Genomic DNA, 72089 nt, shown 5'->3' with positions numbered 1-72089 from the left:
GAGTGATCTTTTTGTTTTGTTATATACTGCTGTCTCTTTTTATATTATGTGCTGTCTTTTATATGGATCCACAGGTCTGAAACAAATATTATATATATTATAACTCTATGGTTATACATAATCAATTTCATTGTCATTTTAGCGATAATTCATATTCATGAATCCAAAGCTAACCAAGGCTACTATGAGTATAAGTAATAATAATAACAACAACAACTGTATAATAATAATAAATAAGAATTAATTACTAATAATAATAATGGGTATTACTGTGGATATAATAAACAATCACTCTTGATATTGATATAGATGTCAGAATGCAATTTTTTTTACATACATTAACCACTTTAGCCTAGATACTGTACATTTCGAGCCATTTCGAGCCAGATCTGCATCTGGCTCTCTGACAACAAACTTTCATTACACCTGGATAAAACTGAATCCATCCTCTTTGGGTCCAGTCCTAACCTTAGCAAGGTAGAGAGTTTCACGATCAAAGTGGGTGATGATGTCATCAAAAGAAAGGATGAAATTACCTACCTGGGCTCCATCTTGGAGGCAAACCTCTCTGGTAACAAAAACGCAGAAAAAGTGATCAAAAATGTCAACCAAACAACACGCTATTTGTGGAGGATTGATCGTCTAGTCAGTAAGAATACTCTGAAAATTCTTGCAGTGGCCCTCATTCAAGGTCATTATGATTATGCATGCACCTCATGGTATCACAACACCTCCAAGGCCTTAAAAACAAGGCTCCAAACATCCCAAAACAAACTTGTAAGGCTACTTCTTGGCCTCAATCACATAACCCATCTAACCCCTGCTCATTTTGCTAGGATTGGATGGCTTAGGGTTGAGGACAGAGTACAGCAACTTGCTATGGGCCTGGTCTTCAAGATACACCACAACATTGGGATCCCCCTGTATTTGTCAAAATACTTCCAAAAAATCATGTTCAACCCAGATTTGGCTCAACTAAGGGAATGAACTCGTTCTCATGCTATTCATCGAAAATGTGGAATGCCCTACCAAAAGGAGTAAAGGAGTGTAAAACCCTACTCACTTTCAAAACTGCCCTAAAGATACACCTTCAGGAGGCTGCAATTCGAAAATGGCCCCTGTCTAAGTCTTAACCTACCCCCCCTACCCCCCCCTCCTTCATCTTCCTCTTTTGTATATATATATATATATTTTTTTTTTCTCTCTTCATACCAGTAACCTGAAAGCTGATTGTATGACATTCTGTATAGTAGTGTGTATATCTATCTGCCTTATATTTCATCATGATTTGTGTGCATGGGGGTCTCATCTTAAACAAGCTTAGTGCTTAATGAGAGTTCCAGTTTAGTAGACCTTGTATTGTGAATTTGTACTTCCATGTACTGTTATGTACTGTCATGTACTATTCTCATGTCTTACTAAATAAACTACATCAATCAATCAATTCGGCCATTTGAAAATAGCCGATCTACAAGCTCACAATGCCATGCATTGTGAGCTTAGATCTGCGACTTGCAAAAGATTTTTATAATTTAAAAACTTGTGAAATGGGAACGTTTTTGCATAATGAGTACTTTCTACTTTTGTTACTTTAAGTAGGCCTACATTTTGATACAAATACTTTTGTACTTTTACTCAAGTATATTTTGAATTCCGGACTTTTACTTGTACAGAGTATTTCTACATGTATTGATACTTTTACTTAAGTAAAAAAAATGGAGTACTTTTTCCACCACTGTTTAATAGTTATTTTAGCGATTTTTGATATTCATAAATCCAATGCTAGCCATTCTAAGGCTCTCTTCTAAGACACCTCCCAGCGTTTGTGCGTGTTTTTTGTTTGTTTATATTGATTTATTGTCGATAAATAATGTAAAAACGAATAAAAGAAAAGTCTGCTCATCAGTTCCGGGTGCGTCAAAGAAGGGGGCGTGGCTATAGCACAGACGCGCCTGGTATATGGAGACACAGAATTCAGTACGGCTTTGCGCACTGTTGTTTTAAATTCCTAATTGTGTTTAGAACCACACCAACGAAAGTCGGGAATCGGGTCATATAATACCTATTTCTGTTTTTTGTTTAACCAGTTTTAAATAATATTTAGAATACTAACCGTTTTCCGAATTTCATTTATCAAATACTGTTTTTTGTTTAACCATTTCTAAATAGTATTTAGAGAACGGACCGTTTTCCGAATTTCGTTTACCAAATATAAAATTAGAATTCAAATGGCCGAAAAATACACGGACCCTAAACTCAGCACATACCAGGGCACTGGGTGCAACATCTGCACTCTGTGGGAATAGCAGTGGAACTGTATCTGGTCTCCCTGTAAGCAGCTGAAGGACTTTGGTGTCTTTAAGGCCTCTCCTGATGTGTCTGATCTGTGTCTGTCCACGCCAAATCACCTTAAGAACAACACAAACAGCATAAAATGACACATTATCCTTACCTGAAGAACAATCTGTCATTAGTGGAACAATTACTATTACAGAGGCTAGTCTCTGCCTTTGAAATACTACTAATATGCATGAATTAGGGGGCGCGGTCGGTAGCTCCGTCACCTCACAGCTAGAAGGTTCTTGGGTTCGATTCCTGCCGGGGATGCTGTCGACGCTGGGGGCGTGTCCTCTCCTCCGCGTCATCAGTGCCCACTATAGTTCCCAGGATTACTTAGACAATTGGCACTGGGTGAAAAAACTGGGTTACAAAATCGTGGGATAAAAAAAAAAAACTAATATTTAATAGATAGTTAGTGTGAGAGATTCAGTGGATAACTGTAGTACTGCACCCATTAAGACCTGAAGCCCATTCTACAAATGTCTTCTAAATCCCAACAGTTCTCTAAAAAGCGTATGTTTCTAGTGGTTCTCAAACTTTTTCATAATTGTCAAGGACCCCCAAAATTATATGTATTTGCCCCCCCCCCCACCCCCATCTCAAAATATGTTGTTTTCGGGACCCCCAGAAGCTTTCTGAAAATAGCAGATCTACAAGCTCACAACGCGTCGCACTGCGACGCGTTGTGAGCTTGTAGATCTGCTATTTTCAGCATGCAACCAAGTGTAAAGCCGTCAGCCATTATGACGCCATCAAGGCACCACCAACATACGTTTTAGTCGACTAAAACAACTGTAGTTTAGGTCGACTAAAATCTTATGATATTTAGTCGACTAAAACTAGAGAAAAACTAAAACATTTCAGATGACTAAAATATGACTAAAACTAAATGGAATTTGATTCAAAAGACTATGAATAAAATTAAGTCAAAATTAGGTATAAAAGCAGTCAATGTATCCATTAGTCTATCTATACTAAAAGCCAGAGGAGCTGGAAGTCATTTATTCCAAGGGGGGCGGGGCTTGGCAGTGGACTACGCACGCTCGCGATTTTTTTTCACATTTTTTCCCACGATTTGTTTCACCTTTTTCACGTTTTTTCACCTTTTTCAACAAATATTTTATTCCCCAAAGTTAAATACAACATTGTTTTAATATATAAGTGTGTATATAGACTTTAAAAATCGCACGTAATCTGGGGCAGCACTTCTGGGGAGGGGGAAGGGAGGCGGGAGGGTCCCTTTGTTTTTTTTTGCTTAAGTTGGAGTGTATTCTTTTCATGTTACTCCGTTTTGTGTGTATGTCTGTTGTTTTTTGTTTAAAAAAAAAAAGGAAGCAATCCATATGTATGAACAAATGTATAATATAACCCTGTGCTTCACAATAAAAAAGATTTGAAACACAAAAAAAAAAAATATATATATATATATATATATTTGTTTAATTTACAAATATATAAATTTGGGAGAAAAATATTTCTCTTCCCCACCACCAGGGGTGCTGCAGCACCCTCAGCACCCCACTTCCAGCGTCCCTGCTAAAAGCTGTTATCCTTGCGCTAACTGGCTACACTGGCCCAGTCAACATATAACACTATGTACAACAAAAAAATAAAAACATTTAAAAAAAGGGGGGAAAAAAACTATATGTACAAGAACAGGGGGGGGGGAGTGTGTGTGTGAATGTGTGTGTGAATGTGTGTGTGAATGAATGTGTGTGTGAATGAATGTGTGTGTGAATGGGTGAATGTAATGCACATTGTAAAGCGCTTTGGATAAAAGCGCTTTATAAATGCACCATTTACCATTTTATTATTTAGTGTCCAGCATCAACTGTTCCCTGGAGTACAGTACATGTGCTATAAAGCAATCTATCTAAATTCAATGAAAGTCTGTCAGTTTACCTTTATGTTTTTGAGACCACCGCACCTGCAGTCAACCTTCACCAAAGGACAAAGAAAGGCGCAGCAGTTCCCCTGTCCTTTAGTATTGCTTTCACCACAGCAATACCAGGCAAGCTGATGACAGGGCACATAGCGCCATGGTTTCTGCTTTCTCTATACACAAATCCACGGAGCGCTGCCCTGTAGGGGGCGCAATCATTGCTGCGGCGTCAGTCAGCTGCTGCTGCGGTTCAGCCCGTCTGTTGACGTTAGCAGAGCAGCCATAGACTAGCTAGCCTACTGGCACCTGGCGTTAGGTGGTTCGTCCCCATTTTCTGTACATTTTTGCAAAGTTAGTGTCAGTAAAAGTTAGTAAAAAGCAGGTAAAAGACTAACGTGAACAGTCAGTGACTGCAGCTGACTGAGTCTAACACCCCAGCAATGGCTGCTCGCAGGGCAGCGCTCTGTGGATTTGTGTATAAGCAAGACTAAACAGTTCATCACTCACCCATATTTGTCGTCAAACGAGATGGGCCAGCCTCCCGCTCTGCTTGCCTTGACTTGCTGCTGGTAGGCCGTGGGCCGAGTGCTCCAATTCTGACTTCCATTGATCCCCACTCAGGAACTGCATTCTTTTTTCAGGGTAGTCATATACAATTCTTACTGTTAAGTGCTGTAACGAATGTTTCCAGCTTCGATTCGTGCACCAGAATGAAAGAGACCAATTTAAAAAATGCAATTTTAAACAGGCAAATATGCAGGGCTACTAAGAATCTCCATGGCAACCAGGAAGAAAACATTCTGCAAAACCGAAACTTCTGGTCCAAAAAAATCTAAAATGAGTGTAAAATATAGATTTTCATAACGAACTTGCAACAGCTATACCATAGGCTACTAATAGTTCATTCATAACCAGTTACATTCTCTTGACCAATAAAGAACACATTTCAAGAGCATGTAAGACTAGAAAGGTAGCCAAATAAATGGTTTGTATCAAATGCAGTCTATTACACTGAGGTTCAATAAACCTACTCAATACCAGTAACCCTGAATTCGACATTTCGAATTTCATGGATATTGTAAGGGACCAGAGTTGGTCGGCAAGAGAGACACCAGGACAAGTGTGTAGTTTCTTTAAAATGTCTTTTTTTATATTTTATTTTTCCAATAAATATAAGACAAGACATTCATTCTGGCCCAAAACAAATGAAAACAATACACAGGACTGAACTTGACATCAAGACTGAACTAACCAAATGAGACATGAGGGGAACATATAGTGGGTGATCAGACCACTCTTGACACAAAGGGGAAGACAAAGAATAACATTTAAACAGACTACAAATAGCTACAACATAATCCACTACAGCACTAACTCATATTAAATAAAGAAATTACATACAAGTGAAATTACAAAATGCATTTCTTCACACGTGTAGTAATACATTCAAACTTATAATAAATCTCTGCCCCTCCCCTTATGCACAGGGGACATGGTGCAGTCCAATTACTAATCAGCTCCTTATAAGGACATGTGAAGCAGCTGGGCCTTTCCATGGCCAGCCATCTAAACTTCAACACTCCTCAGAACTGATAACTCAAAACAAAATAAACTTGAATACCAATTAAATGACTCCTGATAAAACAACTTGACCCAAACAAAATAACTTAATGGATGTACCCTCCAGCCAGTAACTTTATCATCAAACTTGCAATAAACAGTATGTCCTTTAACCGGTTGTGTGTAGTCCTTTATGCATGTAGTATGTAGTTTGCTGAACATAAATATAAACTAAATTAATAAAGATAAGATAAGATAAGATGTTTATTTGTCATTGCATTATCAACATACGGCGAAATGTTGTTTGGTACATCCATAACAACAGCATCAGCAACAAAGAGAAAGAGGATAAATATAAAATATAAAACACTGTTCGAGCAATAAAACCCTTAGTCTGTTCAATAGGTCAGTCAGTTCAGTCCATAGTCACCTGTCAAAAATTCATAAGAAGGACATCCATAATGCATATAGTAGGAAAATAAATTAAGATAAGATAAGATATATAATATATAAAATGGACAATAAAAACTCACACAAATTGTTCATGTGAGTGTGCGTGTGCGTGCACGTGGCTGCGCGCGCGCATGCGAGTCCAGCAGCACTTACACAGCCTTTGGGAAAAAACTGTTTGACAGCCTGTTGGTTTTGGCCTTAAAGACCTTCAGCCTGCCCGAGGGGAGGGTCTGAAACAGGTGGTGTCCAGGATGTGAGGGGTCCCCAAAAATCTTTAAGGCCCTGTTTTGGAGACGGTTTGAGTGAATGTCACTCAGGCGTGGAAGCGGAGAACCAATGATCCACTGCGCCGTTTTAGTCCCCCGCTGCAGATCCTTCCTCTCTGCATCAGTGCAGCTGGAATACCAGACTGTGCAGGCATAAGTCAGGATACTCTCGATGGTAGAACGGTAAAAGTTGATAAGCAGGTTTTGTGGAAGTCCGCTGCGCTTCAGTTTCCTCAGAAAGAAGAGGCGTTTCTGGGCCTTTTTGACCAGATTTGAGGTATTGAGGCTCCAGGTCAAGTCCTCCGAGATGTGCACGCCGAGGAATTTAAAACTGGAGACCCTCTCAACCTCCTCCCCCCCGATGCTAAGACAGCTGTGACTGGGTTTTTCCCTCCTACAGTCCATGATTATCTCCTTAGTTTTTTTTGTATTCAAGCACAGATCATTGTCCTTGCACCAGACAGTCAGTGCACTGACCTCCTCCCTGTATGCCCCCTCGTCATTATTTGTTATCAGACCCACTATAGTCGTGTCATCTGCGAACTTGACCAGAGTGTTAGAATGATGGTGGGCAGTACAGTCACTGGTAAAAAGAGAGTAAAGGATTGGGCTGAGAACACATCCTTGAGGGACGCCTGTGTTCATTGTGATAGTGGAGGATGTGTGCTGGCCTAGCCTGACCTTTTGGGGCCTGTTAGTCAGGAAATCCTTTATCCACAGACAGAGATGTGGTTCTATACCTAGCATCTGTAGTTTAATGATCAATTTACTGGGGCTGATGCAGTTAAATGCAGAGCTAAAATCAACAAACAACATTCTCACGTAGATATTAGGCTTTCTCTCAAGATTCTCCAGATGAGAGAGAGCTGTGTGTAGCACTAGTGCCACAGCGTCATCAGTTGATCTGTTGGCCTTGTAGGCAAACTGATGTTGATCGTGGGTGGGGGGGATGCAGGTCTTGATGTTGGCCAGCACCAGTCTCTCAAAACACTTCATGATAACCGGCGTGAGAGCAACCGGCCTGTAGTCGTTCATACAGTTGATGGCAGAGGATTTGGGTAAGGGGATGATGGTGGTTTCCTTGAGACAGGTCGGCACTGTCGCTTGCCTAAGTGACAAGTTAAAAATGTCAGCAAAGACTGCGGCAAGCTGGTCAGCACATGCCTTCAGTGCTCGGCCTGGAACACCGTCAGGCCCAGCTGCTTTGTTGCCATTTATGTTTTTTAGGACCCGTTTAACCTGATAAGGCTGCAGAGTGAGTCGACACTGATGGCCCCCCTCTGTTATGATGTTAATGTCCGGGCCTGCATTACTGCTATTCTCAAATCTAGCGAAGAATGCATTAAGCTGGTCTGGGAGGGTGGGGTCAGTCAAGGGGGGGGGTACTGGGGATCGGTTTATAGTCTGAGAGATTCCTGATGCCCTGCCACATATCACGGGAGTTGTTGTCAGTGAAATTGGCCTCAATACGTTTTTTGTATTGATTTTTTGCTTTTTTAATGCCTCTATTTAGGGCTGATATGGCTCTACTATAAGCCTCCCTGTCCCCAGATCTAAAGGCTGTGTCCCGGGCTCTGAGCAGTATTCTCACCCCATTGTTGAACCATGGTTTCTGGTTGGGGAGTATTGTAATCTGCTTTTTTGGGCATACATTGTCAGTGCAGAAGTTAATGTAGGACAGTACAGTGGAGGTGTACTGCTCGATGTCCTCATGTTCAAAGAGCTCCCATGTTGTGTCCTCAAAGCAGTCCTGCAGGGCTGATGAAGCTTCCTCTGTCCAGGTCTGCACCATTTTGATTTGGGGCTTGGCTCTGCAGACGCGAGGCCTGTAAGTTGGAATGAGTACAACAGATAAATGGTCAGATAGTTTATCTGTTCCCAAGTTTCCCAGTTCAGCTGATGTATAGGCCCTATAGGCTCCAGGTATATTCGTGTATACTTGGTCCAGTATTTTGCGTCCTCTTGTCCCAATGTGAACATTTTTATAAAACTTAGGGAGGACAGTCTTAAGGTTTGTGTGATTAAAATCACCGGCCACGATAAAAAAGCTGTCCGGGTGTTTATTTTGTTGTGCGCTAATAGCAGCATGCAGTTTAGCCATAGCTATTTTTCCATTAGCACGGGGGTGGACGTAGACAGCCATAACAGAGGCTGCCGACATCTCCCTTGGCAGACAATGTTTTCCGGGCAACAATGTTTTCCTATAACAGAAGTATCCGTGCACCAACTGTTATTTATATATATGCATACGCCTCCTGCTCTCCCCTTACCGGAGTCTGCTGTGCGGTCCGCTCGGTAGATAGTGTGGCCTGCTAGCTCCACCGCTACTTCGGGTGTGCTTTCCTTTATCCAGGTCTCCGTTATCACCATAACACAACTTTCAAGCCGGCTGTCCTTGTGTCCGTCTGTCCTCCGTAGTCTAATGTCGTCCAATTTGTTGACCAAAGAGCGGGCGTTTGCAAGGAAGATACTGGGGACAGCGGGCTTGTACGGTACCGCTGCGAGTCTAGCCCCGCACCCCTGCCCGCCTGCCTCTCTTCTGCTTCCTCTCGCATCGCCGCCTGTGCCTTCTCTCTGGCCGGGCGCTCCTCTCCGTGTGTCCCGATGAACGAGTAATCTCCGCCGGGAAGGCGCAAAACTCTTGGGGTACACATACAGTGTGATGGTCCTTTAAACACAGAATCTCTGTTCTGGTATAAGTCCTTATTTCCTTTGTTACACTGCTACGTGTTAGAGAGCACCGGGCCGCTGTGTCTGAACGCGCCGCCATCTTGAATTTTGCACACATGCTATAAACCAAAAAAAGACAAGTGTCCACCATGTTTTACCAACTTTGTGTGTCAGCTGGTGTGGCCATCACATGTGGCCATCACAGATATATTCTGAACACTTTGCATCTCAACATTTATACTAAAAAGAAGTTCTTGAACTGCATCAAAAAGCATTTATTCAGTAGGGTATGGTAACCAGCAGAGGTAGTACAAAAAGTTACTTTTTTTAGAGTGATTTATTCAAAGTTAAGATATTACACATTGCAGCAGCAAACTGTGGCATTGATGGATGACATGCCATGAGGTCCTTGTCTGTGGCCCAGCTACATTACTTCATATACGTATATTTTCTGCATTTGAGTGGATATCAGATCAGCCTTGAACTTCCCCTATAACCACTAGGACAGATGTTCTATAACATAGCATGTATCATGGACGCACTGTGAGGAAAACTGGCACCTGAAGTTCACTCGAATGCATTGAAGTCGATGAGGGCAGTTTCTATCAGCTTATGAATATATTTTAATAATTTCTACACAATCATTAACACATAGATCTTCATAATCATGTCGACCCATCTCTCATAGACTGCAAACGTGACACACAATCCACTCTTCTTCAAACATGTCACATTCATTTCCCAGATCCAGTTGTTTGTCACCTCTTGCACCTCTGCAATTGAGCCACTCCATACAGCCTGCAACACACACACATCAAAGGTCACTACCCAGGTAGCCAAAATTGTTTGGCCCAATTCCGGCCCAGATCCGGCAGGCCGGAAGAAATCACTCGGCCCGGGTCCGGTTGCCGGACTTGGGCCAGACCTGTTTGGAATGACTCCCCAGAATCGGCCCGAGTACACTGGGCCGAGTCCGGCTGCCGAAACTGAACCAGCATTGCCAGCATTGGGCCGGAATCACCCCAATAATATTGCCAGAACTGGGCCGTGCAATTTTTGCCATAACTAGCCCATATGTAAGCCAGAGCTACTCCAATATCTGCCTATGGATAAGCTTGTTCCAAGCTCTGCCATAGGCAAATATTGAAGTAAACTCAAACATCAATAAAACAAGTGACACTCAACTATAACATTTAGTATCAGTTTATTACAAATAAACTTTTCAAATGACGCCTGCCAAAACGAGGCTTTCACAGCATTGACATTCATGCTGTTACTATACAGATACTGTAACATTATTAATACTTGGTATTAATGCCTGCCAAAACACATGTCACATAACCAAACAAATGTGTAACCAAACAAATGTGTAACATTTAACAAGAACCAGAAACTCAGTTCCACCCGCCCAGAAAACATGAATGAATGTGCATGAAACACTTAAAGGGTAAGACCACTTTGGTAGAGGTTTGGGTTGTGTAGTTACCTTGCCATGATGTAACTCCAAAGGTGGGCAAGAAATCAAAAATAATTGCTCCATTGATTAGAAATTGATAATTCAAAAATATGCTCCTCATTGACTTACATTGTACGGTAAAACAGCTCTCAAAGTCACTCTTTTAGCACATAAATGAACACAAACAAAGCTGATTCAGACAATATAGAGCATCACCAAACCCAGTACTGTTTGTTTTTTTAATAAAAATGTCAACTTCCTGTTGATTTTACTATTTGAAGATCTGGATCCGGATCCGCGGATCCAGTCCAGGTTTTCTACTTATTAAAAATGGTAAAATCAACAGGAAGTTGACATTTTTATATAAAAGAAAACAGTACTGGGTTTGGTGATGTTCTATATTGTCTGAATCAACTTTGTTTGCGTTTGTTTACATGCTAAAATAGTGACTTTGAGAGCTGTTTTACCATACAATGTAAGTCAATGGGGAGCATATTTTGAATTATCAATTTCTAATCAATGGAGCAATTTTTTTTTTCTTGCCCACCTTTGGAGTTACATCATGGCAAGGTAACTACACAACCCAAACCTCTACCAAAGTGGTCTTGCCCTTTAAAGCGAACAATTACAAAGTGAATTGTACCACAGTCGACTTTGCAAGTCCTTCAACACAGCCTCCTCGTCTGGCTTTTTCTTTCTCGTCAGTCACAGTGCAAGATCCGGGAGGGTGGGGGAGAGCGGGGAAGGTCTGGGAGCTGTACCGCATCAAACATCACTTTAAACCCCGGATTTAAGCTTAGACAAATAAAGGTCATATTGTCTCAAATGTCAAATGAAGACAGCTTCAGAAAAAAAAAAAAAGTTCAGTTGAGGGCTCCAATATCCTCCATGCTCCTTGCTGTTGCAGCTGTTTCACCAACGAATGCCTGTGTGGCACGAACCCCCCTCCAATAGTGTCCTGTGAAATAAGACAGGTACAACTCGTCAGTTATTTGAATTTGGTCTATACACACAGACTCACAGATTTAATTTCTTTGCTAAATAGTTACTATATCGATTTTAAATGATTGAATCGTATCGTCATGAATAAACCAATATCGTGCCCAACTGCGCACAACTACTGTGGACTAGTGTAGACTAGGACAGACTCTGTCCAACTGGGTATCCCAGCTAAAATCAGGGGAATTATATTTTAGTGTATCAGCTTTAGACGGTCCGACAGATACATAGTCAGATTGACAGACCGTCACATAGACAGACGGGCACTTCAGACAAGCACTTTTGGAACACGACTTACTTAATTAGCGTCTCTCGGCTTGTCTCTCGGCTCGTCTCTCGGCTTGTCTCTCGGCCCGGCGACTCCTTCCACCGTCTCGGTCTGGTGCAAGCTGCAGCCACCTTTTGACATACCCCTCGATTTGGCCATCAGATGCATCTGCGGTGCTTGTATTGCGGCGCACAGCTCCTTAAAGAACACACACACACAAAAGAATAGGCAGGTTATGGCAATTCTCAAGAAAATCCTAATCTTATCGCTGCGAGCGTTTGTGTGCAGCCAGGGATGAAGTCAATTTGTGACCGGCGCAGATCAAAACATCTGACGCTTCCATGATGCACTGCATCGGATACGTTTCCTGTTGGCACCGTAACTCCCATGCTGGATGAGTGAGAACTTTCTCAAACTAAATGAGAATAAGACAGAGGTTCTCATAATCGGTTCTAGTGAGCAGAGAGAATCAATAATAAGTAGACTCGGTAACCTGGCTGAAGAAAGTAACACCTCAGTCAAGAACCTTGGGGTGATAATTGATTCTGAATTGAATATTAATACACACATTAATCATGTCACCAAGATTGCCTTCTTCCACCTTAGAAATATTGCGCAAATGAGAGACTATCTGTCGCTGAAAGATGCAAACACGCTGATCCACGCATTTGTCTTCTCTTTTTAACTACAACTAAGATGAGAGAACACATTACTCCAGCTTAGCTTCACTACACTGGCTCCGAGTTGTTTTTAGGATTGATTTTAAAATTATTTTACTTGTTTATAAAGCTCTCAATGGTCTAGCACCTTCGTATCTCTATGACTGTCTGTCTAGATTTGTTCCAAACCGCACCCTCAGGTCTTCTAGTGCTGACCTGCTCAATGTGCCTACAATGACATAAAAAATATGGTGAAGCAGCATTCTGCTTCTACGGACCGACGGCTTGGAATAAACTCCCATTACACCTACGCCTTTTTTTGGTCGTTTTCATGGTGAGGTTTTAAATGTTTTTAATGTTTTCATGTTTTTCTTTTTCTGCTCTGTAAAGCACTTTGCGCTGCATTTTCATGTCATGAAAGGTGCTATACAATTTATTTTTATTTATTTATATTATTAAGAAAGCAAATGCTTTAGAAAATTAATAAACTATATTACTATATTATATACTAAAACAACTTACTCAGGACAACATCCTTGATGGCAAGTGGCTCAAAGCCACTCTTCCCATTGATCCCTCTCCAGTTCATAGTCTTGGCCAGGTCAGTGGTCAATAGTTTTGCCATTATTCTCCACACGGTTTCCTTTACGGTCAAACCGCCAGCCAGCCCCAAAAACGTGATCTGAAAGACAAAATTGTTCATCGCAAATGTCACTATTGCAAATGTCGAACCGGGAACCTTTCGGGAACCCTCCATGTTCTGATGACGGCAACTCTACCCCTGAGCCATAAGGGAGGTCAATACTTTTTACAGGCATCCATATGACATCTTTAGTGAAATAGTAAAAAAAAAAAGAAGTGACATTGTGCGACAATTTCGCCTACCAGTCTCTCTTTGTTTTCCTGTGTAGCAATGCTCTCCTCAAGGTTCCTCAGATCATCCAGTGATTTCAAAGGAATGCCAAAAACCTCTGGCACCTCGGTTGGCTGATTAGAAGACCGTTGTAAATGTTGCAAAATCATTTGCTGGTTTTGCTTTATAATCTCAAGGGACGTTAAAACCTCACGTAGAACTGCTGTAAAATACAACACGACACACTTATCAAGTTAATATCTGAGATGTGGAAACACAGTGACATCACTACAATAAAAAAGCCTACAAAGCACTAAACACAAAGTTAAGGCTGGAGGTATTTGGTCACAGACAGAAATAATGGTCATAATTGCTGTCAGACACTTACGATCACACACAGGCGGGGTAGCGGTTGGCATGGCAGAGTTAGGACGGCTAGGCGTAGTCATCCCCAGGTTAGGACGGCGAGGAGTTGTCATCCCCGGGTTAGGACGGCTAGGCACAGTCATCCCCGGGTTAGGTCTGCGGAAACCTGGAGAAATGTCAGACTGATGGAAGGGTCTGGTCACGGTGGCAGCCGGAGTAGACACACGGGTGGTGGCCAGAGCAGGGATGGCTTGTCTGATGGCGACTGGAGCAGCAATGACTGGTGCAGGTGCCAAAGGAGATTGACCTCTGGTAGCTCTCCCTCTGGGTTGCTCATGACTGCTGGGTTGCTCTTCTTCACTACTCGAGTCAAGGATTCTAGGTCTATTAACAAAAATAGTGTTTTCATTACTAGCTATACAAGCAAGCAGTACTAAGACAAGTCTCTACTTCAGAAATGTTTTATCCAATACACAGAAGTGCACAAATTCTAAGTTAAGTTATCCGTTATTTATCCCCACAGGGAAAATCATCCTCTGCATTTGACCCATCCTCTACTTAACCTCACGTAGCCTGGCTTACTCATCTGCAAAGAGAAAAGCCTGGTCACGACCTAAGGCAGAGAGTGGCTAGAGAGGTGGGGCTTCCGCCGTGTGAATTTCTCCGGAAGTTGTCTTTTTTCAAAGTGCGGTGTTCCTGCAAATGTATTCCCTGCTGAAAAAAAGATCTGTTCTACTTCTCCCACTCATTCGGTTGTGCTTGCAATAAACAATATCCAAACAAAACATGGATTCTGACAAAGTTAGATTACCTTCGCTTCCTTTTTTTATGGGCTGGGCGATCGTCGTGCTCATCGTCAGTGAGATCCGAAGTAAGAAGGGCCCTTGGGAGCAGCAGCCGTGCCTCGTTATATGTATCTGAAAATAAAAGTTAACATTTAATTTACTAAACGCTGAAATCAATACTTTTCTCTGTTTATGGTTACCCATAAATTGAATGTGATTTGTGGTTGCCAACCATGAAATTATAATTAAAGCATACCTTTTGACGCCCTGATCCTGACCCTGTAAGCTGTCCAAGATTCCTCTGGAGGGTCTTCTCTCACTATGGCCCGGTCGCATCTGTCCCTGGAATCGTAGGGAGGCCAAAAGCTTTTTCCATCTTGCACCCATGAGGCTGGCACAACCTCCGTCCCTCCCTCGTCCAGGAATTCCACAATGTACCACATTGTGGAATATTATCTTCAAATTGAAAGGGATAAAAAATACAGAAATTTAACGTTTACAGAAAACACATTTTGACAGTATTATTGTATATACTGGGAACTAGGGCTATATCGACAACCATATTGTATCAGCCCATGCTGGGGGGTGTCACGATTTAGATTCTCAATCGAAATTCGTTCGAAAGGAGCATTCGATTTCAAACGTTGTACTTAAAAACAGGATCGCGATTCTCCCAGACCAGTGTTATTTCTGCCTTTCCACCCCACTTACATGAAGCCGAAATCCAAACAAACACTTCTATATATATATTCCAAACAAACACGAATAGATATACAGTAAATAATCGATAATCGAGAATCGCAGTGACCTTAAAATGTAAAGTCAAATTGAATTTGGAGAATCGTGACACCCCTAGCCGATGTCAGTCATTTTAGCATTGGTGCTGCATTGTTAATATCGGTTATCGGTATCAGCCAAAATTTCCACAGCCCTGACATTGACATTTTCTGGGAAACTAAAGGTCAGATCATGATACCTATAAAGGACTATATATTTTCTTCACCCTGAATGCAACGCAGACACCCTTGAGTCTCTACGAGAATATAGAGCCATTTAACACTTATTGTAACACATAAAATCCTAAAAATCGCCTACTGCAGTTTTAAGGCTTTAACATTTAAGCAGAAGGCTGAAACATCCGTTTTATACTGCTGGTGTCGGATTAAACCTTTTGAAACATTATCTATGTGTCCTGCCATTTCACCTGACTCTTCATGACAGGTAACTCACAGTTACTTGTCTTCTTGTTAACCTCCCGCTGCTTGGCGTGGGCGTTCAAGCTGAGATATGGGACACTCGCTCCACTCAGTTCTGTAGCGTGGCTTTCGGCTTGGAACACTTCAAGCTTGGTCCAGGTTCTGATTCTGCAGTTCAAAGGATATGCACGACTCCCATTTTCAGTGATGATAATAAGGTCTGATATCTTGTTATGGAAAATCCATCAGAGTCCAGGTCTAAATGTTCACTGTGGGCTTGTAACTAGTAACTAGCATTGTCCACCTAGCAATATCCAGGAAAAAGGTTAGGTGCCTCTTCGCTTTCTAACAGCTCCACACGTGTTACATATAATCCAGTGTATTCATCGTCCAGGCATCTGCATTAGTTCATGGCAGCTGTACCATGTTGGCTCAGTGTCTCTGTGAATTAGTCTCACCAGCTGTAGTCATTGGCAGCCAGACTATGCTAGCATTTGACAGAAATATATTTACACATTTTTCAGATTTCATATGGCCCAAAAGGATTGAGGACGTGCTCAAATTAATATGTTATGACAAATGGAGAAATGGCATGCCCACAAATTTGTTTCTGAATGGAAGGAGTACATACTTTGTCACAGTCTCATCCATCCTAATGCATTTTAGTTCCTGAGACAGGTCTGCAAGAAGGAACACTCCCAGTTGGCATGAATTTATCGGGTAGTCAAAGAAGCTTGAACAATGGGTAAACTCATTATACACCAAATATGGATCCTCATCAACCACAAAGATATTCCGGACGATGCCAACTGTACCGTTAGAACATATGCAGTTATCACCCGTGAATACCTTGACACAAAATTGTGGAAGACGAATCTCTTTGTACTGCATGGCTGCACATGTGATGTGCGATGGCAGCGGACCCTCACTGTGTGGCTTTCTGAATTTGCTTTCATTTTTATCTGAATAACAAACTGCATTGTCAGACTCTGACATTCGCCTCACAACTTGCGCAACTGGGAACTGGGGGCTGCGGACCATTTTCTTTATTTGACCAAGATAATTCTCAAAGGGAAACCCGGATATGTTGTCCAAACATTCTCCATGCTCTTTTACATCATCGCTGAGATGTGTAAGGCCGTGCACATTGTACACAAGATTTTCCCTGCCATAAAGCTGTCCAAAGTGTTCTGCAAAAGACACAAGCAAAGTTTGAGCAAAATCACTGAAGAGCACACACAGCTTTGGACATGCCAATAGCGATATGGCAACATATAACAACATGAAATTGTTGTAGACTGGTGTGCTAACGACATCAAGTAGTGCAACTGGCCCAGTATACAATAGAAATTGTCTGTATTCAGTTGCCTTCCATCTATGTCTCTCTTCAACAGATCTGGGCTTTCGAGCAAATTCATTGGGCATGTGACATTTGAAAGACAAAAGTCTTTCTGACAACAGATTTACTTTCACGGATGGCAAGCGGTAACTAAGACGGCCCTTGCTGCCTGCCCACAGCTCTAAGAGCTTTCTTGTGACTCCGAGGCAGACAAGATGCATATAATCATGGGGAAACATAGAAACCATTCCGATGCCAGTCTCTGTAAGTGGGGAGATGCCTCTGTGATGTTCCTCATCCAATTGAAGTCTGAAACTTTCATCTGTTCTAGCAGAGCTTTTGGTGTCTGGAAAAGTCATTCTGCCATCTACATGAAGCCCATGTATTGTGCACTTGTCACAGCCTGCATATCCAGTATGAGATTTTATAGCTTTTATATATGCTCGTGCAGGAGCATCACACATTACTGATGCAATTTTTATGAACAGTGTTTTTCCTTTAAATGTAAAGCCGGCTGCTACGATTTGTATCTCTGTCACTAGATCTCTCAAGTATTCTCTCAGAGGATGTGGTTTTGATCTTCCACTAAACAAGCCAATCAAGCAAGGTTTTTTTACACCAAATCCCTGCACTAACCCCAAAATTGGCCATAACTGGATACTTGAACTCTTAAAAAGAGGGAGCCCATCAAAATTTAGTTGTAGTTTGATTGTGTGCCGATCTGGAATTTTCGACCAAGTCTTGTTCAAGAAACATGACAGAGCATTTACAATCCCAAAGTAAAAGTAGGTACCACCCGCAACTTGTTTGATCACATAATTCCTGCTGGTACGGAGGAGTGTTTTAGCATCCTTAGGAAGGGATGGGTGGTGATGCCTCAACACTGACAACAAGGCAGTCAATGCAACCAGAGTGATACTATATTCCACGGCCCAGTTCATCAAGCTAGTAGCTAGAGTCGGCTGTTGAATTTCATCATCATCATCGCTCTCAACCCCATTTTCAAAGTCCCCCACTGTCTCAGGATAAACCTCTGCTGTGCATTCAGTGTCCATAAAATCCACTTCCTCTGAATCCTGACCACTGTGATCCCCATTTTCAACTTGATCACCACACTCAGCACCTTGTTCAACTAAATTAGGAAGTTGATGACCACTTTCCACAGGATCAGCACATTCAGCCGGTTCATCTATAGAGGTGTGAATATTTGCAGAATGTGGTTGTAGACGTGAATTGACTGCAGATCTCGCCTTTTTTCTCCGATTTGATGACTTACTGTACTCCGAGTAACGCTCAGTCATTATGGCCGACAGGTACAGAACAGACCCCGAATTTAAGACCCCGAAAATCTGCAGAAGTCCCTCAGATCACCACTCCCGGGAAAACACTGTAAACATGGAAAAATGGACTGACATACGTTGCAATGAAAACATTCAAATACACCACAAGTAGGTAACAATGGCTTTTTTTTAGGCATTCAAACTGGCCAGTGTGATCACCATTTCCATGCTTCGAAAACACCCCCTCATACAGACCAGTTTAAAATCTTTGTGAAACCAGTCCCACTGGGGTGAATTGTAGACTAGCACACGATGGCTGCGACATGTGCAGTCGGGGTCCACCCGCTGTACCGACAGCCTGCGGTGCCGACGGTTCACAATGCCGATGGGGTCCGCTTAGAGAGCCTGTGATGCAGGGTTAGGATCCACTCAAGACCGCTGCCTGTGAAGTTAGGTTTAGGCTGAGGGTAGGGGTTAGAGGTGAGGCTCTGCCACCTGGGAGGTTAGGTTTAGGATGAAGGGTTAGTCTGCCCAAGGTAGCGAGCCATCGGCACTGCAGACTGTCGGCACCGCGGCCCATTGGCACACAGATGCTGCCCCATGCAGTCACCGCTAGTATGAACAGTGCAAATCAGATAAAATCCATAGACCCTTCTCACTTCACTGCAAGAAAAATCTAAACCTAGGATCAAAGGGTACATTGAAATCTAAATGTGTACATACATACCAGCCAAAATGGGCCCAGGATCAGGTGCAGTCCCCACCAGAAGTGGACCTGGAAAGAGGGAGAGATTAGAACAAGCTAGGTTAACATTGATTAAACAGACAGAAAACCAAATTAACATGATTTTGCAAATGTATTTTAGTGAATTACTGAACTGTTGCATATCATTGGGTAAAGTAAATTTTGCCATGTTGGCTCGCATTTGAAAATGTCGCCTATGGGATTTAACATGGCCTTTTTGCTTAAATGCATAAAATAAGGTCTGTGGTTAATAAAAGAGTATGAACTTGCGAACCTGGATTCAGCAGGTTAACAAGGTTTTCCACAGTCACTTGGTAGGGTGGCGCTGTAAGCGGGCAAGGTTTTCCACAGTCACTTGGTAGGGTGGCGCTGGAAGCAGGCAAATTAAATTAGTGTTAGTGATATCACAAAATCACAGAAGTCAAACCTCATTTAGAGGCATTTTTTTCCTTACTGCCAGCTGGAGTGGTTTTATCTGAGGACCATCCATGTGCTTCACATGACGTCTCTATAACACACCCCCCAAATACCTAGCAAGCATCTACAAGCTCACAACACTCACTAGCACACTGTAGATCTGCCATTAATAAAATAGAATTGATTCTATGACATTCAAAGTATACCATCTGTAAACATCTGAAGTCATCATTGTGAAGTCACCATATTATGGTGACTTCACAATGAACACAGCAGCAATCAGCCTGGCTGCTGCAACCTGCTACCTCCAGCATTATATGCAATTTAGAAACAGGTGGTACACAGGACACTTCCAAACTAATCACTTCCAAACAAAATCACATGCACAGCATTTCATAGAAAGTAGCTCATTTTTTTCTTTTTCTTTTAATCGAAACACTTTGCAGATAGAAAGAGGACCATTTAAGCTTTCATACAGCTACAATGTTGTTTAATACAATAAGATAGGACTTTTCTGTTTGGATGTATGGGCTGTCAATGGTTGGTGTTGCAACTCTGTTCAACATTCAATCGTTTGTCACTACCAAAAGCAGGAGTTAAATTTAAGTCCTACACACTTCATGACAAATAGTAACCTCACAAAGCACTGTAAATCTGCTATTAAAAGAAAACAAAAAACGCAAGAAATAGCCATCTACAAGCTCACACACTCTGATAGTTTGACATTGTAGGCTATAACACCAAATTATGCCATTAGGTTTAAACCATAAACACTGAGTGTATTAATATAAAGAGGAGAAACACTTACATATATGGGGCTAAAAGAGCCGATTTGCGAGCTCGTCAAACAACGTGGTTTGTGTTGGTGAAAAGCCTTGTGTCTATTCAACTTTTAATGCGTCCTATCCGGTCTAAAGCCCGCGTAATCAAGAACTGTATCCGGCCCCATTTTCACATACCCATACACGCACGAACACATTCTATTTCCGTTTCCGATACTAGACAGGAAATAACCAAATAGGCCCCGTTTACAATACTTTGTACAGCGAACTAAACTATTAAACAAACAAAACTATCACAACACACAAGTTACGAGCCAACTCACGTCTACACCACTAAACCAATGTAATACACAAGTTCTCATTCACAACACGCACCGTGCCGTGCTACAGACAGAAATTCTGTGATTCGAGCTACCTATGCGACCAGCTATGCTAGCCAATGCTAGCGTTAGCATCATCCACGCAGCTGTAAATTTCAAACAAGTGAACCTTAAAATACTTTGCAAAAACTTCAGTAAATACTGGGGCATGCATATAAGATATCCGACGCTGCGGCCACAGTTCAGTTTAATTCTTAGAAGTTGTGTGAGTGATATGAATTATAGTCATTATTACCGTGAGAATGTCCGTCCGTCTTCTTAGCAGCAACCAACCAACACAGAATGCGCGCTCTGGGCTGACACGCTCTGACGTCATGACGCATGGATACGATACAAATCCCGCCTGTGTGTGTGTGTGTGTGTGTGTGTGTGTGATAATGATGATTATCACAATCATACTCATAACAATAATGATTATAATAACGATAATAGTAGTATGAACAATATATAATAATATGAATAAATGATAAACAATAATGATGTTGATTATAATAAATTGAGAGTATGTTTGAAAAATATATTTTATTTTGCACATCAAAAATATAAATAGTTTACTAATATACAGTTTATTTTTATGTTGTCCCATTTTAAAATAAATATCACATATTGAAGGAAATATCAATTAGTTAATACAGAGAATGGAAATCAAGTCTATTTAAATCTATTATTTTTATGTGCCAATCTGCCAGAAGTTGACCAAAATCGGGCCGATTGCACACATCCAAAACTGGGCCAAATCTGGCAAACAGATCTGGCCCAGATCTGGTTCACTTATGGCAAACCGAAGCCGACAGTCAGCCAGAACTGCCAGAACTCAGCCGGAATCGGGCCGAGTCGGCTGGCTACCTGGGTAAAGAGGAAACATTACCACATCTAATTAGGTTTATAGAATTTAATCTCAGGTGTTCTGCACAAATACTTGGGCTCTGTAGATTATTTTAAGTCAAAACTGTGTTATCTAGATTCAATACCGTATCAATACATTGTGTCCCATTAACATGTTTAGAAAAACCAGTCAGATTCTGTGATGAGCATAATTCTGCCTAAATGTAGCTTCACAACACTGATTCATATTATTCAAGTGATTTTGTCTGGTGTTGATTCATTAACTAGCATCTGATTATGTATATTTTTTGTCTACTGTTTTGAAGGTCTTATGAAATGGTACCTACAGTCAGGACATGTATGAAGCAGGATTTGCTTGTGTTTGTGGTTATTGCACACAAACATAAGATGGAGATAACAAACACTGTACAAAATAACGAATGCAGCATGAGTGCACACACATTTGCTTGACAGACAAACGTAATTTAACCCAACTAAATACATTAACAACTGTTAACTTTAGCTTAGAACTTGTCAAGAGAGAAAGAACAAATCACCAACCGTAACTATAATTTAAACACCAACTTTGACAACAGATGCACAGTGATGAGATCTTAACAGAAATGATACCAGATGGGAATCAATAAAATAATGAGGCAAAATAGTGTAGCAGAGCGAGACATTTATAAAGGGGTACATATTGATTGGTCACTGCTTAATAGTATCTTAAGCATTTGCAGCAGTTGTTAAAACAAAATTTGCATCTGCAAACCATCCTGCGCAATACTAACGTTATATAATGATATAATATATTGATGCTTAATATCATAATGTGCCGTCATCAACACGGCTCATTCTATTGTCTGCATCCATTGTATACATTTTCATAAGAATAAGTCCAACAATCATCCCAAAACAAATATTACCTCTATCTGTTGTTTTCTTGATTCCATCTGAGCTGTATTTCCTGGTTCTGCTTTTCAAGTGGTACGAAGAACGTGATTGGCCAACTGAATTGCACAATACAGTAGACAAGCTTTGATTGGTTTATACTTCACATGGGGTTGCCAGGTTTTTGAAAATAAGTAGTGTTTAGTTAGTGATATTATATCTAAGTTTTATTATTCTGGAGCAACTTTTCAGGTTGGAAACATTTGATAATGTGTTTGTACTGCCCTCATTGAAGTGTTAGGCAACAACAATGAGGCAGCCAGCCAAACTCCATTCAAAAAAGAGACCGGAGTCAGGGATTAAGCATGATGTGTACAGGCATCAAAAGGCAATCAAATAATTGTCATCACAGCATTTCAATAAACATAAAACTTACAAACAATGCTTCTTCTGTAGTGTTAAACCACACAGTCTACATCTCTCTGCACATCAAACATGTCTCTGCCTTCTCTCCCTCACACAGGTGCAGACTGATTACCCCTCAATTGCTAGTTACACAGGTGATACAATCAAGTAAAGTGGGTCACAAACAGACACACAAAATCCTTTAAAACTAGAGGTCTGTTACGTCAGGTATGTTATTGTGGCCTCCTGGTGGCACTATAATAGGCCAATGTGAAAAGGGTGGCATTTATTCTTAGGTCGTTCACTGCAATCGGACACTGCATTCATGATTTGAGGCATTTTGTTCCAAAAAATTGTTTTGCTAAATTAGACCTGCTGGTGGCGCTATAACAGGGCAATGTGAAAAAGGGTGGCATTTCTTCCTCTGCCTAGTGGGAATGTGCGTGTGAAATTTCATGGAAAGTTCATGATTTGAGGCATTTTGTTCAAAACGGACCAATCCTGCAAATTTTGGAAGCGAACCTTAGCCAATGAGGATGGAATATGGGGAATCGGACAGATCCGTGTTGATCACATGACTATAGAGATAGTGTGTACCGATTTGCATGACGTTTGGCGGAGACAATAAGACAGACAATAGCCTGGAAGGCAAAACCGTGTTCATAAACAATGATTATACAACAGGTAGTTCCGACCAAAGCAATCTGATTGGCTGAAATAGCTTTCTAGCCGTGCTTCAAACCAGCATCATAGCACGGGCCTAATCACATTAATAAATCACTCCGTACTGCAGTCCGCACCTGATTAGACCATATAGCGCACAGCTGTGCTGTGAAGTCACGCTGTCCCACGGTAGGAAAACAAACAGACAGAGCCTGCATAGCCTGACCCACCGCCGCCACCGGAGAACAAACAGCTATGCAAAATGGACTATGTTGTTAATTTTGACTTATTTGGTGGACTTACGGTTGATCAATGGTTAGAAGGTTATAAATATCCTCCTGTGTTAAAGTAAAATTACTCCCATTTCGTTAACAGTCCAGTGTATGTTATACTTATCGTACGAAGGTATCGCACGGCGAAAATAGCCTATGTACAAGTTCACAACACGTCGCCATCGCGACGCGTTGTCAGCTTGTAGATCAGTTATTTAGGCCACGTGACACGGTCGTACGACGGAGCATATAGCCCACTGGAATTCATTCCACTGCGCACTTGATAGCTCGGCTGTGTTGATGAGACGGTGCCTCAAACTCAAAGCGCTGCTACAGGGACTATTTAATGTCTCAGTGAAAAACTCTTCTCTTTACAGGGAAACGGATAATAGCGAAACATTTTTATTATGAATTGCTCCACAATATGTCTACACAATACTAAAACATTAGCCAGTTCCTTGATGGGGATCAACCATCAACTCAAAAACTAAAGCAGATAGAGGCACTCGGCCCACGGCCTATGGGTTTTCGTGACAACTTGGTCCCCCATGCTCCTGCTGCTCAGGTAACCTAGCAGTGTTGATTTGGACAGCTAATTTTGATTCAGTTTTAGTCTTTTGAATCAAATTCCATTTAGTTTTAGTCATATTTTAGTCACCTGAAATGTTTTACTGTTGGTCTACTTTTAGTCGAGTAAATATCATAAGATTATAGTCGTCTAAATCTACTGTTGATTTAGTCGACTAAAATGTATTTTGGCGTCGCCTTGATGGCGTGGTAATGGCTGATTTTACACTTGGTTGCGTGCTGAAAATAGCCGATCTACAAGCTCACAACGCGTCGCGCTGCGACGCGTTGTGAGCTTGTAGATCTGCTATTTTCAGAGCGCAACACAGAGCGCAACCAAACGTAAAATGACTTGTCTTTTAGTTCTACTGGATCTCTTCTCCACTAGATCCCTCACTAACATGTTAGTGTTGTTAGTTTTTATTTGTTGACGAAATTGTCAATATATTTAGTCTTAGTCATCGTAGCTTAGTTTTTATTTTATTGTGTCCGCCAGACCGAAAGGCAGGGCGAGAGAGTATGTTTTACCCCCTGTCCGTCCGTCCGTCCGTCCGTCTGTCTGTCCGTCTGTCCGTCTGTGGACAGCTAATCTCCCGCACCGTTGGCTTGATCGCAGCGAAACTGTGCACACACACTCCCTGGATGCCAATTCAGAACCTCTGTCCCAATTTTTTCATATGGTCCTGTTAGAACGCCACCAGGAGGCCGCTTTTTGCAAAACACATTTTTTCACAGTACTCCTACATATTTTGTCCAAACATCACACAAATCGGTACACAGTATCTCTATAGTCATTAAACGAAACGGATCTTTCAGATTTTTCATGTTCCATCCTGATTGGCTAAAAATGGCTTCCAAAGTTTGCAGGACTGCTCTGTTTTGAACAAAATGCCTCAAATTATGAACACACCATGCAATTTCCGTGAAACTTTGCACGTACATTCCCACTATGCCGAGGAAGAAATTCCACTTGAGATTTTTCTAATCAGCCTCATGGTGGCGCTATAACAGCCTGATTTGTGTTTTTACCTATAACTGCACCAATCTGTGTAAAACTTTGTATGCGCACTCCCTAGAGGTCAAGGAAAAACCTTTGCCCTGCATTTTTCACATCTGCCTTTTATAGCGCCACCAGGAGGCCGACTTATGTAAAACATATTTCTTTACATTACTCCTTCCAATTTTATCCAAATTTCATGCAAATCGGTACACATGATGTCTATAGTCATGTGATCAAGATGGATCTGTTTAATTTTTCATATTCCATCCCGATCTAAAGTTTGCAGGAGTGGCCCGTTTAGAACAAAATGCCGCACATCATGAATGCAGCGCCCGATTGCGGTCAAACTTTGCACGCACATTCACACTATGTTGAGGAACAAATGCTACCTTTTAACATTGGCCTGTTATAGCGCCACCAGCAGGTCTAATTTAGCAAAACAATTTGTTTGAACAAAATGCCTCAAATCATGAATGCAGTGTCCGATTGCCGTGCAAGACCTAAGAACAAATGGCACCCTTTTCACATTGGCCTATTGTAGCGCCACCAGGAGGCCACAATAACCTACCTGACCTGGCGGAGACCTGTGCTCCGAGGAGCACATTTTTCGTCGTAGTTTCAGTCGACAAAATCAACACTGTAACCTAGGTGCCATGTTTTCTGCTTGTGTAGAATAGGGGAAGCATATACAGAACATTAGCATATGCAGTACTAAAAAACATAAGGAGGAACAACTTCAAACACAAACAAGTTCTCAGCTCAGGCAGCCTACACAATAATTAATGGAAAGAGGACAAGAAACATGTCTGTCATATTCCCAATAAACCTTAATATTTGAATTTCACTGGTCAGGACAGTATTTTAATGATTTTGGCCAGTATGCCCATCCCTAATTTTACATTAAGAGGACCTTCCCAAATACAAATAGATTGGATTACCTCGTATTGCCAGATTTCGCCACATGAACTTGCATGATAGAGGATCAAATATGGTGGAAACTGCTGTTCACAAACAGGGCAGGTTTGCTAAAGAACAAGAGGTGGCTTATGTCAGAGGTCTGATTTGATTTGATTTAGTAAATAATACATGAACAACACTGTACACACACCATTTTCTCCTTGACGTCATCACAAACATCTCGGTAGGGATTTCCTCCACATCTGAATCAATATTTGTTTCACCACCCTGGGTTCCTTGAAAAAAAAAAGAAAAGTAAAAGGATGGGGCGATACAACTAGATTGACTTACATCAACAGAAAGCGGGTCTTTATCAGAAAGTGATACTTGAAAAACAGGCTTTTTTTCTGTAATGGGCTGCAAGGGTTACATGTCGGCTTTCCGACATGTCGCCTTTCCGACGGTTACTAACCCTATACCTAATCCTAACCCTAACCCTAACCGCACGCGGAAGCCACTAGTCAGACCAACCAAGTTGCCAGAACCTGGCAACTTGGTGTTGCCAGGTAAAAAAACAAGCAACCAGTGTTAAATCGTTAGCGGTTAGCGGTAGCCTCTCAGGAACTTTCAGCGCATGTTTGACTATCATGAGACTCTACAATGAGTAGTAGTAGTGAAAAAAATAACTTTGCATCGGTTATAATAGACGAATTTCCCTAAACCACGCGCTCCCATTATGACAACGGAGGGGGTTGAAAATATGACGACAGGGGAATCTATGGAAAAAAACAAGGCCACTTTTTACGTCAGTAGGTGAGTAACGACACATCAAAGATAACACTTTAAATGTCCGGAATTCTCCTTTAACTTGTACATTACAATAAAACACAACAAATAGACAAATAAATCAATGAAAGGCACAAATACAATAAGCATTTACCGTGTGCGCCTCTTGAACCATGTGCAGAATATTATTCTCTCTCTCTCTGGAGTTTCTTAAACGTGACCTCTGTGACCTCTCTGTGACCTCTCTGTGACCTCTCTGGATCAACTCAGCTTGCTTCTGACTTTGATTGACAGCTTCACTCTGATCATGTGACTCTGTGATTACCACAAATCCTCTAGGCAAAGGGCACAGCATTTTGACCTTAAACCCTTGTAATATAGACCTTTTTAATATATGTATTGTACCTTTTAGAACTATTTATTCATGTTGAAATGAATCTTTTTAACCCAGTGTGTAGGCCTACATGAATTTGACATAAACAAAACATATCTATAATTATAACTGAAACCACCGTCTCTCCTTCTGGGACAGTTACAACACCGTTTTTTCACTGGGTAATCATTGCTACAAAGTGATTGTTTAGAACAGGCATTTCCACATTTCTCCAGCTCTTTACAATTTAGGCATTTAGCAGACTTACAGTCTTTAGTAAACAGAACATACGTGTAGGTCAGAGGTCAGAATGACCTAACAGTCAGGACAGAGAACTCGTACAGGATAAACAAGTTGTGTCAGAAGTGACAACTTTTCTTTTGGAACCCTATAGATTTGAAGCTGAAAAATAGGTTCTCTCCTGATTGAATGAAATTGGTGACCCACCTGATAATGTCAATGGATGCACACACACAGAGTAAAGGGCCTTTACTCCACACCATGAAATAACCATAATGATGTGAGAGAAATAATTCAATAAAGAATTAAGTAAAACAAGAACAAAATGACAAAAGTCATATTCTACCAGGTGCCGCCTCCGACCAAGAGGAGCATACTATGTCACCGTGCTTGGGTTGTGTGTGTGTGTCTCCGTCTGTGTCTCCGTCTGTGTCTCTGTGTTCACGCTCTCATGTGACTCACGCTCTCATGTGACTCACGCTCTCATTGGCTCGCGCCCCCATGTGACTCGAAACTCCGTGCTGAAATGCCAGCAGCTGCACTGCCTGTATACAGCCGGCAGAGTGCGGCAGAGTACACTACTACAGTGTGGTTGAAATATAGCAGCCACAGTCAATCTGCGTTCGCTTCCAGCGTTCGCGCGTCTTACTTGTTTATATAAGTGGTGGCAACATTTTTAGACACCACACGGGTCTTCCCAACAATAGCGAAGATTAAAGTCAATGTGAACATGGCCAAATAATAACTTAATAGCCAAACTAGGTCTAATGAAGCACGCTAGCATTGAGGCTACCTCTGTTGCCTGAGGCCAGCACTGTCTCTCTGCAACTGTTGCGGTGTTGAAGTAAGGGAGCGGAGGGCGGTTACTGCGGAGGACGGGCCGTCTCCCCATTGGCTTAAAGGAGTGAAGGACAGCCAGGACAGCCAATGATTGAATACATGTCGAACATGATGCAAATTAGGGAACATGATGCAAATTAGGTAGGATGAGGCTTACGATGATGATTATCAGACTGTTTGTAGACCAGGCTGTTTGCTTATTAAGTGTGCCTGCCATGCAATGGCAGTGGCACACTTGTTGCATTCCGCCATACTTATTAATCCAAGTCTCCATGTCGCCACAAAACTTCGTCCGTCCGTACGGGCCGCACGATTTACACTACCGCAACAATAACTACATCAAAACGTGCGGCCAGTTCGGGAATGATGTGCTCGGAAGTGAATTTCCGATACGCGTTACCATTGCGACGTTATTAGCGAAAAACTGCTAAACCCCGCCCCTTTTGGCCGCACGTACCGCGCAAAACGCTACTCCTCCCACACGGTTTACTCGTTAGTGTCAATGTATACATCAAAACGTGCGGGACGACCGGGCCACTTACCGCATTACTTTTTTCACCGTTTCGCGTTACCACGGCGACGTTATAGGCGAAACAACGTAGCCACGCCCCCTTTTCAGTCCAAAATTCAGACTTTTTCTACAAACCTACCCTTCATCATCATCATCCTCATCTAGGATGATGATGTAATGAACCTTTTACATTGAAATGGACCAGGATCTCTTCTCCTCTCATCGGCCACATGGCCAACTGCTTATCAATGAGTTTGGGTGTTGGGGGTCCGGGGACCCCAAACCACGTAGCCACGCCCCCAACCACGTAGCCACGCCCCCACCCACGTAGCCACGCCCCCTTACAGTCCCCCATTCAAACCCATGTTAACGGTTACAGATCCGGTTAAGAGTGCAGGTTGATGGGTGGACATGTTTGGGGGTTGGGGGTCCGGGGACCCCCAACCACGTAGCCACGCCCCCACCCACGTAGCCACGCCCCCTTACAGTCCCCCATTCAAAGCCATGTTAACAGTTACAGATCCGGTTAAGAGTGTAGGTTGATGGGTGGACATATTTTTGGGTGGACCATAAATTTTTTTTTTCAACCTTTTTTTTTTCCGAACTTTTTTTTTCCCGATTTTTTATTATTATTTTTTTTTTCACTTTTTTTTCCCCAAACTTTTTTTTTTCTTTTTTTTTTTTTTTACACCAAAATACTCTCTGAGGGGTATGCAGCTCAATGCTCCAACCCGGACTTGGACCTCTTCACTTCCAGTTTGAAAAGTGACCAAAATGCTCCGAAACTTCGCCTACCCCCCCTAAATGGGGGTCTGCGAACACATGCGTCACAACAGGAAGTGGATTTATCACTTCCGGTTTTGAAAAGTGCCCGAAATGCTCCGAAACTTCGCCTACCCCCCCTAAATAGGGGTCTGCGAACACATGCGTCACAACAGGAAGTGGATTTATCACTTCCGGTTTTGAAAAGTGCCCGAAATGCTCCGAAACTTCTCCTACCCCCCCTAAATAGGGGTCTGCAAACAAATGTATAATGGTCAGTTTATGTGTCAGACCTTCAGAAGTGGGTGAAACAAGCACTTGAAACCATTTGAGTAATTGTTTATATATTAAAATAAATTATTAGATTTTTTTCAAACATTGTTTTAGATGCCCATTTTTACCTTAAATTTTTCGTTTTTTTAATTTTCCTTTATTGAGTTTCGGTTTATTTTTTATGGATTTTATAATCATTATTTTGCTGGGTTTCTCTTGACTTTTTTGGCCGCCCGGGGGGATCAAAATGCTACTCCTCCCACACGGTTGACACGCCCCTGCCAATGTATACATCAAAACGTGCGCAACGACCGGGCCGACCAGGCTATTACTTTTTTCGCTACCACGGCAACAAAGCCCCTCAGCCAACTCCTCAGCCAACGCAGGCACACTTAAATTTTCGTAGGAAATTTGTTTCTAGTTACTCTTACATTCAGCTTTATGTAACATCCTCTCCTGGAGTACTAAAAGTACTTAAATTCTTTACTTAAGTGAAAGTATCAATACTGCAATATAGAAATACTCCGTTACAAGTAAAAGTCCAGAATTCAAAATTGACTTGAGTAAAAGTACAAAAGTATTGGCATCAAAATGTACTTAAAGTAACCAAAAGTAAAAGGACTAAAATGTTTGAAAAGAGCAGATCTACAAGCTCACAACGCTTCGCGATGCGACGCGTTGTGAGCTTGTAGATCGGCTATTTTCAAATAGCCTACAGTATGTATAAAATAGGGCTAAAGTGATTAATGTGTGTTTTATAATATCATAATTGTCTCCGCCAGGCCGAAAGGCATGGCGAGAGAATATGTTTTACCCCCTGTCCGTCCGTGTGTGTGCGTGTGTGTGTGTGTGTGTGTGTGTGTGTGTGTGTGTGTCTGTGTGTTAGCAGCTAATCTCCGGCACCGTTGTGAAACTGTGCACACACACTCCCTGGATGCCAATTCAGAACCTCTGCCCCACATTTTTCACATGGGCCTGTTATAGCGCCACCAGGAGGCCGTTTTGTGCAAAACCAATTTTTTGACAATACTCCTACAGATTTTATCCAAATGTCATGCAAATCAGTACACAGTATCTCTATTCTCCACTTGCACAAAGTCCTCCGCCCCCTTCCGGCTAGAGCGACAACCCCGCTGTTCACTTCCGGTCCATCCGGAATACATTGACTTCAGTCATTTTCCCCCCGTCAATTTAAGTACTTTCTCGTCACTTTTTTATTTATTTAATAACTTGCGTGTATCAGTTGTGTTTGTATTGTTCGTATAATTTACCGTTTGTTGTGTGTTTAGTGTTGCCAGCGTGTTTTAACGGTGTCTCTCTGCAACGTGTGTTGTTGTTGTTGTTGTTAGCCAGCCAACTAGCTCTGTAGGCTAACGCAGCTTTGTATAGATGGGTTTCCGCGCGACGTCATCACAGAGCAGAGTGCGCAATCTGCGCATGCGCGGGGGAGAACGAACCGGAAGCGCCATTCACTCTATTGTTATTTTTGGGATTTAGATAGGCATAATGCTGCTATTATAGGCATAATAGGCATAATGCTGCTATTATATACAAACAGATCCAACTTCCGACAAATAATTTTTATTGAGTAAAGAAGATATTACAAACTGCATCATTTAATCTACTTTCATTAAACCTGGTGAAGACCATTTATTTTATGAGTGTACAATGGCCAGAGCTGCTGCGGGTAATAGCGCCCTCTACAGGCTCATCCCGCCACTGCGCGCGCATCATCCTCTCATGTTTACAAACAGGAAACCCATCTATACAAGGCACGTTATATTTCGCCATGGCTCAGGGTCATTTTTAACAACTACAGCAATGAAGCAACTTTAGCAACTACAGAATGAAGAAAGGCACCACGACATTTATGAAGAAGACGGGCAGTTCTGCAGACTTTTGCTCAGTCCCTCGTTGCTCTGCATCATCTTCATTCTGTTCCATGAGTTTTCATGTTTTCCCAGCTGATGCTGAGGTTCGAGCAAAGTGGCTTGTCAACATTAAAAGGGATAACTTCACCGTCACTTCAAAGAGCAGGGTGTGTAGCAGGCATTTCCTCCCTGAAGAGCTGAGCAAAACTACCGGTGGAGTCAATCGTCTCAGAAAGGGAGCATTGCCTGTACTTTTTGAGTGGAATGGCTTTCAAGTCCGCCAGCGTGTGAGTGTTTGGGAGAGGAGAGAAAGACCAGTGGCAGTGGCTAACTGCACCGATCAGGCTGACAACAATGACGGGGATGGAGGTGCTGCAGCTGGAGGTAACTGGTCTGATTAACGTCTAAACTTAAAACCAGAAATGCCCCCCCCCCCCCCAACAGTTTACATACATATATTGTTTTGCTACGTTTTATTGCTACTAATGCTGATGATGTCTAGGATATAGTATTGTATATTATTGTATGTCTTTAAATATCTCTATGAATTGAATACACAGGACCTCAATGGAAACAAGTCCTCAGGACCTTTTGGGGTTGTCCTTTTAGTTAGACCAAGTGTATGACTGTACTCCTGCTGTTTGTATTTCTGCCCAATAAAGTATTCAATCAATCAGCAGATCAGACTGACAATGACGGGGATGGAGCAGCTGCACATGCAGTGGAAGTGTGTGACCACGACTACTGCACAGCCCCTGAACCTGCCATAGTTGACCAGGGGCCTGTTCCTCAAAAGGTGAATTAGAGCTAAAGCCTGGCTTTACCACCTATCCTGGCTTAATTTAGCCAGGATTAGAGCTGAGTCGGTTCCTCAAAAGGTGAATTATCTTGAAGATTAGTTTAGCCAGTTCACCCTGGCTAAGTTTAGCCTTATCCGATTCCTCAAAAGAGAATTGAAGCAAGCCTAGCTTAGTTACCATGGCAATTTAGCTGTGAAGTTAGCCTGGTCAGGAGCAGGCTAACAGCCAAGCTTTATTAATCCAGTGCCTTGTTCTTCAAGTTTTGTGAAATAGCTGTTAGTCCAATGACTCCAATCATAAACCAATGAGTTTTTCTACACTTATTCAATTCTTATGCGAAAATCAAAGATCTACAAGCCCGAAATGTTTTTGTCTTATGGTGGCCGGGGGTCCCCGGCCCCCCATGGACCCCCGCCCCCGTGGACCCCCGGACCCCCGTGTACCCCCGGCCCCCGTGTACCTCCGGACCCCCGTGGACCCCCGGACCCCCATGGACCTCCGGACCCCCGTGGACCCCCGGACCCCCATGGACCCCCATGGACCCCCGGACCCCCATGGACCCCCGGACCCCCATGGACCTCCGGACCCCCGTGGACCCGTGGACCCCCATGGACCTCCGGACCCCCGTGGACCCCCGCCCCCGTGGACCCCCGTATACCCCCGTATACCCCAGACCTCTGTTGGGGGTCAACGGGGGTCCGGGAGTACACGGGGGGCCCGGCCCCCCGTGTACTCCCGGACCCCCGTTGACCCCCGTGGACCGTGGACCCCCGGCCGCCAAAAGGCAAGCTTTTCCCTTGTAGATCTTCGATTTTAGAAATTTGAAATTAGAAAATTATTCTAAGTGTTTATAATTATAATTCCAACATTCACTTAAACTCCTTATGTTTAAACCTAACTGAATTATATATTTATGGATTTGTATATAAATTAATTGCATATTTTTGGACAACTTGTGCATTTAATTTGTCGGCAATACTTTGCCACGCTTTCTCCCTGGATCTATATTTATTGCGGCCGTGTTTCCTTTCTTGCTTATTATAAATTTTACTTCCTTGTAAGATTCCATGAGCTGCTGCAGTGCTGCTGTTCAGCCACAGAGAAGAACGCCGCTCTGGTTTTGGGCTCCATGATTGGTCAAGTTCAAGGATTCTGCTATCGACTTTCATGGTCTTTTATAGAAATAAGTGAAGCCTGGCTTCATTATCCTGGCTCGACACAGCCTGGCTTGACAAGGCCTAGCTCGACAAAGTCGCTCCTTTTCAGCCTGGCTTGGCGTTCCAGGAACCGAATAAACCAGGCTATACGGACCCGACTTTGTCAAGCCTGGATTTGACTTAAATCCAGGCTTATTTAATTCACCTTTCGAGGAACAGGCCCCTGGCCTTGAGTGAGAGGGATAAAATGCAAGATAAAATCCGTCAACTGACGAAGCAAGTGGAGGACTTGACAGTTAAATCTCGGTTTGGGCTACGTAGATTTGAAGGCTCAGATTCACAGATCAGAGTCTTCACAAGGTTAGTATAACTTGCACAAAGCATACCAATTTCACATGAATAACATTACTAAGTTATGATGTTGTAAATGCCATTATATGAAACCTTACTTGTATGCACGTGTCTTAATGTTCCTTAGATTTGCTAGCTATGAGCACCTGATGGCTTTTTGGCAACTCATAGAACCATCCACTGCCAACATCATCCGGGTCACTCGAGCACGGAGAGCCCAGCAGAGAAATGAGGAAATAACTCTTCCATGTACTTACTCAGTAAGTTGTGTTTACTGGTTTAGTATTTTGATCAGTGCGGTATGTTTTTACTGTAGCTTCACTATACCACAAAAGGATGTAATCAAGATAAGATGTAGTTAAAAGTACAGCAACATGGTGTTGTGGAAATTTGTCCTCTGCATTTGACCTATCCTAACTGCTTTAGAGAGCATTGAATATTGACATTTCCCATTTAACATAAGCTTGTAAAAGTTGACTTTCCTTCGGTCTAGTGGGTGGTCATAGCTGACACTGGTCTATCATATACATGGTTTTGATGGGGAAAAGGAGGGTGTGGGTGCCATGAACTAGGGGTGCAAGCTGCAGGATGATCCATTTGTCCAACTTACTGTATGTCAATAGTGCATGCTGCTCCAGAAGCATTCATTTTGGAGTTCATTCATTGTAACTTCTCCACTGCCTACAAGACACTCCGCTGATCTGGTAGAAGATATGGACAACCATGTACTACTGTCTGTGTCAACTTGAGGAATGTCTCAATTCCACATAAAAAAAATCTTCCAGAGGAGTCAGAGTATGAGTATGACGATGAATAGTGACTGTATAACAGCACCTGTTAATAACACAATAAGTGCCTATAATGGGCTATGGCTTACTGGATTACTGGACAACCCCATTGGGCTTATTCAAGTAATTTCGTAAGTAAGCAATAGATTTATGCTTGCGTATTATGCTTCTCCCTTTATAGATTGAATAGTATTTGAAACATAGCCATTTTAAGCTCCTGGCAGCCATCATGGACGCCATGTTGAAAATGAGACTTTCTGCCTTTCTGGAAGTTACATTTTCCTAGATTTTTTTTGTATGCTTTTTTAGCATGCCCAATAGTAACATAATTCATAATTTGTATGAATTTATGGGGTGTTCAACCATATACTGAGCCATCTAATATTGGAGTTTCTGCATACCGGCCACTAGTGGGCCAGCCCAAGTTGTATGCAGGGCATTTGAAAACCTTACACCCACACCTAACACCATGTCAAAATGCACAATCTCACAGCTATTACAACTACAGCTTGTAGCAGTTTGTCCGAGCTAATCTCGCAAACCGTTCGGCCGATCAGCACCAAATTGCCAGTAGGTCACAGACGTATCTCCACTATTTTTTCTCACATATGTTTTACACTTTTTGAAATATCTAACTGTAATTGTATTTATCATGTGATTATTTTCACAAATGTGTTCAATTATGCAATTATCTTATTAAATATGCACAATACCAAACTTTCCTCAGCAGAAATGGATTCTACTGGTAAAATTACCTTAGGGTCAACTGTTTATAAGACCATTGGATTCCAAAAAGTATTGTCTAGAAGTCATATAAATGATTCACACACATCACGGTTTCATATGGCTTGTTTAGAGTGATTACTGTCATTAAGCTAAACTAGAGACATGTAGGAATACAAAAATACAAACATTTTACGGCCACCTCAGGTGGTACCAATTTGTGAAAATATCAGTGTTGGCCCCTGGACTATGAGGTGTGGTGGTGTGTTTGTGTTTGGGCACAGCGATCACACTTTGAATCGGCTTCAGGATACATTTCAGCCAACTTGGCTTTACTAAGCACATGAGGTAGTTTAAATGATTATATATAAAGTCTATAGCACCCACCACTCATGTGTCAACTTCGACCTCAATTCTCTCTCCCATTTACTTTTTAATCGTTGTGTATTCACATCAGTAAGAGATGAGATGGCTGTGTAAATGTCTGAAACAAATCCATTCTCAGTTGGTAACATTAGGAGAAGTTTTTCCCACTTCTGACTATTAGAAAGATGTGTAAAATTGAATGCTTGAGATAATAACTGTCTAATATGTTTTGTACAATGTCTTACAGAGACATGCTCTTCCTCTGCTGGATGAGCTGTTCCTTTACCTCATGTACATGGCCCTGGGGTCCACAGAAGTTGACCTGGCAGATCGCTTTGGGATCCACCCATCGACAGTTAGCCGGATCATCACGACCTGGACCCATTACCTGTACTTTCTACTTGGCTCACTGACCATCTGGATATCTAAAGAGCAAGTTCAGGCTGCGTTGCCGAGGGAATTCAGGGAGAGCCAATACGCAGACACACAGGTAAACATTATCACTCACATACACTACTGTATTATTTGTTACATAAACTGACTCGCAGTTGCTACACACCAAAATAATGTTTTGCCAATTATGGTCTCTTTGCTTGGTCACTGCACAGAAGAGTCTATTGACTGCAGGAGATAACTACTGTCACTGAATACAAGTCACGTTGGGCTCACTGCATTTCTAATTATTGTTTACATTTATCATAACTATCATTCCTCTGAATTATTCATTAAGTGTTCTAAAATAAATATAATAGTTGAGTTAAATGTTGTAGGTGTAATGTACTGTTGTGAATCAGCTTAGTGCAACAACCCTAGAATGGCTGTGATATGACATACATTTAATGTATTCCAAATACACAGCCATAGATCGCTCCTATGCCCGCCCGGGTAGCAGACTGATCTTTGCGGCATAAAACATCGCGCTGCATGTGTACTCACCCAATAATTTATTCCTGTGACTTGGAGTCAGATATTGTCCTCTAGTTTCATATCCTAAGTACTAAATAATACTAAACAGTAAACACACATTTTATGCCAGAACTTTCAAATGGATATGAAACTAGAGGAGAATATCTGACTCCAAGTCTTAGGAATTGCGACTTAGCGTCTCTGACAGAAAGTCAATGTTTAAAGTATCTCTCCTCTCCAGTTAGTGTTATTACATTATTAAAACCTGAGAAGTGTGACTGGTTATTACTTAACTGTGTAGAAGGAAGGCACTGACAATTAAAGCCTTTTTATTCACAGGGTGCAGGCAAACACTGACAACGTTTCAATGTCAATACAGGCTGCTACACCACTGCTGCTTGCTTTGTGTTCATGCTCTATGACCTGACAAAGATGTATTGACATCGAAACGTTGTCACTCTGTTTGCCTGCACCCTGTGAATAAAAAGGCTTTAATTGTCAGAGTTTGCTACAGTGCCTTCCTTCTACATATACCAGTCCCGCTCCTGAGATGCACCGAACCAGCCAAAAGTTGTCTTGAGGCGCAGTGGAACCCCTTTGTGCCTGGTTATTACTCAATGTTGCAGTAGGACTATGTGTGAAAAATAATTTGATGTTACTTGATTTGGCAGGTAGTTGTTGACTGCACAGAGCTGAGATGCCAACAGCCAGAAAGTCTGCTTCTGCAAAGTGAACTGTACTCCAACTACAAGTCTCATACCACCCTGAAGGGCCTGCTCGGAATGGCACCTCATGGAGCTGTCACCTTCATATCAGAACTGTATGCTGGCTCCATCAGTGACAAAGAGCTCTTTAAGCAGTCAGGCCTCCAACGCCTGCTGACAGAGGATATGGCTGTAATGGCAGACAAGGGATTCTTGATACAGGACTGTATCCCTGGTAAACTATATCGCCCACCCTTCCTCTCAAAACAGAGCCAGATGCCAGCAGAACAGGTTAAGAAAACCCAGGAGATTGCGCACCTTCGAGTCCACGTTGAAAGGCTAATTGGAAGAATTAAACTGAACAAACTCTTCCAGTCTGAGATTCCAGTGTCCTCGATGGGAAGCATTAACTCTATGTGGACCGTAGCCTGCTTACTAACCAACTACCAGTATGGAGCTCTTGTAAAGGCGTGGGCAATTCAGTGAAAAATAGCAGATCTGACTTTCAACACCTCACTCATGCTCAACATGTTTGTAGAACGTTATCGTTCATAAGTGTGGATGCTCACATCATTATAGTTACTGTATAGTCATCTTAACAGTTCATCATTCTTGGTGTGGACGGCTTTTAGCCATGTGAACCCTGGCGTCCTTATTCTGGGCCTACAAGCTCAGAACGTGTTGCGAGCTTTTAGATTGGCTATATTGGCTATTTTCTATGGAGATATTTTGTGTATATGGGGGGGGGGGGGGGGGAGAAATAGAATAGACGGGTAAATAAACGGACTGTTTGTGACCATCTACAGGTGCCTCAATGCCTGGGGCTCAAGAAGAGTTTATTTCCCGGCAGCTGTTAGAGCCATATGCAAAGACAATACAATGTTGCTGCTGTTACCACACTTGCATTTCACTGCTTCTACCTGTGAGTAGTGACAAATGAAGCCTCTGGATTTGGGGCCTATTATAGACCTCTGTGGTCAACAAAGTACATAGGGTTTAAGTGGTTAATATATCATGCCGTCATTGTTTCAGATTGTATTTGGGATTTAAAAAAGTGTGTAGATGCAACTGAATTATAAATAAACTGAGGATTTTACAGTGCAGGATCACTTGCCTACTAAGTAATTCCAGACAGTGGCCTTTATTTTATAATGAATTGACCACATTCACACTCTCTTACTTCATGCATATATATGTGTGTGTGTGTGTGTGTGTGTGTGTGTGTGTGTGTGTGTGTGTGTGTGTGTGTGTGTGTGTGTGTGAGAATCAGAGTAGAAAAAACTTGTAGATCTGCCATTTTCATTGCATACCCTGAAGAGGACACTTACCCTTGCATATACTTGAATAAGACACTTTGGTGAAACATTACTTTTATTAAAAGCTCGCTGGATAATAAATTGTGCCACTGCAACATTTGTACATTTTCATGTAAAAAGACCTACTTTATACAATCTTTAATTGAAATGGGCCATTCATAAGAGTACTTTTATTTTGGTACTTTAAAGTATATGTTGATGTCAAAACTTTTACTCGAAATGTTGAACACAGGACTTGTAACAGTATGTCTACATTTTAGTTGCCACTTTCCTGCAAACCAGTGGTTCCCAAACTGGGGGGTCCCCAGATGATTAGCTTAATGTGCAACATTGTTTTCTCACTCAACAGTAAACAAACCAACATTCAGTATAAGTTTGTACAGGGTATCTGCACATTTCTAAAGACCTTTACATACAACATAGGGTACACACAGGGTACACATTTCTGAGACCTTTTAATAGCAAATTGGCCAAATATATAAGAGGCACATAGTGAAAATAGACGATCTACAAGCTCGCGACGCCTCGCACTGAGCTAGTAGATCTGCTATTTTCACAATATTTATCGGTGTAACCGAGTCAAACTCAATGTAATGCCTACAATTCCAAGTGCTTGTCAGGGTGGGAGGGTCCTGAAAAGTTTGTTCAAGTCGTTTGACTTTGACTGTTAATTCATCGCATGTGTAGCAGAGCCTCAACCTGAAGACCAAAAGCCTAATATCTCCACTGGCCAAGAGGGAATTCCCTCTTAGTCTAGTGGTTATGGTGTTTGGCTAAAGTCCCTTCCCACATGGGGGACCCTCGTCCGAATCTCAGGTGTTACACTTGCATAATGGTCTGTACCTCTAGACAACACTGCAGGCCTATGTATCTCGCAAGGATAAAAGTCAACAACATATTTCAACTTCCTCGCTACAGCACTTGCAACTGGTGAAATGAATTACCGACACACTATTAAGGTTTTTGAAATATATTAGAATAGTGTGAATGGAGTCCAACAAAAAGGCAGAGATTAATAGGATTTCTTAAACCAGCAGATACGGCAAATAATACATGGTATTAAGAAAAGTCAGATGCCATTAGTAGGACAGGCTATAGATTTCACATATTTATATCCCGACTTTTAGGCACTACACTGTGAAAATAAAAAAAAATTGTGGTTGAAAAATTGTAAAAGGTTCATTCCTTTCCACTTCAATCAGTTGAAAAACATCCCTGTACATTTGATTATTTTTCAAATCAATTAATTGCTTGAACTCAATAGAACATTGTTTTAAGGACTTCACTCCAAAATATCCATCATACAACCCAATATCTAAAATATATATGGATCCTACCTTCGGAAAATGTTTTAGTGTAACGTAATGCGAAAGTCTCAAAATATATACCAACCGCAAACACCTTTCCCCCTCAATTTGTGGATATCTTTTTTATGTAAATTCTTTTTTTTCCAGAATAAATCGCTTAACTTCCCTCACGACCCCCTGCCAAACAAGCTAAACATGTAAGCAGACATCTGAGGACTTAGGCAGCTGTGGAAGTATTAAGTACACAAAAGATTCCAAGACCATTTTTATGATCAATCGGGCTGTGGAACAATAAGAAAGGGGGGGGGGGGGCACACAAAACGTGAATAACTGAAATAGACCAGAGGGTAACTAGTAGTTACTAACTACTACAGCAATCCATACTAGTCAATCAGGCCGGATTAAAGATAAGAGAAGAGGGGAAAATAATTTCAAAGCAAGCAAGTTCTCCAAACATAAAGAAGAGCCAGTGAGGCTTCAAACCAGCAACTGCCAAACCTTGTCAAATGACAAAACGTTCAACTCTAAGTTACCACCCAAGCACAATCGATTGAAGTGATTTAATACCTGAGTAACCTCCTGCATAAGTCTGATGAATGAGTTTTACTCATTGCAGAAATAATCTCCAGTTGCATTGAAGGCAGTAATGACACAGTGTGTTAGTTGTGGCATCATTTCACAGCATTGTTCTACAGCACTACCATGAACAGTTTGGGAACCCATGACCTATGCCCTTTCTAAAAAGCTCTGCATGTACACATAATGATAGTACCAGTCACCCTTCTCTCTGATTTTTGACAACACCCCTGGATCTCTGTATATCCTTTCAACAAAAATGTCATCTTGTGCACACACAACGAAATCGCACCACTCCAAGCCAGAAGTGAGAAGCTGTCCTTGAATCTGCCAGTAGTATTTATGCTGTTTCTTCAAGACATGTGAGCCATCCGTCATGATCATGTATTGACAGTCCACAAAACTTGGAACATTGGGGCACTTGAACTCAACCAGTCCAAAAGGTGGGTGCTTAAGAGGGTCAAAAACCTTTCCATCAGGGGAGGAAGCAAGCCAGGGAACATCAGGGTGTATCACCAGGCCACAGGGGTAATAGTTGACATTCTTCAACTTGGCATAGTCCATGGCTGCCTCCATCTCCATGTCGAGGCCCCTCTTCATGTCAGCTGTTTGCACGGTGCCTTTAATAATTATTTGAGCCAAATTCGTTGCTGAAGACATCCCGCGAACATGGCACGCCTCTCTGAACCTGGAGGTAGTGGTGAAACAGTTAATTGAACTAAGCAATTATAATCGATTTGAATAAAAATAACCCTATTTAGCTCATTGGTTGACCTTTTTCATTGATTATATAACACACACACACACACACACACACACACACACACACACACACACACACACACACACACACACACACACACACACACACACACACACACACACACCAAATTATATTACAATCAGTGTTGATTTTGACAGAAAATCTTGATTTAGTTTTAGTCATAGTCTTTTGAATAGAAATCAACACTGATTACAATGTGCTTCTTGAATATACTATTGAAAAAGTCGTAATTGTATAATAATTGCTAAGAAATTATCAGTAGTTCCAGCCATACCTGGACGAGGTAAGTCTTGGCCTGCGAAGCAATTTCCACTCAGAACTCCGGCTCTGCTCTGTCGTTGCGGCTTCAATTTTCTGTGCTGTGTCAAATGTGACTTGAAGAGACTTGATGTGAAGCTCATCATGTTCACTGAGGACAAAGCTACAGCCTTGCAGTTTCTCATCAAGTCTGTACTCATCCAGGGGGATTGGGGGGAATGGTAGAGTATCTTCATGATGCATGATGTGGCGTGCTTGAACTGGGGGCTGTTGGTATGACAGGACACTACCAGCCTGAACAAGTCCAAAAGGCCTGTCAACCAAGGGTTGATCTGCAGACATTCCCATGCTGCAGACCAATGGCCTAGACAGGGGGTCAAAGTTTTTGTAAGCCTCTTCGACCTTGAGAACGGAGAGGTCAGGAAGAGGTCCAGCAATTGCCTTGTAGAGTGTGCTTCTGGAACACAGATGAGTGATGCTCATTGGTTTACTCCATTTTCTATACTTAAGAATTTCACATAATACAAAAATCTAATTTACAAATTGATGTTGAATATAATTTAGTTGTAATCTCTACATTATTGTGAATAACTGGTGTGCATTGTTCAATATCACAAGAATAATCTTTTCAGTGTTTATCCTTGAAACACTTGTAAAACAGTACTCCATATTTACATACCTAATTCCTCCTGAGGTTCCTGTCTTTCTGGACATCCTGGTTGTGGTCTTCCTGGTCTTGGGCTTGGAGATGGTCATTTGGTCTACTGGACCTGGTTTCAGCCCCTATGAGTTAATTCAGCAGTGCTTAGGTCTATGCAAAATTATGAAATTATAAACAAAAAACATTAGATGTACCATTTGGAACTGACCATGGTTCTTGGTTTATGCCACTGCTGCTCCGTTTCAGTGCAGCTGTGTACAGGGGGGACAACTTTGGTACCCGTCTCTGAATATTGAGCTGACTGGAGGAGTAGTGCAACAATGTGGTTGCAAAGTGCTGTGCCAGCAACACAAGAGCAATGATGCTCAGTCATTATTACTGACTTTGAATGTTTCAGGACAACCTAAAAAGAAAAGAAGATATTAGAAAGAATAGATTTGATTTTAGGCAACATGAGACAAACCTCCATATGCTAATGATAAGTTATAACACTGCTTTGATACTTCCCAGCAGTAACGATTAAGCAGGTAGACCACAACACAGCCATGAACAGGCTTTGAACAGAAAACACAGCCATGAACTGGCTTTCAACAGAACACAGCCATGAACAGGCTTTGAACAGAGAACAAGTTCATGAACAGAACAGAACTGGTCTGGACCATGAACGGGAAAACTAGGCCATGAACAGGCCATAAGAGTCAAGTCAATAACGTGACTGACAAGAGCACCCACAGGGCTCCAGAGTCACTCATTTGGAAAGCACATGCACCCAAATTTTTTTTTTAGTGCATCTAAAAATTGTAATTGGTCGCACCAGTGCACCTTACATTTAGCAGGTCTGTCTATGTGTGTGTATGTATAGGTCCTAAATTATATGCAGGTGCCAGTGGTACATTTACTCAAGTACTGTACAATTTTGAGTTATTTTTTACTTACAGTTTTCAGTACTTTTACTTCTACACCACTACATCTCAAAGGCAAATATTGTACTTTTACTCCAATACAATTATTTGAAAACTTTAGTTACTAGTTACTTTGTAGATTTTGATTATTATTACTAAACATATACATTACCCACTTCAGCCCTATATACATTTAGGACATTTGAAAATAGCAGATCTACAAGCTCACAATGCAATGCATTTTCAAAGGATTTTTATACATTAGCTAACATGTGAGATGGGACTTTCTGCATAATGAGTACTTTCTACTTTTGGTACTTAAAGTGCGTTTTGATACCAATACTTTTGTACTTTACTCAAGTCAATTTTGAATTCCAGACTTTTACTTGTAACCGAGTATTTCTACAATGCAGTATTGATAATTTTACATGAAAAAGTTAGGCACACAGTGCAACCAACTAAAACCTTTAGTACTCTGGAGCCCTGAACAAACACCATCCCTCAATTTCACCCTACTCTTAAGTGTGGTTTTTTTTGTTCTTCTTTAGTGACCTGTAGTAGTAGGGGGTACTAAGCACAAAAAATGGCCAAATCGTTACGCGGCGGATAAAAGCATGAAATTTGATACAGATGTCCCTTGGGTCATCCTAAAACATCCTAGAAGGGGTGCCCAAAAAAATCTTAAACAGGAAGTGACTTATGGACAAAATTCAAAATGGCCACCTAAACTGTTGACCGTTGACTCAAAAGACACCAAAAGAATCTCCAAAAAGCATAAAATTTGGCACATATGTCCCTTGGGTCATCCTAAGACATCCTAGAAGGGGTGCCTCGTCATCTCCCGCCTGGACTACTGCAACTCCCTCCTTGCTGGTGCTCCGGCATCTGCCATCAAACCTCTGGAGCTTGTTCAGAAAGCTGCGGCTCGCCTGGTGTTCAACCGCCCCAAGTTCTCCCACACAACCATCCTTCTCCGCTCTCTACACTGGCTCCCCGTAGCGGCTCGCATCCAGTTCAAAACCCTGGTGCTAGCCTATAGGGCAGTGAAAGGAACAGCTCCTTCCTACCTCCGGGCTATGGTCGATGCCTACACCCCTGCCCGACCACTTCGGTCTGCCACCTCGGGGCGACTGATTGCCTCGTCACTCAAGGGTCCTTCTGGCCGATCCACACGGTCACGACTCTTTTCTGTTCTGGCCCCACAGTGGTGGAATGAACTTCCCACTGATGTTAGGACAGCAGAGTCACTGCCCATATTTCGCCGCAGGCTGAAAACTCACCTCTTCAGGAAACACTACCCTTCCTCTCTGCCTGACCTACTTGTTGTTAACTAGTTGTACGAACGCTTGTGTTCTATTGCTGTATTGTTTATTGGATTATTGGATTGTTTATTGGATCTTGTTTAGTCGATACACTTATTTGTTTTAGCTCATGCTCATTTGATTTAGCTATTTTGTCTCCTCTGTTTAAGGAAATAGGTAGCTGATATATTGCACTTTTACCTTAGCGCTAGGTATACTCTTGGTTGCTTGTTTTTGCAGAAAATGCACTAAAGACTTCTGGTGATTAGTAGTTTTCGTTCCCTACCTATGTTGAATACACTTATTGTAAGTCGCTTTGGATAAAAGCGTCTGCTAAATGACTGTAATGTAATGTAATGTAATGTGCCCAAAGGAATCTGAAACAGGAAGTGAGTTATTGACTAAATTGAAAATGGCCGCCTAGTGTTGTCGATTGACTCAAAAGACAACTAAAGAATCCCATAAAAGCATACAATTTGGCACACATGTCTTTTTGGTCATCCTAAGACATCCTAGAAGGGGTGCCCAAAGAAATCTTAAGCAGGAACTGAGTTATTGACAAAATTGAAAATGGCCACCTACAAAGTGTTATCTATTGACTCAAAAGACAACTAAAGAATCTCATAAAAGCATACAATTTGGCATACATGTCCCTTGGGTCATCCCAAGACATCCCAGAAGGGGTGCCCAAAAAAATCTTAAACAGGAAGTGAGTCATTGACAAAATTGAAAATGACCGCCTACAGTGTTGTCGATTGACTCAAAAGACAACTAAAGAATCTCATAATGGCATACATGTCCCTTGGGTCATCCTAAGACATCCTAGAAGGGGTGCCTGAAATTATCTGAAACAGGAAGTGAGTTATTGACTAAATTGAAAATGGCTGTGTACAGTCTTGACAGATGATGCAAAAGACACTCATAAAAAATAATCTCATAAAAGCATGAAATTTGGTACAAATGTCCCTTGGGTGATCTGAATGCATCCTAAGGGGTGCCAAAAAAAGTTTGAATAGTCTCTCAATGGAAAACACTCCTCCCACACGGGCTGCACTGCTACAATATTCAAATCGAGCAGCCAATCTAGCAATTGGTCCAGAAGCCTGAAAGCTATGCAATCTCTACCATCTCCTGACAAATAAATTAAAGTCGCTGATTCGTGGACACCTTTATGGACACTCTTGCCAGAGGCTGCTTAAGTTTGTAGAGAACTCAAGTGTGGCTGCAAAGCTGAGCCCTTCTGTTCGAGAAAGTGTAGATGCCGGGATGCTGGGTTACCTTGCAGAGCATTATGCCAATGTGCTGGTAATTGCGAAATGGCACACATGAATACATGTAGTTACTAAACACTAATCACAAAAAAACAGTAATGATCAAGAAGAAAATACATGAGAAGATAGAGTGTAAAACAAGCAAGAAGATGTAGAGTGCAAAATAAATAAGATGCAGAGAGTAAAATAAGAATATGCAGAGTAAGATAAGATGCAGAGTAAAATAAATGAGAATATGCAGAGAGTTAGATAAATAAAGAAGATTCAAAGAGTACAATAAAAAAATTATGCAGAAAGTATAATAAATAAGTGATGTAGAAATGAAAACAGAAGGTAGACTACAAAATACGGCAAGTTATGCACTGCATAACCTGTCGTATTGAGTCTGCATAATATGCAGACTGCCATGGTCAACTGTTTAAACAGCCATTTAGAATTTCTTCAACATGGTCCCTTCCTAAAAAGTTTAATAAACAAGCAAACAAATAAATAACCCCTTCTAGGATATATTAAGAAGCACTCAATGTACGTACCAAATTATACACTTTTATGACGTCCCCTTATGTTTTCTTTTGTGTCAACTGCTTTTAGGCGGTCACTTCCTGTTTAAAACCTTTTTGGGCACCCCTTGTAGGATGCGTTCAGATCACCCAAGGGACATTTGTACCACATTTCATGCTTTTATGAGATTCTGTAGGTATCTTGCATCATCTTTCAACACTGTAGGCGGCCATTTTCAATTTGGTCAATAACTCACTTCCTGTTTCAGATTTTTTTGGGCTCCCCTTCTAGGATGTCTTAGGATGACCCAAAGGACATGTGTGCCACATTTTATGCTTTTTGGAGATTATTTTGGTGTCTTTTGAGTCAACGGTCAACAGTTTAGGTGGCCATTTTGGATTTTGTCCATAACTCACTTCCTGTTTAAGATTTTTTTGGGCACCCCTTCTAGGATGTTTTAGCTCCATGTTAGCGAGGGCCCAGGTTTCCTGTTAGTCCACTTTTATTTTGAAGCATGGACAGGTAAAAACAATATGGCAGAAACTGAACCCATCAAATCAATCAAAATGCCCCAGGCAAGCAGCATAGAGTTAAAAATAATAGAGAGGGCACCCGAAATCTCCTCCCATCCACTTGCATTGAGTTGCTCACCCAGCGCATGGGCCTAAATCACCCCTTCTTCCGGGTTGGAAATTTGGTGGGCGCGGCCTTTTTTGGGCCTCAGTGCGTCACAGAAGCGCGCAGCCCCATTCGCATGCTCGTGAGTCGAGCCCATTGGTCGAAACCGTTTTCGCTCGTTCATGTTGGAGGAGCCCTTAAGCTGCAGTACCATGAATGGCCAGCATGTCCATTTGGCTTCAATGAAACCACTGGGTTCTGGGGGCTTGGCAAGCGGGCAGTGCTTATTGTCGGACCCCGTCATAACAAATACACTCTAATACAGTAAGACTCAAATAACAGTGTCACAATAAGAGTCGCCATGGCGCTGGCAAGGGAATGAAAAGGAGCATTATCAGTTGTACCATAAATAATCAAAAGCATCTTCCAAAATCTGATGGACATATTTTAGGATATTGTGCAGTGGGCAATGTAGGACACACATACATACATATCTTTTCACATCCTGCACACATGTTTTGTTTAGGCACTGTTTCTGTACGTCACAACGGCGGCGGCCCGGCCACTGGAGGTACGGCTATATAAGTGAACGTCATCACGCAGGGACGGGGGGAGGAAGTGTTTGAAGAGTGTGGCGGCGCGTTTGTTACGAGTTGCGGTTTGGGAGTCAGTAATATTCTGTAGACAGTACACACAGAGGCCACCTCTCAACTAAAGATTAAGAAGATAAGCGACGGATGGATAGCGCTGTCCTACTGTGCCTTGTAGTTTCTGGATGAATTGAGATGAGTGGAGCTTCGCGTACGAGAAGAAGTTACTGACTGTCCCACCGTAGACTAGTGATGTCCAGTGTCGGTGATGTACAGAGACTTACATAAATAGCACAAAAACCCTACAGGGAGAAAAAAGAAGAAAACATAAAAATACCATAAAAAGAACGCGGGTTATTGTCCCCGCACATGAACCGTGAAAGATCCAGCATCTCGCTCCGGCTGTGTGAGCCAACACCAGAGCTGGCCGTAGCCAGTAGGTGAGTGGATCTGAGGGGTTGTTGACGTGGGGGGAACAGTGCCATATTGTTTTAGTTTGCCATATACACACACGCTCTCACACACACCCACACATTTCAGGTCAGGGTAGCTCCTATCTATGGTGTTTGGCGAGCCGGTAGGATTTGCCCGTGACAAATGGGGGCTCGTCTTTACTGAACCGTTTATTTGGGTAGTTTGTTTGTTATGAAGTTAGTAGCCGAGGAGTTAACCAGTAAAAGTAAACATGGGTGATGAATTTACGCCCGAGACATTTTTAGAAAAGATTTGCAGGCTCAGCGAGTGGTATGAGCTGAAAAAAGATGATTTACGCCGAGTGGCCGAGCATTTAGAAGTGGTATTAACGCCTGAGATGAAGAAGGGAGAAATGGTGGAGATCTTGGTGCAACGGGTGGGGGGAGAGCCGCTTGATAACGCCACTCGACAGCAGTTGTCATCAGTGGAGTTACAACGAGTAACGCTTGAGTAAGTGAGAGTCAAGGAAAGGGATGAAACAGAGCGGGAGCTTGCTCGTATTGCACTAGAAAAAGAGAAATTCAGGATCCAATTGGAAATTAAGAAATTGGAGCACGGGGTGGGTAAAAGTGAGAAAGCATTTGAGGTGGGTGAGAGTGCGATACCACAGGAGGAAATGGGGAATGAAGCAGAAGGATTTTATTTGAACAATGCGGTACTTATGAGGAAATGGAGGGCTAGGGAGTGTCCTGCTAACCAGGAGTGGAAGGTAGTGTATCAGGTGTTGCTCCCACCCTGTTACCGAGAGGACATTCTTAAATTAGCTCATGAGGTTCCGACAGCCGGGCATTTAGGAATAAGGAAAACGCAAGCCAAAGTTCAACAGCGTTTTTATTGGCCAAAAATGCATAAGGATGTAGTCAATTTTTGTAAATCATGTCATGCCTGTCAGGTGGGGGGAAAACCAAACCAGGTTATTCCCAGGGCACCACTGATTCCGATACCTGCTTTTGAGGAGCCTTTTACTCGGGTGTTGATAGACTGTGTAGGGCCCCTGCCTAAAACGAAAAGCGGGCATCAGTATTTGCTCACAATAATGGATGTGGCTACGAGGTATCCGGAGGGAATTCCCCTGAGAGATATCAAGGCAAAAACAGTATTAGATGCACTAATAAAGTTTTTCACACAGTATGGACTGGCAAGAGAGGTGCAATCTGATCAAGGATCCAATTTGATGTCAGGGGTGTTTCAAGAAGTAATGTCAACTGGGTATAAAACAGTTGAAGTCATCCATATATCACCCACAGTCTCAGGGGGCCCTTGAGAGGCATCATCAGACGTTGAAAACAATGATTAGAACGTACTGTGTGGAGGACCCAGGGGACTGGGACAGAGGGATCCCCTTTCTGCTATTTGCAGCCAGGGATGCAGTAAATGAGTCAACAGGCTTTAGTCCGTTTGAACTGGTTTTTGGACATGAAGTAAGGGGACCGTTAAAGTTGGTGAAGGAGAAGTTTCTGGGGCAGGAGACAGAGGTGAACATCTTAGATTATGTAGCAGAGTTTAAGGCCAGACTGAGAGCAGCATGTGGGATTGCTAGAGAACATTTGAAGGGGGCCCAAGAGAAAATGAAGGCTACGTATGACCAAAACGTGCAGGCGCGTAGTTTCAAGGTGGGAGACAGTGTGCTGGTACTGTTGCCCATTAGGGGAGACCCCCTGCATGCTTGTTTTAGTGGACCCTATCTGATTGGGGAGAAGATAAATGATGTTAATTATGTCATTAATACATCGGATAGGCGTAAGAAGAAAAGATTGTGTCACATAAATATGTTGAAGTTGTATCATGGTCAGGGGGAGAGGCCAGTAGTAGCTATTAACATAGAAAAGTGTGAGACAGAAGAAGATAGTGGGGCAGAGAGTTTGGAGCCAGTGGGAATACGCTTGATAAATAGTGAGGTGATGGCCAAGTGGGGTTAGGTGGTGGAACATCTACAGCCAGAGCAGGGGGTTGAGGTGCATGCTCTGATCCAGAAGTTTCCTGCTGTGGTTACCAGTGTTGGGACTAACGCGTTACTAAGGTAACGCGTTAAGTAACGCAACTACTATTTGCGGTAACTAATAGCGTAGCGCGTTACCTTTTCCCATTCAGTAACGCCGTTAGAGTTACTGTGATTTAAATGGGTACGTTACTTGCGTTACGTTATGTGATCCAAATGAACTGTTTTTTGCGGAGCAGCCTTCCTCTCTCTGCCTGTCATTTAACAGACAGGGAGCCCGCAGCAGCCAGCAGGCAATCAGCAGTCCCTCTCGCTCTAACATGATGAAAAAGTGAAAGTGCTAGAGAGGACGATGATTGGTTAACACAGGGTAAAATTTCAGGTTAAGCCAATCAGAGACAGAGTTGGGCGGGTCTTGTCTTATGGGGAAATACACAGACACACACACACACACACACACACACACACACACACACACACACACACACACACACACACACACACACACACACACACACACATACGGCAACACGGCCACCGGCACCCCACACACACACACACACACACACACACACACACACACACACACACACTGGCAAACGACAGCAGCAGCAGCTTTACAACTTGGCGATTTAGCCACTATTTTGAATATGCAGGGATAAAATATGCAAAAAATATTACTGTTAAATGTAAACTCTGTGCAGGACAGAAAGCATTATCCACATCCAATAACAGCAATGTGCTGAAGCACCTCTCAGTAAAGTAGGCGCATGGGTCTATAAAAGTGGTTCCCAAAGACCCCACCGTCTCTACAACCAGCAGTGATCCAGATGGAGCAACACCAGCTAAACAGACAAAAATAGATTTTTTTAAATCGCCACATGTCAGTGTCACACAGAATCAACTAAACAGTTTGATTGCCAGGTATGTTATTGAGGAGATGCTGCCCATTGCAACGGTTGAGTCTGTTGCCTTCAGGCAACTAGTCAGCCATATACCAGTGAAAGGAGTGAATTCAGGGCCACAGTGCAGAAAGACGTTTTCAAAGTACATGGACATTGAATATGCCAAAATGGAAGTTGAGCTCAAAAATACATTTGTACAAGTGCACTACTTAGTTGTTGAGGCTACAATAGATGCCTGAAGATATAGATGCCAAAGATGCCTGTAAAAAAATCTAAACATATCTTTTGTGTTTTATTGTTCCACTACATTTCATAATAATTGCTACAATGATAGGGAGTTGTCTTTTCTCTTCCTGTGCCACAGAAACCACAAAAAAAAAAAAAAAACTTTATTTTTATTGTTGTTATTTTGAAAGTAAAGTAAAGTAACTAGTTACTAGTTACTTTTAAAATGTAGTAACTAATAAAGTAACATTACATTACATTACAGTCATTTAGCAGACGCTTTTATCCAAAGCGACTTACAATAAGTGTATTTTCAACATAGGTAGGGAACGAAAACTACTAATCACCAGAAGTCTTTAGTGCATTTTCTGCAAAAACAAGCAACCAAGAGTATACCTAGCGCTAAGGTAAAAGTGCAATATATCAGCTACCTATTTCCTTAAACAGATGAGACAAAATAGCTAAATCAAATGAGCATGAGCTAAAACAAATAAGTGTATCGACTAAACAAGATCCAATAAACAATACAACAATAGAAAACAAGCGTTCGTACAACTAGTTAACAACAAGTAGGTCAGGCAGAGAGGAAGGGTAGTGTTTCCTGAAGAGGTGAGTTTTCAGCCTGCGGCGAAATATGGGCAGTGACTCTGCTGTCCTAACATCAGTGGGAAGTTCATTCCACCACTGTGGGGCCAGAACAGAAAAGAGTCGTGACCGTGTGGATCGGCCAGAAGGACCCTTGAGTGACGAGGCAATCAGTCACCCCGAGGTGGCAGACCGAAGTGGTCGGGCAGGGGTGTAGGCATCGACCATAGCCCGGAGGTAAGAAGGAGCTGTTCCTTTCACTGCCCTATAGGCTAGCACCAGGGTTTTGAACTGGATGCGAGCCGCTACGGGGAGCCAGTGTAGAGAACGGAGAAGGATGGTTGTGTGGGAGAACTTGGGGCGGTTGAACACCAGACGAGCCGCAGCTTTCTGAACAAGCTCCAGAGGTCTGATGGCAGATGCCGGAGCACAAGGAGGGAGTTGCAGTAGTCCAGGCGGGAGATGACAAGAGCCTGGATGAGCACCTGGGCTGCCTTCTCCGTGAGGAAGGGGCGAATCCTCCTGATGTTGTAGAGGATTAGTAACTTTTTTGAGAGCAGTAACTATAACTATAACTAGTTACTTTTTATTCTTTATTTATTCTTTATTAGGATCCCCATTAGCTTCCACAAAGTGGTCGCTAGTCTTCCTGGGGTCCTCACATACATAACATGTATACAATAAAAACAGACAATAGTTAAAATTGTGCAATATAACTAGAAAAAAACAGACAAATTATAGTTATCAGCAAAATAAGTCACTCTGCATAATGAAACAGAGACAGCAATAACCAAAAAAAGTCAATACAGATTGTTCGCAAAATACACAAAAAACAATAATGTTACTGTACAAAAAATGTGAAAAACACAAATTACATCTATATAGGACTCAATTTATGTTTAAGTAACTTTTTTAAAGAAAATCTACTTCTGGTTTGTTTAGCATTTATGGGGAGCATATTCCAAGCTGAAAACCCTCTATAATGAACAGTTCTTGTCATACTATTTAGGTTGTGGCTTGGCACTACCAGATGACCTGAGCTCACTTGACGAGTGTAATGTCCATGACAGAAACCTGAATATAATACCTGTTCATGAAAGAAGTGTGGTGTGTTGTTCCAGATAACATTATGCATGAATAACAAAAGACAATATTTTAATTTAACCTCAACTGTTAACCACGATAATTGTTTATGCATCTTTCTTACATTGGCACGGAAAGAACAATGAAGAACTAATCGTGCTGCTCTATTCTGAGCAATTTGAAGTTTCTTTATATGTTTCTCAGAAGCACTTGACCAAATAACAGGGCAATACTCCAGGTGTGACAAAACAAGTGACCGAACAACATCACTCATGACAGAAGATGGAACATAAGCAGAGCATTTCCTTGAAATTGCAATGCCCCTTCCCATCTTCGAAACAATATGATCAATCTGATCAGACCAAGTCAATACATTATCTAATTTCACACCAAGTAATTTGGTCTTAACTACCTGCTCAACTGATATCCCGTTTACAAGTAAGTTGAGTGGAGCGGCATTGGCAAGAGCATACCTACTCCCAAATACAATGGATTTAGTTTTAGCAATATTTAATACTAGCTTGTTCATTCGTACCCATTTAGTAATGTTATTCAACTCAACCTGAAGATTCTCTTCCAGCTCAACTGAAGATGGTGATGAACAAAACAAAGTAGAGTCATCAGCATACATAATTAAATCAGCATTTTTAACAACATAAGGTAAATCATTTATGAAAATTGAAAATAGAAGTGGACCTAAACAGCTCCCCTGCGGGACGCCACACGACATATTCCCGCTGGTTGAAAAACTACCATTAAAAAATACTCGCTGCGTTCTGCCAAAGAGGTAGCTCTCAATCCAAGCCAGCGATAAGGGTGAGAAACCATAACATTTAAGCTTTGCTACAAGAATGCTGTGATCAATGACATCAAAAGCAGCAGTAAAGTCCAGGAGCACAACCCCAACTAGGTTGCTGTCATCCATAGATTTTAACCATTTGTCAGTCATATGCACTAATGCAGTGCTAGTAGAGTGCCCTGGTCTGTACGCATGCTGTGCATTCGTAAGTAAATCATTTCTATTAAAATAATTAAACATTTGATTAAAAACTATTTTTTCAAGTATTTTACTAAGCACAGGAAGTATACTAATAGGTCTACAGTTGGATCCTGTAAAACCAGCCTTACAATCTTTAGGTAAGGGTATGATTTTTGACTCCTTCCATAGCTGCGGACAGCTCCCACTAATTATGCATCTATTAAAAATGTGACATATTGGTTTAGAAAGCAACCCAGCTGCAATCTTGAACACTTTTCCATCTAAATGATCTACACCAGGGGAAGTGTCATCTGAAAGAGAAAGTAACATCTTCTCCACAGTGTCTTGGTTAACCGTATCAAAAGTAAAAGAACATGTTTTATCTCTCATAATACTGTTAATTGTGTTGCATGTTAAATTGACATCATGTGATTTCATACTAGATCTCAAACTTTCAACCTTATTGATAAAGAAGTTGTTAAAGTAATTAGCTACATCATATGGCTTGGTGATGAATTGACCTGCACATTCAACATACATTTGAGAATTCCGTGACTTCTTACACATAATTTCATTCAGAGTTTTCCATAATCTTTTACTATCATTTACAGAATTACAGATTTTATGTTTAAAATATTCTTTCTTTTTAATGTAATTTAACGTAGTAACTTTATTTCTCAGCTTACAATAAAAATGTCGGTCTGAAAGGCACCCTGATTTAATTGCAGATACCTTAGCTCTATCCCTCTGCTGCATTAAAGCTCTTAACTCATCATCAATCCATGATGCACTACTCCCCTTCACAGACCTCTTTCTAAGTGGAGCATGCTGATCTACAAGCCTCACAAATCTATCCATGAAGATTTTCAGAGCAATATGTGCATCATTTTCCTGACATACATCAGACCACTTTAAATCTTGAACTTCCTTAACAAACAAGTCAGCATTAAATCTTTTATATGACCTCCGGTAAACAATCCTAACCCCTGACTTTTTAGCATTTTCGTTCTTCTTGTTAAAGCAATCAAATTATGGTCACTGCATCCCACTGCCACTGAGACAGCTTGTGAACACAGCTCATGTATATTAGTGAAAATATGATCAATACAGGTTGACTTATTAACACCACCAATGGATGTAGAAATTTGTGTGGGTAGACTTACAACCTGGGTAAGATTACAGGCGTCAGCCATAGAGATTAACTTGTTACGTAATGGACAATTTAATGAAAACCAGTCAATATTCAGGTCGCCAAGAAGAAATATATCCTTACTTTCATCTGACACAATATCTAAATTTTCACATATTTTATCCAAATATATAATATTAGAACTGGGCGGCCTATAGCAACAACCAACTAAAATGGGCTTGCAGTATGGAAGGTGAATCTCTAGCCAAATTACTTCAATGTCAGTACATGTAATGTCATTTCGTAGCAAAACTGGTATGTGTTCCTGAACATAAAAAGCAACACCACCACCATATTTGTCCCTGTCCCTTCTATAGAGTCTATAACCTTCAACAGCCATCTCAGAATCATCAAAAATAGTGTCTAGGTGTGTTTCAGACAGTGCTAAAACGTGAATATTATTAGAGGAACATATAGTGGAGACCTCATGCACCTTGTTCCTGAGACTGCATATATTTAAATGAGCTAAAATCAATCCCTTCTTATGTAAACCTAATGACACAGATGTAGTTTTATTCTTTGAACCCATAAAATAAACAAAAACAACAAATTAAAAATCGCTAAAAACCACAAACTATGCAAATCTTTCCAATTCCTTCAAGCTCCTGACCATTAGCACTTGTGCCTGCTCAGGTGCACCATTTAGCTTTATGTAGACTCTGCAGTTGGACGACCATGTTGCTTGTATTTTTTCCTCTTTGCGTAGGGTTAGGGTTAAACCCTAACCCTAACCCTAACCCTAACCCTACCTAGCTCTTTTAGCGATGTCAGCATTGCTCTTGGTTAAATGTTCATTAATATAAACATTTGTTCCCTTGAGCATCCTACCTTGTCGCAAAAGATTGATTTTGAATTTTCTATTTACAAACCTCATAATGATGGTTGCCGGTTTGCTTTTATCTTTCTGAGGGAAAGGGTGACAAGCTTCTATATTATCCTTATTTATGCTAATTCCCTTTTGCTGGAGGAAATTCACCACCTGCTGCTCAACCGAGTCCAAATCTTGGTCCCTGGGCTCTGATCCCTGGACCCCGGACCTCACTGCAGCAGCGAATGACGAGGGTCGTGTTGGCAGCCCAGTAACAATGACATCGTTCATTCTAGTGTATTGTTCTAAATCAGATACTCTACTATCCAGTTGCACAATCTTAGCATCTTTCTCTTCATTTTGCTTCTTCAGCTCCTTAATCTCTTTCATCATATCCATTAAAGTGTCTTGCTTACTTGTCATTGCTTCCATTTGGAGTCCCATAAACTCCACCGATTTCCTCAACTCCTCATTAGATCTCTTTAGTTCTTCCATATCTCTTTTGCTGGCCATTCTTGAGCAAGCTAGCTGCTGGGCCTCTGCTGAGCCGGCGTGATGATAGCTGCTTGGTCTCTGCTGAAGCCTGGAGCTGCCTGCTGGTGGTGGCTGCTCCTTAGCCTGGCCTGGTGGCTAGCTGCCTGCTGGTGGTAGCCTGGTGGCTAGCTGCCTGCTGGTGGTGGCTGCTCCTCAGCCTGGCCTGGTGTTAGCCTGGTGGCTAGCTGCCTGCTGGTGCTGGCTGCTCCTCAGCCTGGCCTGGTGGCTAGCTGCCTGCTGGTGGTAGCCTGGTGGCTAGCTGCCTGCTGGTGGTGGCTGCTCCTCAGCCTGGCCTGGTGGCTAGCTGCCTGCTGGTGGTAGCCTGGTGGCTTGGTTGCCTGGTGGTGGCTGATCCTCAGCCTGGCCTGGTGGCTAGCTGCCTGCTGGTGGTAGCCTGGTGGCTTGGTTGTCTGCTGCCTCACTGCTGCCTCACTGCTGCCTCACTGCTTGCTGCCTCACTGCTTGCTGCCTCACTGCTGCCTCCAGTTTGATTTGCATCACCACATGTTGTGTGTTGCGTGTGTTTTAAAAGTAACTTGCCCAACACTGGTAGTTACAGATACTCCTGGGTTAACCTCTGGGCTTAAACATGATATAGAGGTAGGGGATGTGTTGCCTATCAAACAGCATCCCTATAGGTTAAACCCGTGGAAAATGGCTGCAGTTAGGGAAGAAATAAAGTACATGCTAGAGCATGATATTATTGAACCTAGCAGTAGTGATTGGAGCTCTCCTATTGTACTCGTTCCTAAATCTGATGGGAGTATCAGGATGTGTGTGGATTTTCGCAAAGTGAATGCAGTGAGTAAAGCGGATTCATATCCTATTCCCCGGATTGAAGACTGCATTGATAGGATAGGTTCAGCTAAGTATGTGTCGAAATTCGACTTGTTGAAAGGGAACGTGCAAAGGAGATTTCAGCATTTGTGACTCCAGATGGCCTGTATCAATTTCGGGTTCTTCTGTTTGGCTTGGGAAATGCACCGGCATGTTTTCAGCGCCTGATGAGCCAAGTCACCAGAGGTTTGGTGAACTGTGTGACCTATATTGATGACGTGGTGTTGTACCATGACACGTGGGAAGAACATGTAACTCAGATGGAAGAATTCTTTGCACGGCTGGCTGAGGCAAAACTAGTGATTAATTTAGCAAAAAGTGAGATCGGCAAGGCCCAAGTGACATATTTGGGGCATGTAGTAGGACGCGGCCAGGTCCGCCCTCGTGCGGCTAAAGTACAAGCCATTACTGATCTTCCTGTACCTCAGACCAAAAAACAGTTGATGTGGGTACAAGAATGTGTGGATTCTATAGAAAGTTTGTGCGAAATTTTTCAGCCATTACAGAACCTCTTACAACTCTCTTGAAGAAGACTGTGAGATATACTTGGAATGAGCAGTGTCAGAGAGCATTCGAGCAAGTGAAGGCCATTTTAACTTGTCAGCCTGTGTTAACGGCACCTGATTTTGGGAAGCCATTTAAGTTGGCGGTAGATGCATGTGATGTGGGAATCGGAGGGGTGCTCATGCAGGAACACAGCAGTGGTATTGATATGCCAGTGGCTTACTATTCAAAGAAGTTAAATCGTCACCAGAAGCTCTATTCAACCATAGAGAAGGAAGGGTTGGCCCTGGTGTTAGGTTTGCAGCATTTTGAAATGTATGTGACAAATGGTTGTGGGGAGGTTGTAGTGTATACTGATCATAACCCTCTGGTTTTTATTGAGAAGTTTAAGACCAAGAACCAGAGGCTTTTCCGATGGGGTCTGGTCCTGCAGCAATACAATCTGTGTATACAGCACGTAGCAGGGAAGGATAACGTCATTGCTGACACACTTTCTAGGGCAGCGGGGTGAGAGGTTAGGTGTAAAGGAGAAGATGATTCAGTGTAGTTGCAGGGTAAAGAAAAAATGAATTTTTCTTTTCTTTATGGGGGGAGATGTTAGGATATTGTGCAGCGGGCAATGTAGGACACACATACATACATATCTTTTCACATCCTGCACACATGTTTTGTTTAGGCACTGTTTCTGTACGTCACAACGGCGGCCGGCCACTGGAGGTACGGCTATATAAGTGAACGTCATCACGCAGGGACGGGGGGAGGAAGCGTTTGAAGAGTGTGGCGGCGCGTTTGTTACGAGTTGCGGTTTGGGAGTCAGTAATATTCTGTATACAGTACACACAGAGGCCACCTCTCAACTAAAGATTAAGAAGATAAGCGACGGATGGATAGCGCTGTCCTACTGTGCCTTGTAGTTTCTGGATGAATTGAGATGAGTGGAGCTTCGCGTACGAGAAGAAGTTACTGACTGTCCCACCGTAGACTAGTGATGTCCAGTGTCGGTGATGTACAGAGACTTACATAAATAGCACAAAAACCCTACGGGAGAAAAAAGAAGAAAACATAAAAATACCATAAAAATTCCTGTGCTTGCAGCAGGTACCACACTATGAACAACCAAAGTGTGTTTACAGGTGAACCGTAACCAAGCAAAATCCCACTCAATCCATAGTGTTCCAAATTAAACATACTTCATACTTTTAGCTTCTATGGAGAAAATTCTTATAGTTGAAAATTACTTACAACATTTTCTACTGTCAAAACCTGAAGCTGCTCACTTTCCAAGTTGCATCTATTATGTTCACTCCAGCATATGGTCTAAACGTGGCTAACAGTGAGGTCAGATCAGCAATAAGCACTAGTCAGATAAAACAGGATAACATTTTAAAAACAAAATTACACGGTATAACAACCTATATAACAAAATAATTATGTAAAATGTAAAAGTTGAAGTGTATACAGACATATTTGCTCATTGGGTATGTGTCAGTGCTGGTGCAGCAGTCATGGTTGGTTGCATTTTGCAGACATCTGGACAGTACTGCTATGTGTAGCTTAGAGAGATGAGAAACCTGATGGCCCAGTGGTAAAAACAGTTTTGTCTAGTATGTGCAGCTATGCTCCTATATTGTCTGCTAGACAGTAACAAGGATAGCAATCTGCACACTGGGTAAATTTACACATGATCTGTAACAGTAACAGTTGTTTTGCTGAATTGTAGTGATTTCACATTTATGTTGATTCATACCAGTTTTCCAAGGCAGCTTATTGCTAGTTATTACAATAGACATTTGCATTAATAATTTACACTGAGACATTTACATGGACCACAATGGAATCAAGCCTCAGTTTGGTATTTCTGAAATGATCCATTTGGCTTTTTGTAACATACTGCTGTATTTGAATTGTCAATGAAATATTCAATACTTAGTTCTTCCCTACAACCTCCTTTCTATTATGTTTTTCTTATGTTCATGTGGACTATTTGCAGTCCACAACACAAGCAGGATGGGTGTACAACCCCAGACATCTAAGGATGTCACAGACCTGTTATTGCTCCTTTTCATGTGACTAAAGGCCACTTACAAGCCAGAGTCTTTTCTGAGTCACCAGACAAATCACTTCACCAACTAAGAACGGCCATGCATCACCACCACTGAAGCCAGTGTCCTAAACCCCTCTGTGATACCTGGGCGATGAGAGGTTGGCACTGTGACCAGCGTCCTAAACCCCTCTGTGGTGAGAGGGTGGCACTGTGACCAGCGTCCTAAACCCCTCTGTGGTGAGAGGGTGGCACTGTGACCAGCGTCCTAAACCCCTCTGTGATACCTGGGCGATGAGAGGTTGGCACTGTGACCAGCGTCCTAAACCCCTCTGTGATGAGAGGTTGGCACTGTGACCAGCGTCCTAAACCCCTCTGTGATGAGAGGGTGGCACTGTGACCAGCGTCCTAAACCCCTCTGTGATGAGAGGGTGGCACTGTGACCAGCGTCCTAAACCCCTCTGTGATGAGAGGTTGGCACTGTGACCAGCGTCCTGAACCCCTCTGTGATGAGAGGTTGGCACTGTGACCAGCGTCCTGAACCCCTCTGTGATACCTGGGCGATGAGAGGTTGGCACTGTGACCAGCGTCCAAAACCCCTCTGTGATGAGAGGTTGGCACTGTGACCAGTGTCCTGAACCCCTCTGTGATACCTGGGCGATGAGAGGTTGGCACTGTGACCAGCGTCCAAAACCCCTCTGTGATGAGAGGGTGGCACTGTGACCAGCGTCCTAAACCCCTCTGTGATGAGAGGGTGGCACTGTGACCAGCGTCCTGAACCCCTCTGTGATACCTGGGCGATGAGAGGTTGGCACTGTGACCAGCGTCCAAAACCCCTCTGTGATGAGAGGGTGGCACTGTGACCAGCGTCCTAAACCCCTCTGTGATGAGAGGGTGGCACTGAGGGCCAGCGTCTCAAACCCCTCTGGTTGCCCGGGTGGTGCTGCTTACTCCTCCTCCTGTGTGTAACGAGACCATTTGGAAGCCATAGCTTCCTGTATGTTGGGCCTCTCAAAAGCAGCACACAGGTTTTCAGGGACTACCACTTGGTCTCTCAGCTGCTGGTATGGGCCAGGACTGAAGGCCACTTCCTCCAGAACCAGCCTCTGCAGGGTGTCCACATAGTCTATACGCGGAAAAAGACATATGGTAATGTCAATGCAGAAACAAAACAACTAAACCCAAAAGCTGTTTTCTATGATGATTTGAGGAGCTGTTTCTCCATTCTTTGCCAAAAGAGCAATTCTAGAAATATCTGCATCTTGTCAATCTTTCAAATGATCGTACATTAGGCAGAGACTGAACACTGTTGCTCCAGGAGGCTGAGGTTTTATACACAAATACTATGTTATAACTTACTGTATGTGGGGGCAATCTTGGCATAGCACAGAGAGTATTACCCTTCTTGTACTTTGGCCATCTAACCCTGACCACAGGTTCTCCATCTGCATTGCACACCACGCCACGGTCTGCATTCTCATTGTAGTGGAGAGCGGCAAGGAGCAATCTAGGCATAGTTATAAAGGAGTGAATTAGGTTGGTGGAGGTCAAGCTGGTGACCCTACTGCTTCCAGGCAGTGTAAGCTTATTTCTGTTCTATTGATTGCATCTTTCAAAAATGCAGGCAGGGAGGATGCTATTTAAGGTGTTATTGCTATAATTGAGAGCAGAACTTGAAATAAACCATTTGACAGAATAGATTCTATTTCATTTCATTATTCAAAGGAATAAAACAAATCATTTACCAAACTGACCTGCACAACATTCCCATGAATGGGAATACAACATTTTTGGGAGCAAACCTCAAGATCAGGCTATGAAAGCCTTCAATTGAGGAGGTCTGGTGTTGAGGACTAAGCTTTGCCATGTCTTTGAGAAGCCGCTTCTTCAGCATCAGGTCGCAGAACATCTCACAAGCTTTGGTGTCTGCATAATAATTCAACCACACAAGCAAAGATAGGACAAAGAATATGCAGGTAAATGTTGACTGAAGAAGTTATAAAAACATACACATGTACTAATCATTCATATTGTAACATTTTATAAAGAATACGATGCTTACTTGGCCTCAACCGTGCTCGTTCATCAAGGGGTGGATGGGCACAATCAGGAAAGAGCTCACTCTCATGATGGTGCACATTCTGGACGTGGTTGGTAATGGACTTCCATTTAGCGACTGCCTCTTCTCCCCTCCCCTTGGAGGAAGAGGCACACCAATACACGTGGTTCACTGCACTCTTCCTCCAGAGCAGAACCTCTCCACAGTTCTTCTGCTTCCCAAGAGCATGGATCTTCTTGGAGAGCCCTGATTCAATAAGTAGACATTAGAACATTAACTCAATGCTTTCCATTGAGTCTCCATATTCTCCAAGTCTCCATATTTCAACTTATGTTTCTTCATTAATGTATGCCCTGCTTTGTCAGGCCAAAGTTACGAAAATAGCCAATCTACAAGTTCACAATGCGTTGACGTGTTGTGAACTTGGAGATCTGCTATTTTCCGCTAGGAAATAATTTCACAAGTTAAAGTGATTGTTCTCTCTTTCTTTTTCCTTTATTTATTCAGGGAAGCCCATTGAGAGCAAGCTCTCTTTTTCAAGGACGCCCTGATAACAACATATAAAATACATATATAATGAGTGTGTCTGTGGGTTTTATAAATATTCAACCAATGAAAAGTCCATTGGAACAGTTTCTTTATTTCCCCATTTCCTGAAAAGTAGCCATTTTAGATATACAAGGTTTCTGCCTGACCACAACGATATGTAATTCCACTGCCTTGACTTCACAACACAATAATGAAAGACATATCTGACTTGGAAATCGTAGCTACCATACCCTCAAACCCTTTATATAAGATAGTGTGCTTTGACTATAACTAGTCAGAGTGTAGTTCAGAAAAAGTACCTTTAGACACATGCCAAGTGTCATAGTAATGAAGAATGTCAGCCTGCTGCTCCCTCATGGCGATCCCTCATGAAGGATGGCGATCTGTGACGACAGCGCCAACCTTCACACCCGCTTTCTTTAGGAACTTCAGGCTCTTCACAAAGCCATGTAGTTCCATCCGTCCACTATTGCCTACCTCATTACTCTGAAAAACAGAAAGACAGACAAACAGACATTAAAAAAAAAATGAAACATCAAAGGGATCCCATTCGTAATTTGAGTTTTTGTTACGTTCTTATACATGTACGTTTATGAGGATTTCAAATTTTCATTTTCTGTTTACCTGGACAAGCTGGATGTCTATTACCCTGTTGTCATCCAGGTTGAGCATAGAGTAAGACCCAAACTTGGCACAATGTCCCAAAGGGAAAATACAGACAGTGTTTCATAGGTGTACATTGACATATCAATTCAAAATCAATGAAATGCACAAATAAAAGTTGAGCTGAATGAAGGATTGCACTCAACCAAGTTATACATTAATGCATTTATGACTTGACAGAGATGCAACATGTTTGTTGAATCACTACACAGTCACTATACAGTATATACACAGTACACTGTATATTGTGTGACATTTCTAAAAAATTACAGAACTTGTATTGTATCAGAATGTGTGATTGTCGACTGTCATATTGTGTGGCCTGAGGTTTGAACTACTGTCATAGCCTCGATTTATTTCAATTGTTAATCTGCTCAAAATCACTTGTACAAACCTGGTGAATCAGCTCTCATGTCACCACCTAAGATGATAGGCTTTCCGGACTGCTTTGCCCTCTCCATAACCTCCTGCTGCTCTGCTCTCCAGTGCCACAGAATGGCTGGCTGTAGGAAAGCCCGCTGGTGGTTGTAGTAGGTACGGGGACAAATGCATTCCACACGGAGTGATGACAGTACCTGCAAAACACCACAACACATTCTTTACCACACTTAGCCACACCATCAATACATATCTCATGTTTGTGAGATACCATAATCGATGCAGAGTATACCAAATATTAACTAAAATATGCTATATATATATATATATATATATATATATACATACACACAAAAAAGATCTTAACCTTGTGAATCTGAATATAAGATGCCCCATTGAAGGCCACTGCAGCTGACAGCTGCAGATTTCCAGCTGGGGTATTCCCGATGTAGGGCTGGCTGTTCCACTGTAGTTTGTGGTGGCAGTGAGAACACACCTGTGTATGATAATTGAAAACTATGATGTATATAAACAACAGCTGATGATACATTCATATGTACATCTGTGTTGATGTTGATAGTATTTTGTCTGCAGTAAGCTTGCAATTTACCTGTGTGATCGATACAAGAGTCCCAACAACAAATGTGTTTATTTGGCAAGTGTGGGTGCATGTCGGGCACGTCCTGAACAACTTCATGAGGTTGTCATGATACACAATGTACTTGGTGGTGTTGTACAGTGCACTGTACAGGGAAATGACAACATACACAAACATTAAGACATGGCATTCTTTCTACAACCAAATATATATATCGTTTTAATTTTTTCAACCACGTGTGAGCAGCTTAGAAGTTCCCAAAACCTGTGTAGGTTATTATAACCATTAGCCAAACGTTAGATGGAACTCATTATTTGAAAATGTATTTGTTTTATCATCCTACACCCCCCCCCGCAGTAATGCAACCTACCTTTCCTGGTCCTCATGGTCGTCTTGTGTCACATCAGGCACATATGTTGAATCCTGAGGTTCAACTGTGCAGCAGGATTCCGATTCACTTGAGGACTGGATGCTGCTGTTCAGCTCTAATCGTGGCCTCTTGACAGGTGTTGACATGAACAATGGTGGTTCACTGACAACACTGTCCATGGAGCAGCCAACAGACACAGAGCGAACGACTGGTTTCACTTGAATCCCTAAGACATACAAATAAAACATGTGCACTTGTAAATCAATAGCCTATACTATAACATATTCACCTTTGTTAATCAAATAACTTGAGTAATAATGAATCAGTCTAATAACATTACCTTTACTCCGTCTTTTCGGCCTCGGAGCTGGAAAAGACACTTGAGAAGCAAATGGCTTCATACGTGGGGAATATTGGCAACCCACATCTCGTGTCTGTGGCTGGTGGATAATGTAAAGTCAAGATATCACTTTATTAATCGCCCTGGGAGTAATTCATTATAGGGTATGAAGTATATAGCAGCATTATAGGGTATGAGGGCTAAAAGTAAAAAAGTGCACACCAATACAGCACTAACCATACGTACAATACAGCAACAGTAGTCAAGTTAGCATTTGTTTTCATGGGGGAAAAAATCTAACAATGTTATTTTGGTAGCAAAGACCTCGTTAGATTATGACCATTTTCCCTGTCATTATTGACGACGTTTCATAACATTTACTCAGATTTGGAACTTCGTAATTCGGTCTGAAAAAGAGTGTGTGATAAATGCATAATCTATCATTTGTAGCCTACTCACATGCACGCACGTTCTCGCTCGTAAGCACACCCACGGCCACACTACTTGTACAATGTATGCGTGTAGGCGAAGTAGGCCTACTCGCTAACAAACACTACTCTTGTGTGTGTGTGTGTGTGTGTGTGTGTGTGTGTGTGTGTGTGTGTGTGTGTGTGTGTGTGTGTGTGCTTGCGCATGCGTGCCATTGTTCGCTCGCAAGCAAGCACGCACACGCACGCAAAAAAACACACACACACACACACACACACACACACACACACACACACACACACACACCACCCTGAACGATCCGTGTAGCTCTTGCCTCTTGGTGGTAACGTGCCAAACAACAGTAAGACGACTGCATATTGCATAAAGTATCGTAAGACAAAACATATTTGTAAGTTTGCCAAGGTACTTACTCTCAAGGGCGGAGTTGATACAGCTGAGGCCCCTACAGTGTAAACTGTGGGGATTGCATTTTCCCCGAGCAGCAAGTGGGAGCGAGCAGCGAAACCCATGCTAACTTGCATGTAGTTGCGGAAACTGTCCACCGTGAAGTGTCTGTCGCACAACCTGGAGCTCTCAAAAATGCCCCCCTCCTCAAAGTGGATGAATTCCAGACAGCGCGCACGTAGCCATGGGGTTTTCGGGAAACTGAAAAGGTTTTGGGATGATGAACACCCCAAAACACAGCGTTTCTTACTCATGGTTGCTGATGGGGTCGTACCTATGTTCCCCGGACCTATGTTCCCCCACTAAGGTTATGGTTAGGGTTAGGTTTAGGTTAGGTCCTATATTCCCCGCTCTCCTAGGAAAGCGGGGAACATAGAACCTGGGGAACATAGAACCTGGGGAACATAGGTACGGTCCCGTTGCTGATGAGTGAATGAATGGAGGTAACTACCAAGATGGGGTAGTTAATAGGTTAATTAGCTGGTGGGGCTCACCAGCTAATTAATTATTCAACAGTCTACCTGGCTAGTGGTTGAAGATTGATTGACTACCTGTCAATCAATCTGTCCTACTACATTATTCAGGAGAGTCGCCATACGTCATCACGCATTACGTTTTCGTTTGATAGGACCAATTAAGGCTGTACTTTTGATGTTAAAATACTATTGGCATCTATTGTAGGTATTCCCATTATGATGACCACAGATATGCTCTAAAAATGTGAAAACAATATTTTTCATTTCACTGCTCCTTTAATGGCAAACCAAACCTCTCAACAGCCTCACTGAAAATTCTCAGGGTAGTGTCAGAGCGATTGTTGGTTGATGCTCCCAGGTACATTATCTAAAGAAATAAAACACACACATCAAATCCAAGGAAACAATACAATACAAAGTAGGTTAACTCAGATATGAAATATGTCAGTTTCCTGTCAGTGAATGTGATATATTGTAAAAATTAAAGGTTTGTCATGCCTACCTTTAGTGAAAAGCCACATCTATCCCGCCAGAAATGACAATGTTGTACCTGTCCATTGAAACACCAAACGAAAAACCAGGCCAGCATTAAACCTGCATCAAAAATTGAAAAAATGAACTTTAAACACTTGGCGTTCAATTACTTTTATACAGTACACCATGTCATAACGCACCTTATCAGCTTGTGGTTGGTGTCTATATGTACAAGACTTTTTGGGCACGGAACAAAATATTTACGCCTCACAATACATCCCATTTGACTGAGTCTTGACAACACTCCTGCTGTGTCGACACGATGCATTGAAGCTCTAACTTTGTCATACTGCACACGGTGTCCCTGTGCTTTAAGCGTGGTCTTTACCAAACAATATCCAGCATTTGGCATGTCGTCTTTAATACTACAGACAAGTGTGTCAAGGTCGTCATCATAAAGTTGGCTGTACATTCCTCTTAAAGTGATACCATGCTCAGATGGCTTCCAATGTACCGTCTTGGAGCAAACACCTAGCAGACTTGATATCTATGTAACAGGAAGGCCTAGATCTACAAGTTCTACAAGCCTGTCCAATGGAATGTCTATTTTTGGACGGCCAGGACCTGTTCCTCTCTGTACACCCAATGTAGGCTGTACTGGTTGTTGATTTTCACGTTGTGACTGAATTCCCAGATGTAGGTCTAGCAGGGAACTGTGGATTTCCTGGGGAACTGGAATATTTGTGGCACTGTAGAAAACCATATCCTGGCTGCAGACAAAGTCTATGTAGTCCAAGTTCAAAGGTCTTTGCTGAAGAGCGTTCTCCAGTCGTGAATACAACCGTTGAAGCATGTAATTGAGGATCTCTCCCTGCAATAAAAAATACAGTACCACAGATGTATATCAATATCAATAGTATTCACATTGGCATTTAATGCTGTAGGGCCTACAGCATTAAAGGGTAGGCCTACAGTGTAGGCCCATATTTTGAAAACTACAAGGCACCAAGTACCAGGGACGTGCTGAAGGAATTCTAGGGGCAGGGGCTTAAACTTCCAAAGGGCACCTCTAGCCGTCGCCCGAAGGGCCCCAAACCCCCCAAATGCGTAGGAAAATATGCATTTTGGCACAGTTAGACCTATAAAAAAATGTGTTGCCTTTTGTCTGACCTCTACCCTGAAACCTGCCTGGCTTGGTTGAACCTGCCAGGGGTATGACCCCTGCCAGTATAGACCCCAGGGTTTTTTTTTTTTTCCCAATTTTGATTGGGTGGGCAGGATGCACGTTTGGGTGGGCACTGCCCACCTCTGCCCCCCCCTAGAACCGGCCCTGGCGATTTTTTTTTACATTTCTAAACAGATTTTGAGGAATATCTCATCTTAAATTAACATTAGGAATCTAATAATCTAGGATTATATTGAGAAAATAACTCCACAAACAGTAATAATATTCATACAAAAGTTACACTTGTTATAATAACACTGGTCTGATATTTGCTTATTTTTTCTCTCACTTTAGGATAAGGATAATTCCTTTTAACAGGTCGTTCATGAAAGTCCTTGCGGTCTTGTTTCCAATGAGAACCTGTGAGCAATTGGGGTTAAGAGTCTTGCTCAGGGACAAATTTCATATCATCGGCACATATGCTGGGATAGCCTGGAATCAAACCTGGGGCAACCAGGGCCAGCTGGTTCCCTAGGCGGGCTCACTAACCACTCAGCTATGGCCGCCCCACTTTCATCTCACCACATGCTCTACCTGTTTTACACTCCAACAGACAGATAGCATAGCAACACAGGCAGAAACACTAAGCTAATGTAATAATAATAATGACCATCATTATTATCATTCATTATTATTATTATTAACTGCATGGCTGCCTCTTATAAAACCTCTATTAATAATCTCTTCATCTCTTCATCTCTCCATACAAGGTATAATAATTCCTTACTTAATTACAGTAACAATGAGCAATAAGAAGATGCAGATACCATTACTATGTGCGAGTGCCAACAAATTAGTTAAATATAATTCACATTCACGTAATACTGATAATATAATTATTATCAGTATTATCAATTATTATAATATAAATATAATATTATTATAATATAATTAATTATTAATATAATTATCAATTATATTATGATGATGTTTTTTCGTTATATTTATTCTATTTATAGTGGCCCATAGGAATTTATAGACTACGTGACAACCAGGAATAGATTGGTGACCACCGGAGAGACGGGTGACAGCCGGAATGTAGACGGCATCCTGGAGCAGTTTGGGTTGGCGCCCCAGTCAGTGTCTTCCGTGAGGAAGAAGCCCAACAAATCCACGGTGAGGCCTTTGGGAGGGCCATTCAGGCAAGACGCAAAGGGAGCCTGCAGTACCACCACGGGCCATGGTGGTCATTGCAGTACCACCACGGGCCAAGACACCATCACACCAGAATGAAATGTTTGGAGCGGGGGAGTCTGGTGCAACGCTCAGGTCCTGGACCTGGTGAGACGAAGGAGGAGCCCGGCCAGGAGACAACCCACAGAGCCTAGTCCCTCCACGTGCCAGAGCCTCCCCGAGTCCCGGCAGAGTATTTCCGGAGAAGCGGACTGAGTGGCCCTGTCTTGCCCTATAGGACTGACCGTGGGTAGCTACTGGGACGTAAGTCGGGGCTTGATCAACCCTGGCTGGGTCACCTGGGTGAGGGTGTATGTTGCGAGACCCGAAACATCCTATGACCCCAGGCTACAACACTGATGATACGTCCCAGGTGCATCCATGTGATGTTTTTTCGTTATAAAGCAACACAGAAGCTTTAGATAAGGTGTATGAGAAAATGTAATTTTTTTTGGTGTTAAGTTTTTTGCAGCAACAAATCTATTGCTAAAGAGGATTGAAAGCAACAGTAACACGTGTAGATCAAACCTCATAACATCAATCCACTTGGTACAATGAAACAGGCTAGAGTCTTTAGGCTGGCTTGAGCTTATTTGGACTTGGCAAAGCCCACACTGTTGTTATCACGATCACAACAGTGTTCACAAAAGAGTGCAGTGTCAGTCCCCCTGACACTGCAGCACATTTTTCTTGATTTAACTTAGAAATGCAATGGAAAAAAGAGCTAGAATGAAAATGAAATGCGCATTTGTTAATATAACTTATATTATTCCCTTCCTGTGTTAGTAGCTTGTTACTTTGTTTACAGCCTTTATCCTTTAGATTAGGAGTTATTATTTTCCAGTCCAACCTGTATTGTCTATGACCTCATTGTGGTCTGTGTACAGGAATGTCTTTCTCAATATTAAAACATTCTCAATAGTAAAACATAGAAATAGTAAAACATAAAACATTCTCAATAGTAAAACATAGAAAAAACAATGGGGAATAAAGTGCTTTAACTTGAAATAATAAAGAAAATACTACTTTGGCCTTTGTTACTAGCTTGTTATAGCTTCCTTTTTCTCCCTCCTTCCTTTGTTACAGCAGCAACCTCCTGGGGGCCATATCCTTGTATGTAGATGTTGATCACCTCATTGTGTTTTATAGGGATGTCTTTCTCAATGGCGAGGAGGAGGAGATCAGAAAGCCTCTCTTCCTTGCATAGGCTTCTGAGTGAGGTTTTCACCAGATTGAGCTTAGAGAAGGACCTCTCCACCGTTGCAGTTGACACTGGAATTGTTGCATATGTTCTTATCATGTCCATCAGTGTTGGAAAGATATCCGGGTCCCTCATTGTCTGCTAGTGTGTTTAACATCCCTTTCACTGTGGATGTGCCTGGGAAAGAAGCATGAAAAACCCTGAGCTCTGTTTTCAACTTATCCTCCACTCCTCCATAGAAATCACACAGTGTGTGAATGGCCTCAACGGAGTCAGCACCCATGGCATCTTTGCCTATCCAGTTCTTGGCTTTGGTCAAACTGTGGAGTGCATTGAGTACCTTGCCAGACTGTGTCTCCCCATCTCCCCTAAATCTCCTGTGCAGTTCCTGAGACAGAACATCAATGAAGGGGTAGTACATCTTCACTCTGTAGTAGTCTTCTACTGATTGGAAAGAGTGGCTCTCTGTGGTTGCAGTCGTACTCTGTAGATACTTTGCAGGCACCTTCTTCTGCCTTTTCTGTCCCGGGGGGACTGTGGGGATGCTGATCCCAGAGGCTTTTGCCTTTTCAGTGGCATTCTTAAACAGTGTTCCAAACTGTTTTTCTGTCCTCAGGTCAGACAATGTGTGTATCACTCCACTGACAACAGTGTATGCAGTGGACAGGTCAATATCCTGTCCTTGTAGAGCATCAGAGGCAAGTGCGGTGACCTCAAAAACTGGAGTGGCTATCTCAAGGCAAAGCATAAACTCAAAGTCTATGGCTCTAAGGTACATCCTTGCATCCCCAGCTGCAGTATCGGGAGGCTCTTCCTCTGTCATATCAGTGAGCACAGTGACCACACTAGTCATCACTTTGAGGAGGTTCTTCAGGGCTTTCTCTCTGCATGCCCAGCGTGTGTCAGAGAGCTTCTGCAGTTGAATTACACGCTCTCCAGGGTGCAGGGCCTCTTGGCATTTCACAAATGCAGTGTGTCTTTCTGTAGAGGCTGTGAAAAACACATAGAGCTTCTCTACCAGGTTGAAAAAGGTAATAAAGTGGAGGCTTGATTTTGCACTTTCAACTAAGACCAAATTTAAGCAGTGGGCATGGCAATGCACATACAGAGCCTTGACATTGTGTTTCAGAATTCTTGCTTGCAGTCCTCTGTACTGGCCACTCATGTTCGCAGCACCATCATAGCCTTGACCACGCATGTTTTCGAGCTGTAGGTCGTTGCTCTGTAGCAATTCAAGAACTGTCTTCTCCATCTCCTCACCTGTTGTTCTTGACACATTACAGACCTGGAGGAAGCGCTCCTTGATATCCATTCCCAACACATAACGCACAGCAAAGGAGACCTGCTCAGTATGAGATACATCAGTGGTTTCATCTACGAGTATGGAATATATTTTGGCCTCTTTCCTTATCTCTCTTTTTGTGTAGATGGCCAGGGCTTTTAAGATATCGTTTTGTGTTCTGTTTGATAAGAGTGAAACCTGACACCTCTTCTTATTTCTTTTCTTTTCTGTGACTTCATCTAAATGTAGTTTTAGTACACTTTCGTACTGGCTAAACATTTTTACAAGCTCCAGGAAGTTGCCCTGGTTTGAGCTTGTGTCAGACTCATCGTCGCCCCTGAAAGCCTTCCCCTGCCGTGCCAGATACAAACTGATGTCAATTAATCGGGTCAAAATTTCTCTGTTTCTTTGTTTCTCTTGCTCTCTTTTCGCCATGCCTTGTTTATCTGAGACATCAAAAGCTGCTTGTAGAGCTTTCTTTGTATATGTGTTCCATCTCACCATGCTGGTTAAGTGGGACTCTGAGTTGGCATGCTCTTGTATTTTGTCAAG

General features: G+C 42.2%; 3 protein-coding genes across 3 annotated transcripts; 1 reads left to right on the top strand and 2 right to left on the bottom strand.

Moving 5' to 3' along the window:
• Positions 1-11518: 11518 nt before the first annotated feature.
• LOC308086676 (uncharacterized protein) lies at positions 11519-19487 on the bottom strand. The gene is made up of 10 exons (XM_080430315.1): positions 19392-19487; positions 19100-19147; positions 15788-15921; positions 14814-15013; positions 14584-14689; positions 13795-14156; positions 13439-13629; positions 13076-13235; positions 11925-12092; positions 11519-11585 (listed from the first exon to the last, which is right to left on the bottom strand). The coding sequence occupies exons 4-9, from the start codon at positions 14998-15000 to the stop codon at positions 11929-11931; spliced, it is 1170 nt and encodes a 389-aa protein (XP_080286441.1). The 5' UTR covers positions 15001-15013; positions 15788-15921; positions 19100-19147; positions 19392-19487; the 3' UTR covers positions 11519-11585; positions 11925-11928.
• A 14589-nt stretch (positions 19488-34076) lies between these two features.
• LOC308086379 (uncharacterized protein) lies at positions 34077-38411 on the top strand (the record flags this gene model as incomplete). The annotated part of the gene is made up of 4 exons (XM_080429899.1): positions 34077-34189; positions 34308-34440; positions 36305-36547; positions 37635-38411. The coding sequence occupies 4 exons, from the start codon at positions 34077-34079 to the stop codon at positions 38151-38153; spliced, it is 1008 nt and encodes a 335-aa protein (XP_080286025.1). The 3' UTR covers positions 38154-38411.
• A 2605-nt stretch (positions 38412-41016) lies between these two features.
• LOC308086378 (uncharacterized protein) lies at positions 41017-43006 on the bottom strand (the record flags this gene model as incomplete). Its single annotated transcript, XM_080429898.1, has 4 exons — positions 42778-43006; positions 42588-42691; positions 41925-42365; positions 41017-41554 (listed from the first exon to the last, which is right to left on the bottom strand). Exons 1-4 carry the CDS (start codon positions 42940-42942, stop codon positions 41017-41019), a joined length of 1248 nt encoding a protein of 415 aa, XP_080286024.1. The 5' UTR covers positions 42943-43006.
• Positions 43007-72089: the final 29083 nt, after the last annotated feature.

Source organism: Gymnoscopelus braueri, assembly GCF_963280865.1.
Source record: "Gymnoscopelus braueri genome assembly, chromosome: 6".
Classification (NCBI taxonomy): domain Eukaryota; kingdom Metazoa; phylum Chordata; class Actinopteri; order Myctophiformes; family Myctophidae; genus Gymnoscopelus; species Gymnoscopelus braueri.
Note: the sequence above shows the minus strand (reverse complement) of the source record. Positions and strands in the feature narration are given on the sequence as shown.

Excerpts from the sequence above, each read along its gene's own strand:
- LOC308086676 (XM_080430315.1), bottom strand. The coding sequence starts at position 15,000 with ATGTGGTACATTGTGGAATTCCTGGACGAGGGAGGGACGGAGGTTGTG. Across the intron at positions 14,157-14,583 it reads CATAAAAAAAGGAAGCGAAG|ACCTAGAATCCTTGACTCGA; the intron begins GTAATCTAACTT and ends TTTTGTTAATAG. Across the intron at positions 13,630-13,794 it reads TACCCCGCCTGTGTGTGATC|CAGTTCTACGTGAGGTTTTA; the intron begins GTAAGTGTCTGA and ends TGTATTTTACAG.